This window comes from Nycticebus coucang, chromosome 3 (genome assembly GCF_027406575.1).
Source record: "Nycticebus coucang isolate mNycCou1 chromosome 3, mNycCou1.pri, whole genome shotgun sequence".
Lineage (NCBI taxonomy): Eukaryota > Metazoa > Chordata > Mammalia > Primates > Lorisidae > Nycticebus > Nycticebus coucang.
The window spans coordinates 11154149-11223000 of NC_069782.1; the positions used below are offsets into that span (position 1 = coordinate 11154149).

Consider the following 68852-nt stretch of genomic DNA (forward strand, 5'->3'; position numbering starts at 1 on the left):
GGAACAAAGAGACAGATAAATGGAGAAGCTAGGGAAACACTCACACATAGCCAGGCTCTTGGCTCATGAGATGGCTTTACCATAGCTCACTGGGCCAAAGCAGGCAGCACTATTCAACAGATGGTTCTGAAGCAATCAGTCACGGAGACAATGAAATTAAATCCATATCACACAAAAATTAAAACCAGTCCATATCTGGCCACATCCGAAAATCTGTCCCAAGTGTGTAAATACCTACATATGTAAAGCAAAACTTTAAAACCGTTAAAAGAAAATATAGGAGAATATCCCTATGAAATTGGGAAAAGGAAAGGAATTCTTATACAAGACACTCAAAAACCACAAATCATTAGGAAAGAAAATTGAAATTTGACTACATACAAATAAAAATTTCACTTATTAAATGTCACAACTTATTACAGAACCATTAAATTTACAGAACCATTATGTCACAACTTATTAAAAGACATCTCATAGACCAGCAGAAAAATTTGCAATGCCTCTAGCAATTCAGTTTTGGAAATCGGAATATACAAAGAACTTCTCCACATGAATAGGAGGCCTGATGATTGAGTTCGTGAACTTGTCACTGTGTGCTTACATTGGAAGTAGTGTACAAACAACTCGGTAAGTTTTCATAACCTTGGTAAATCAGTGTCTCACAGCTGTGTTTGGGTTGACTTGTGACAGTGTTTTGCTGAGAGGTGTTCCTTGTTGTATATTTTTGTGTGCCATTGAGAGAATGTTGGAGCTTGAATTAGAGCAACAAACAAACATTAAATTTCTTGTTAAACTTGGCACAATTGGAAATGAAATCAGGGTCATATTAGTCCAGGCTTATGGAGATGATGCTATGAAGAAAACAGCAGAGTACCAACAGATTAAATGTTTTTCTGAGGCGAGAGTAAACATCACTGATGAAAAGAAGTCAGGGTAGCTAGTAATGAGCAGAAATGAATAGAACATTGCAAATATTTGTCAAATTGTGCATCAAAATTATTGGCTGACTGCAAGAAGCATAGCAGACAAGTAAAGATCCATAGAGAAACAGGAAAATCTTAACTGAAAATCTTGGCCAACAATTCATGTCTCTTGCATCACAGCAATGCACCAGCTTACACAGCACTGCCTGTCAGGGAGTGTTTAGCCAGTAAACAAATAAATGTATTGGAATACCCTCCCTACTCACCTGATCTGGCCCCCAATAACTTTTTTATTTACCTGAACATAAAGGAAATAGCAAAAGGACATCAGTGGTAATACGAAGACAGCTCTGATGTCCAATCCAGAAAAAAAGTCCCAAAATTGCTTTGAAGAGTGGATTAGGTGCTCGTGTTGGTGCATAGCTTTGCAAGGGGAGTACTTCAAAGGTACTTTCTAATTGTTTTTTAAAAAAAGATAAATGAGTGCCTGTGGTTCATTGATATCCAGCAATGAGGTATGGATAATTTTTTTCTAGGCTGAGTTTGTGGACTTAGTTGTCAGACCTCATATGAGAGAAAGACAAATACGCCAATGGAGAAATGAACAAAAGGTAGGAAAAAGCAATTTATGGAACAGGAAACACAATATGTTTAACAAACGCAAAGATACTCAATACTACTGGACACTAGTTAATATAAATTAAAAGCACAATAAGATGCCGATTCACAGCCATAGGGTTGGCAAAAGTATAAGGTCTTACAGGCCAACTGCAGGCAAGACTGTGAACAAGGAAGGAGACTTCCTGGGCATTGATGTAGCACCGTCAAAGTGTGAGATGCACATACCCACAGCCTTGCCATCTTGCTTCTAGGGAAACCTCACACACCAACCCCAGAGCCCACTGATGTTCACAGCAGAATTGTCTGTAGTGCAAACATTATGGACCACTTACATGTCCATTAACAGGAGATTGGATAGATACACTTAGATAAATTACTATAATGGAATATTATTTACCAGGAAAAACAACTAAACTAGAACCCTAAGTTAAACATTTACCAACACACTGCTGGTGGGGGTTGTGCCCCTCAAATCCTAAATCCCGTGAGGAGACGGGAGCTGAGTGACCCTAAATGGCCCCGGAACAGGAGCTAGGACCTCTGAGGGGGTGATCCCAGGGGATGCATTTAGGCCGAGGAAGGGTTTTCTCAGGACCAGGCCAGCTAGAGATGGAAGAAGCTGCTGTCCAAGGCAATGAGCTCCCCATTCTTGCAGGTGTGTGAGCAGAGACTGAACGGCTGCTTGGTGGGCAGTGAACCAAGGATTGTGTCTCAGTGGTGCGAGGACAGGGAGCTTTGTGACTCTAGCATGCCTAGAGGCCTCGTGGTTCTGTGATTCAGTGAGTTTGCAAAGTATGCTCAAAAGAGGATGGGACCAAATGACTAATCAAATGTGACACATCCTGGCGATGGACACTGCTCACGAATAAAAGGCACAGACTGCGTACAACAGTGGGCACAAGTCTCAAAACTATGCTGTGTGAAAGAGCCTTGCATGATATGCCCCATACTGAGTGACTCCATTTATGTGAAATTCTAGAAAATGCAAGTCAGCTCTAGTAGCAGAAGGCAGATCAGAGCTTGTGTGTGAGTTGGGTGGCAGGGTGGAGGTGGGGAGAAACAGAGGGAGGGGTGGATTGCACAGGGGTGGGAGGAAATTTCCAAGGTGATGGAGATGTTCTGTGATATTCTGTGTCTTGATTGTGGAGGAGGTTTCATGGGTATACATCTCTGAGGGAATGAATGGAATTTTACTCTAAATGGATACAATTTATTGTATGCAAATTATATCTCAATATAGATACTTGGTAAAAAAAAATTATTTTTAGAAAGGAAAGGGCCGAGTGTGGGGGCTCATGGCTATAATTCCAGCACTTGGGAGACCAAGGCAGGAGGATTACTTGAGGCTAGGAGTTTGGTGCAAACCTGGGCAACATAGTGAGACCCCAGCTCTAAAAAAAGAAAAATAGCTGGGTGAGATAGCAGGCACCTGTAGTCCCAGCTCATCGGGAGGCTGAGTTGGGAGGATCACTTGAGCCCAGGAATTTGAAGTTACAGTGAGCTATGATGATGCCACTTCTCTCTAGCCTGGTGACAGAGTGAGATGTGTCTCTAAAAAAAAGAAAGAGAGAGAGAGAATAAAAAGGGAAGGAAGGAAGAAAGAAAAGAAAGAAGTGCAGCCTTAAAGAAAGATGGAGACTTTACCTCTTTCATGTTTACATGGATGGAGCTGGAACATACTCTTCTTAGCAGAGTATCTCAGCAATGGAAGAAAAAGTATCCAATGTACTCAGCCCTACTGTGAAGCTAAATTATGGCTTTCACATGAAGGCTATAACCCAGTTACAACCTAAGAATAGGGGGAAGGGGGAAAGGGAGGGGAGGGAGGGGGGAGGCGGGTAGAGGGAAGGGGATTGGTGGGATTACACCAGCGGTGCATCTTACAAGGGTATATGTGAAACTTGGTAAAAGGTCTGTGAAGCTAGTGAATGATGCCCCATGATTATATCAATGTACACAGCTATGATTTAATTAAAAAAAAATTTAAAAAAAAAAAAAAGAAAGAAAAGGAAGAAGGTGATGAGAATTCGACCAGAAGGGTCAGGGTGGCTGCATCATGGCCATGGCCTTGGTCGTGTGAACTTGGGCCTCAGTTTCCCCACCTACGCACAGAGGAATTGAACAAGGAGACCTAGATCCCCTTTCAGTGTAGTGGCACGGTGGTGTCACCTTGGGCAAGTTAGTGAGCTTCTGTGTGCCTCAGTTTCCTCTTTTGTAAAATGGGGAACAGAGGAGCATCCAGCTCTTGTGCTTAGAGCAGTATTTGTCACACTAGAGCGCTCGGGGTTGGCTACTGTCCTTCTAGACTACCTCCACCTGCTGCTGTTGTCAGAGCTGCCTCACTTCCTCATCTTGCCATTCTGCTCATCCTGGCCTGTCCACAAACCCCAGGACCATAGCAGATCGAGGACATTCCGACCGAGTGGCTCCAGGGTTCCCATGTCATTCTCAGTGCTGGTCACAAAGTTCTTCAGGGGAAGCTTTCTGTTCTGCTATGTTTTGTATCCACTGCAGTACTGAGCACAGAGATAGGTTCAGATTGTGTATAATTGATGTGTGCCGAATGAAGGAAGGAGTCAATGGCTTTAAGTCAGGGAGATTTTTTTCCTGGGCTGTCCTGGAGAAGTGGCCTTCTTGGGATGGTGCAATTTAGTACCACCATGGCCATGTACAGTTGGGCAGGTTGTGTACTGCACAAAAAGCTCCTTCCTAGGAGGGATAAAACTCAGTACTACTTTCCAAGTCATGTGACCATACCCACTGGATTCCCAGAGATGTTCATCTAATTTTTTTCTTCCTTCTTTTTTTTAAAATAAATGTTTTTTCTGGAATAATTGTATTTATTTATCTTTTAAAATTTATTTTTATTTTTTCAAGATAATATGAGGGTCAATTTTTAGGTTACCTTGTTCTCACTTCCAGGGTAAAGTTCCATTTTTAGAAGAGCCTCTCTCCCAGGGGGCGTGTTAGACAACCTCACAATGTGCACATTAGGTGAGATCCCACCTCAGGCCCTCCCTCTTCTGCCAATCGTCCTCCTCTCTCCCTCTTCCCTCTACTCCTGAACTAGACTATAATAGTTTTTTTTTTTTTTGGCAGTTTCTGGCTGGGGCTGAGTTTGAACCCGTGCACCTCTGGCATATAGGGCCGGCGCCCTACTCCTTTGAGCCACAGGTGCCGCCTGACTATAATAGTGTTTTGATGTTCTTATGAGCATGTAATTATTTACATACTGATTTCATATTAGTATGGAGTACATTGGATATTTATTTTCCCATTCTTGTGATACTTTACTAAGGAGAATGTATTTCAGCTCCATCCAGGTAAATGTTAAAGATGTAAAGTCTTCATTTTTTTTTAATGGCTGAATAGTATTCCATGGTATATATCTACCACAGTTTGTTGATCTTTATTCTGGAATAATTTTAGATTGACAGAAAAGTTGCAAAGCTAGTAAGAGAGTCCACATGCATCTTTCCCTCAGCTTTCCCTTGTTAATATCATTTACATAACCACAGTACATTTGTGAAAACTAAGAAATTAATTTGGTACAATTAATTAATGGTACAATTCAGATTTGACCTGGATCTTTCTACTTTTCCCACTAATAATCTTTTCTTTCTTTCTATTTTATTTTATTTTTTTTTACAGATGGAGTCTCACTTTATGGCCCTCAGGTAGAGTGCCATGGTGTCACAGCTCACAGCAACCTCCAGCTCTTGGGCTTAGGCAATTCTCTTGCCTCAGCCTCTTGAGTAGCTGGGACTATAGGCACATGCCACAACGCCCGGCTATTTTTTTTGTTGGTGTTGCTGCAGTTTGGCCAGGGCTGGGTTTGAACCCACCACCCTTGGTATATGAGGCCAGCACCCTACTCACTGAGCCACAGGCACCGCCCACTAATGTTCTTTTCTAAAGCTAACTTAAGAAGTTGCATATATACGTGAAACATTTGCTTTCTCCCTTCAAGGGATGAATTTTTTGTTAAAAAAATTATTTAATTTCTCTATTTGTAACTGACACCATAATTGTCCATATTCATGGAACCCAGTGCTACGTCTCAGCGCATGTGTATACGATATAATGATCAAATTGGGGTAATCACTGCATCTGTCGCTTGAAACATTTATCATTTCTTTTGTGGTGACAACTCTGAAAATCTTCTCTTCTAGCTATCTTGAGACATACACCATGTTGTCACTTGCTACAGTCTTCCTGCTGTGTGACACAACATCTTCCTGTCTGTAACTCCATGGATGCTCTTTTTCTATTCCAGGATCCAGTCCAGGACACCCGCTGCATTTTTTCTTTTTTTTAGATTAAGACAGAAGATGCCCCTGGGGCTGGTGTCAGATAGGAAAAGAATTAGCATGTAGAGGAGTATCCAGAATAAAGTCCTTAGGTGGCTTGTGAGGGTGGGATCCTCGGGGAGGTCATGGCCTCCTGGCCTTCCTGACTTGGGTAGGGGCCACGAAGGGCTTCCTGCTATCTCAGCTCAGCCTCTGCAAAGCACAGGAGAAAAACATTGTTAGTAGCTTTACTAGTTGACTTGCCCTTGTCAGAGCAGGCTCTTGATAAAGTTGCATTTTTGTGAACCCAGTAGTTCTTGTGAACTCTCTGGGAAGTTCAGCCTCCAGGTGCCTGGTGAGAACACTGAGAGCTCTGTGGCTGGCAGCCCTCAGCCTCCTGTGCCCTCCTGTGGGTTTCCTGGCTTGTTCTGAATGACAAATCTGGTGTGAGTGACCAGTGGCTCTGCCCGTCCCCTGCCCCTTCTCCCTACAGTTGGAAAGATGCTGGGGCTGAGGAGTGATAGTGATGGATGGTGACCTTGGAGCCAGCCCAGGAGATGTGAAGTTTTCCTGAGTCTACTCAGGGAGCCCTGTGGCTAAGGGGAGCATGCCACTCTCCCCAGGAACTGCAGAACTGAAGCTCTGTCCCCCAGACAGCAGCTTGGGTGCTGGAAGAGCGTGGAGTCACCTGCCCCTGGGGTTGATTTCAGGCTGGGTGGTCTCGGTGAGTCAACTGACTTCTCGGATCCTCAGTTTCTATATCGGTGAAATGGGTCACGCTCCTAGTTGCAGGGAGCCTGGTCTCCCAGCACTGCCCAGATAGGCGTGGCTCATGTGGGCACCATCCCCACTTCCCTTCAATCTGCCCTTCTCCTTCAGCTGACCCTACCTCTCCTTCCTGCCTCATCATCCCACCCCCCCACTCAGGCCTTACCTGGGGTAGCCTCCCTGTCTCCCCTCATGCAATCCCCTTACCTTGAGTGCCTTCTCTTGGACACCAAGTTTCGAGGACCAGCTTGAATGGCACCTTGCAGGCCCTAGCTCTCTCTGGGTGACTCTGAGGTTCTCTCTCTGTAGGGCCCCTGTGGCCCCATCACTTCCTGCCTCATGAGGCCACACTTTCCCCTCTCCAAAGAATATAAATTCCAGGGACAGACTGTGTCTTTTGCATCCTGAAATCACCAGCACTGGCACTGTGCCTGACACACAGTAGGTGCTCATTAAACGCTATGCTTAGAATCAAGAAGAACAGAATTCTTGAAATGCTCAAGTTCTTGGAGAACAATCTCTGGGCTTGCCCCACAGGCAGGAAGTGAGAGGGCCCAGGTGTCCTTCTGGAGGGCCCCCCACCCCTGCGGGTGCCCGAGGGGATGGTAGGGCCCAGCCCAGCACCCGAGCCCCCCACCCCCAGCTGCTCTGCAGGCCGCTTGCCCCGCCCTTTGTAAACGACCGACTGTGGGGGCAGCAGCTTGGGCAAGTTCCCCTTCCGCTTCCTCCTGCCTCCTGCCCCACTGCTGCTGCTCCTCAGCCGGGCCTCTCCCGCCTCTCCCGCCTCTCCACACCCCTGGTGCCTGCAGACACGCTCCTGGCCCTGAGCTGTCACCGCTGCCACCGTCCAGGCTCCAGACACGATGCAAGCCATCAAATGTGTGGTGGTGGGAGATGGGTAGGTACCTGGCTGGACTTCCGCACAGCCCCTACTGGATGGTCTGAGACCGTCCCACCCTGGCAGCCCTGGGAAGCTCTCTGCCCTGCAGATGGAGGAACCCCCTGCCCTGTGGATATAGGTATCCCTGAGAGGCAGCTGGGAGACCTGGCTTCCTTCTCCCAGGGCCCAGAGGGAGAGCACCCTGGGTGGAGGTGGGGGAGGGGGCTGGGGACAATTTACTCTCTTTAGCCCATCCCATCCCAGGAGCCACCTGGGTGGAGGGTTGCAGGAATGTGAGTGTGATGCCTAGGGTCCCTTGCCTATACCCCAAAAGATGGTGGCAGATCTCCCAAGGAGATGAGCCTCGGTCTTTCACACTGTGGACGCAGGTGCAGAGTGGGAAATCAAAAACTGGGCCTTTCCCCAGACTGACCTGGGTTCTAGGGACTTGGTGCTGCTGTGTGGCCTTGGGCAAGTCACAGCACCTCTCTGAGCCTTAGCTTTGCCGTCTGAGAAGAGGCCTATTCTGCTGTTGTTGCTGTGGGGTCACTTGAGATATGCTTAGTGTCTATCTTGCTTGTAGTGTGTGCTCAATGAATGTCACCTAGCCGCCCTTTCCTGCCTTTCCTGCCTTTCCTGCCTTTTCCTTCCCCTCAGTGCTGTCTTGGGGACCATATGCAGGGATGTGCAGGGAGCAGAGGGGGAGGGAGCCGCTGAGAGGCAGAACTAGGGAGGGAGGAGGGCAACCAGGTGGGAGGGTGACTGCCTGCTCCAGGCTGGGCTGAGGCCCCTCCCCAGTTGTCAGAGCTCTGGGACCTCAGGCTGTCCTGTCCCGCTTGTGCCTCCGTTTCTTCATCTGTGAAAAGGCAGGTCCAATCTGTCAATCTGGTGCCTACCAGGAAGAATGTAGGGTCCTGCCCACAGGCCCACCCTGGGGTTTTCTGAAATTCCATCCCCACATGTTCTAGCCAGATGGGCTTCTCATCCAGCTCTCCCATTCTACAGAGGGGCAGCCTGAGGCTTTGAGAGGCTCAGATCTCTCTCCTGGCCTGGGTCCCAGTGGCCCCGCCTCTGGCTCTGAATCCCTCTCGGACAGGCAGGCACTTTATCGAGCAGCCCTCAGCTGACTCTGCTGCGCGGCCGCCCACCACTTGCTCTCTTCTGCTTTGTATCTGATAGTGGAGGGAGGACGGAAGTAAGGGTAATGTTCTAGCCTTTCAAAGTTAGCTTGATGGCAGGCCCTGGGGAGGGCATGGGGGAGAGGGAGAGTGAGCCGGCCCCTCGGAGCAGGAAGTGACAAAACCAAGTAGGGGGGAGGGGGCCCAGAGCCGCCTTCTGGTCACTGGGCTTTCCGGCGAGCCACCTGTGCCCCTGCCCAGCCTGGCAGGCCGAAGACAGAACAGCACAAATAATGACGATCACCACGTACTTGTTACTTCCCATGTGTCTGGTACTGGGCTTAGCCCCACCCTTCCATTTTATCCTCCCACCAACCCTAACTGAGATTAGGTCCATTTTACAGACGGGAAAAACGAAGCTCAGAGAAATAACCTCACAGGGTTTGAACCCAGGCCTGAGCTGAGCTGCTCTGCTCTGTGATTAGGTAGGGGGAGAGCAGGGGCAGACCTTCCCTCACTGTCACTAGCAGCTGTGACACACCCATGCACTGAGCTCAGGGCTTTGACAGGCATTGTCTGATTTATTTCCCAGCCCACTCCTACAAGGAAGGATGCATCCCTATTTTCTAGATGGAGAAACTGAGGCAAGGGGAGGTGAAGTGACTGGCCCCAAGGTTGTGCTCCTGGTAGGTGGTAGAGCTGGGATTTGAAGCCAGGAATATGATGGCAGAGCCCAGCTTGGCACTAGGGGCCCCACAGCATCGTCTAAATGCAGACCCCTCTGTCCTATGTCACCTGGGCAAGCTTGTTAAAAATGCAGATTCCCAGTTCTGCCCACAGCCATGGATCAGAATCTCGGGTCAGACCCTGAAGGCTCTCAAGTTTGAGAACACAGACATGGGGAGGCCCAGTGGTCTGAGCTTGGGCAGATGCTGAGTCTTCCCACTGGGAGGTGGGCTCTCAGCAACCTCCCAGACCCCACACAGACCCATGACCTCTTGCGCGTTCTGTCTTTCAGAGCCGTGGGCAAGACCTGCCTTCTCATCAGCTACACCACCAACGCCTTCCCGGGAGAGTACATCCCCACTGTGTGAGTTCGTGGGTGAGGGCGTGTGCTTGGAGGAGGGGAGGGACTGTGCCAAGTTAAGCCCCATTCCAGGCACTTCCCACGTTCCAAGCTGGTGTGGGCACTTGGGGTCACTTGGGGTCACTTGGGGTCAGAGCCACCATCTTCAGCCTGGTGGTGCTGCCTGATGATCCAGGGGGTGGTGAGGGGGAGAAGTGCTGCGGGCTCTCAGAACATCTTGGGGGTAGGTGATGTGGAAGGGGTGGATGGTTGGCAGTGGTCCTTAAGTGGTGCCTCCAAGAAAAGGGAGGTGAAGACGAGGGCTTGGGCAGGGCAGGGGTAGGAGACACCACTGGACAAGTGGAGGGGAAGGACAGCTGGATGAGGAGGTGATCTAGAGGGCCTGACTCCAAGGAGCATAGACACCAGGGGACGGGTGTGCCGGGCTACAGAGAATCGCCATCTGCAGGCTCATCTGAGGCCCTACCCTCTGTTGTGGGGCCTGGAGGCTGGGCTGTCACCTGGCATGGTGGGAGGAATGTGTCAGCTGCAGACACAGGAGAGAAGTATGACTGGGGAGGCACCAGTCCCTCCCTAGCCAGACCTCGATGCCCCCGTCACCCCAATTCCCTAGCAGGGCCCACTAGGGCCGGCCTGCACGGTCTTTCCTCAACCTTCCCCCCGGCTCCATCATCTCACCCGCTGCTTTGGTTTTTAGGCTGTCTGCTTCCTGCCCCTGCAGTTTGCCTGCACATTACCTGGGCATGTCTTTTCTCCTTCCTTCCTCCCTCCCTCCCTTCCTCTCTCCCAAGCTTCCTTCCTTCCCTGCTCTCCCCTCCCCTCTCCTCTTCTCTCCTCTCCTCTTTCAACTCTGTCACCCAGGCTGGAGGGCAGAAGTGGTACGATCAGAGATTGCTGAAGCCTCACCCTCCTGGGCTCAAGTGATCCTCCTGCCTCAGCCTCCCGGGAAGCTGGGACTACAGGCACCTGCTACCATTCCCAGCTGATTTTTAAGTATTTTAGAGTATTTTAGGGGTCTTCTTATTGCCCAGATTGGCCTCATGTGATCCTCCTGCTTCAGCCTCCCAAAGTGCTGGGATTTCAGGTGTGAGCCACTGTGCCCAGCCTCCCTGAACATTTCTACCTCAAGGCCTTTGCTGAAGCCATTCCCTCTCCTGATAGTGCTTTTCCTTCCCTTATCCACTTGTTTAAAGCCTGCAGACTCAGCTCCAGGGCCTCCTCCTCCAGGAAGCCTTTCTGAACTAGCCCAAAGGGGTGTCTCATACTCCCTTACCATAAAACTTTCTAGTTCTTTTTGGGCTTCCCCATTGTCTTAGCACAGTTCCTTACACACGCGGTGACGTGCACTTTGTCTTACACACAGTATGTATGTTTTGAGTTGGCCTGACTTGAACGTCATGGAGAAACACTGGGAGGATTAATCCTAGCTGCCATCTCTTGAGGGCCTGCTATGTGCTGGGCCCCGGACAAGATGTCACACACAGGAGATTGCATTTGATCCTCAAGGAGATGGGTATTATGATAACAGGATACCCATGGGAAGCTGAGGCTCACAACAGCTAAGAGGCTTATTCTGCTTGGTCACTAGGGCTTGCCTGGCTGCAGAGCCTCACTGTAGCCTTCTTTTTTTATATTAATGGGGCTCCATTTCAGGAGCGAGGATCAGGCTCTCCTGCCAGACACAGGGAGAGGTGGAAGGGAGAACAGTACCCAGGACCAAGATGCCTCTGACCCACCCCATGACCTCAGCCCATTACCCTAGTCCCAGCCCCAGACTCTGCTCCCAGCGCAGCAGCCCTGTGCCTCCTGGCCCACCACGGCAGTGCTTGGTAGCACTGGGGTCCTCCTGCTCACATCTTTTCTGGGCTCAGCTGCCTCAGACATCCTGGCCCAGGTAGGAGGAAGGCAGGCAGCCAAGAGAGGGCAGAGAAACCTGGGCAGGGAGCCTGGAACCCTGAATTTGGCCTCAGCTCGGCCCTGGAGCTAGTGAGCACCCTTCTCTGCAGCTGCCCTCATGTGAAAAATGAGAATGAGGTTTCTGTCCCGTTCTCCATCAGTCATCAGATGTTCATCAGGCCCCTCCAAGTGCCAAGAGTGGGATGGCTCTAGGCTGGAGCAGGCAGGCAAGGTACAGAGCTGAGTACGATGGCTCCTGCTCAAGGCTGCTGTGGTCCAGAGTGTGTTGTCACTGCCTGTGTCTCTGAGTAGCTGGATGCAAGCTCAAGACCCCACCCCGTCCTGACTAGATTGGAGGCCCATTTGCTGAAGGACCTTATGCTGATCACTTTCCCTCTCTGAGACTCAGTTTCCTTTTTGGGTAAGAGGAGGGGGCTGGGAGATCCCATGATCCTCACCTGGGGGCCTCGCCTGTGCAGGAAAATGGACATCTCAGACTGCTGAGGCCAGGCTAGGGCCAGTTGCTCTCAGCAACTTGGAGGCCTCTAGTTCCTGGTGGCCCTGAGTGGACTTGGTTGTCCTGAATAACCTTGAAGAAGCTGGGGGAGTGGACCAGACGTGGTCTGTCTTCCTAGGACTCTCTCGAGAGTTGAATCAGAGTACCCCAGTAGGGTGGCTGTGTGGTGTGCCTGCTGTGTAGTTGCATAGGATCCGGTGCTCAGATGCCTTGCACTTTGGTTAATGCTCTGTTGTCGCCATCTTGAAATTCTTTATTTTTGAACAAGGGATCCTGTGTTTCCATTTTGCACTGGGCCCTGCATCCCACCCTCCTATGCTTCTGCCACAAAGTTACTCAGCCCTGGACAACCCCCCAGGGGATCGGGGGCTCAGTGCCTCAGGAAAGGTGAAATAACTCACATTGGGCCCTTGACATTGGAGGGGGAGGAAGGAGAGGGGATGAATTGGGAAAAACAGGCAGCCTGAGATCTCACCTGAGATAAAGCTGGGGGAACATCTGGGGCTGGGAGTGGAGTCTTGCTGGGGAGGGGGGCAAGTGCTGCAGACACCGGAACAGATGGGGCTGAGAGCTGGTCTGCTGCCAGCAGGTGGAGTGACCCTGTGGTCTCAGAGCAGACACCTTCCTGAGCAGGCTGTCCCTGATAGACTCTCGTCATCCCCTCCTTCATTCTGCATATCCTGTGGTGTATTTAGATGGGGACACTGAGGCCCAGAGCCGTGACCAGAGAGATTCACCCTACCTCGTAGCATATATAGCCTTGTGAGTTACATCCTAAGCCCAGTATTGGAGATGGGAAGGCCTGGAGGCATCCCTTTGTCTCAACTCAACCCATTGCCCAGATGAGTAGAATGAAGCTTGCTCTGTGGATGGTCCCAAGCTGGGTGTTGGGAACACAAAGGCATGGCAGGAAGACCCTGGCCTCAGGTGCCTGGGACGCAGGGAGCCTTACACCTCACCTCCTTGAAAGCATGGAGGTCCAGGTGAACTTGTAAAGTGAACATTAGAGAGAGCCACGTCCAGGTCTAAATCCCTTCCGTGGTGACTTTTGCACTTAAAACCCAGCCTGGAGTCCAGGAAGACAGCACGCTCCTCCCCAGCCTCATAAACCATGCATCCCCTTACCCACTCCAGCTACGCAGGCTGCCTCAGTGACCCCAGATGTGTCACCCTGCTCTGATACCCCCCACCCTGTTGTTCAGTTTCCTGGCCTGCAGTGGCCACCCATGACCCTCCATCTAAAGCAGCTTCTCCAGGCTTCTCCGGGCCACCACTCTGCGGACACTCACACCCCTCACTATCCAACTTCATCCTGCTGCTCCCCTGCTGGGATGGAAGCTCCCTTTGGACAGGGCTCTTGTCTGTCTTGCGCACTGCTGTGGCGCCAATTTCTAGAACACAGCTGAGCACGTGGCTGGTCTCAGTCTGACTGGACACCCTGGCAGGCAGGCAGAGCATGCTCTGGCTTCCCAGAGAGGAGCCGAGGGCTCGGCTGCGTAGGGAAGAATGCACGCTAGTTATAATTTAGGCTGACTTGGCTGGAACTTCATTTTCACCTTCTTTTGTTATTGTCTCTTAAGTACGCTGCTGAGCCAAGCCTGGGGGTTCACTAGACAGCTGGGTGTGTCAGGGTCCCGCCAAGTTTGCCTGCCTGGCCTGGCCTCTCACCTGCCTCAGGTGCCACGCACCTGCCACCAGGTGTATTAGTTCCTCCCTGTGCCCAGCTGGCTCAAGCCTCTGCCTTCCCTCAGCCACCCGCCCCCTTCCATATTCTATTCCCTTCCCCCTCCTCATTCTCCTGGGACTGTCAGGGCCTCCCCACTAGTCTCCCAGCTTCCCCAGCTGACCTCTCTAGGAGACTCCACCCAGCAGCCATGAGGGCCCTTTCTACGTGAAGACATGTCTGGTTAAGCCCCTTTGTGGCTCCCTGTTGCCCTGAGGACAGCCCCAAACCCTTACTGTGTCCACACCTGCCTGATCAGCTCCATCCTTCCTCATCCCCTAGGCCCCAGTCACTGTGCCCTGAGGTCGGCACGTTCCTTGAATGCACCATCCTTTCTCCTTGGAGTGGGTTCTGGTGGTGGTCAAGTGACATCTGGGTGGTGAACTCCTGTCCCCTGACCCATTCCCCCCCTTCACCCCATTCTAGGGGCAGGGCTGGGCCTGCAGCAAGAGGCCAGGCCTCAGACAGAGCCCTTCAGGCCATGTGTGGGAACACTCTGCTGTCTCCACCTCTGTCTCCATCTGTGACATAGCAGAGATGTTATCTCTGGGCTTTTCTGAAGTGGGTATATAAGAGATCTTGGGCAAGTCCCTTCTCGTCTGTGAGTCTCAGTTTCTTCATCTGGAAAATGGAGTGATGCCTGGCCGTGATGGTGTGTTGAGGTTCTGGTTGCCTATGGGCCTCTTAAGTAAGGGGGAACCTGGGGCTTTACCTCATTGACACATCCCTGCAGCTGTCCCTCAGGCTCTGGCAGCTGGTCCTCTGGGGAGGGGACCTCTGTGATTGCTCAGCTTCTCAGCATCTCCCAATGGGGTGGCTGAACATCCTCTGTCTCTGGAGCCTTCTTCTGACCTCTTTAGGAGCCATTTTTTTCTATGTAGTTTTTTAGTTTTTTGTTTTTGTTTTTGTTTTCCCTCACAGTGAAGAGGTTGAGGCTCAGAGAAGCTAAGTCACTCACTCAGTGTCACACAGCCAGAATGACATGGCTTCACAAGGAATTCTTCGTTCCCTTCCTACTCTGGGTAGCTGTCCCCTGGGGGGGGACCTACACTCCAGAGGTTCATTTGTTCACACTAAAGGTGTCACAGAAGGAGAAGGTCTGGAATCCCAGCTCTAGTGCTTATGAGCCTTGGAAAAGGTATTGGCCTCTCAGGGCCTCAGTTTCCTCATCTACCTAAAGGGAGCAACTTAAGGTCCTTCTGTCTTGGGTCACATGGGACTGCAGACCTAATGTATAAGCTGGGCTCAGCGGCTCACCCAGCACTCTGGGAGTCTGAGGTGGGAGGATCACTTGAGCTCAGGAGTTCAAGACCAACCTGAGCAAAGTGAAACCCCATTTCTATTATAGAAAAATTACCTGGGCATGGTTGTGGGCGCCTGTAGTCCCAGCTACTCGGGAGGCTGAGGCAGGAGGATTGCTTGAACCCAGGAGTTTGAGGTTACTATGAACTAGATCGATGTCATGGCACTCTAGCATGGGCAACAGAGTGAGACTCTGTCTCAAAAAAAAAGAACTAATGTACAAAGGCCTCTGGCCGCAGGGTAGGTGTTGGTGCTGTTCAAGGTCCCAGCTCTTTCCACATTGCCATGGTCCCTGAGGGTCCTGTGTGGGACCCAGAAAAGACAGATGCCTTTGGCTAAGGAATACTGGGAAACTTCTTGGCACTGGAATCTCATCCTTGGCTGGCTGTTAGTGGAGAGAGTGTCCCAGCATTCTGAGCTTGTCCCAGAGATGTGTTTCCTGGTCAAAGGCAAAACCAATGCAAGTTCTTCTTTTCCCTTCATGCCCACTCGTGTCTCCCTGGATAGCACCTTTTTCCTGAAATCCCACAGGGGCGTGGTGCTCCCCAGAGTAGGGACACTGCAGCACCTGACTTGTACCACCCCCTGTGCTGGCCCAGGGTGCAGGAAGGAGCAGGCAGGCCTAGTGCCTGCCACCGGAGGCTGAGTTCCCCAGAGAGGGATGGCTGGGGGTGCGGTGGTGGCTCTGACCTGCCTGGGGGGAGGACAGGCCTCCTAGAGGGGGTGGCATTGAGCTGGGGCCGGAGGGGTGAGTAAGAGTGAGTAAGAGGTGGCCTGGCAGTGAGGAGGAGGAGGAGGGAAGGAGGGAGGAAGGAGAGTGGGAGTCAGGACCCAGCTGTTGGCAGGGTCTTTCCAGACAGGAGGGAGACGGATGTTTGGGGAACTGAGAGGTGACCAAGAGCACTCCCCAGGGCTGAACAAGCACAGTGCATTAAACACATCAGGCCACGCATGTTTGGGGGGAGTGGGGGAATCCTTCTCAGAAGAGGGGTCCTCAGAGTTACTCTGAAGCCTTGGGGCTTCTGCAGCCCGCCAGTGAGTAGTGTTCTGTGAGGGCTTCATCCAAGAGGAGACCTGGAAGGGTCTCAGTTCAGTTTCATTCTGTCCCTGGTTCCTGCATTCCCTGGGTGCCAGGCCTGAGGCCGTGGGGATGAAGCAGGCATCGGCCCGGCTCTGACGGAGCCCACAGCCTCTGGAGGGGACAGAGGCATGCTGAATGCCGACTCAGCATCAAGGCAAAGCATGCCCAAGAGAGGGCACAGTGAGCTCTTTCCAGGTTGGGGACAGGGCCATCTCCCCACCAACGAGGAATTGCCTGGGCAGGGTTTGAAGCAGGATTAGAAGGCAGGAGTGACAAGGGGATGGGAGGGCACTTCAGAGTGAGGCACAGATAGGAGCAAGGGCTTGGAGGGCAGGCAGCCTGGAGGCCGTGCAGGACGGCAATGTCTGGATGGGCGAGACTATCTGGACAGCTGAGGTGGGAGGGAAGGTGTGCCAGGTAGGGGGCCCAGTCTGGACAAGCGCAGGGGGGCAGGCCATGCGAGCCTTGCTCAGGGAAATGGCCTGGCTTGGGAAAAATAGGAGGAGAAGCCAGAGGAGCCTGAGGTCTCAGAGGGCCAGGTCAGGAGATGAGGAGCAGGGCCTGCGCGGGTGACCTCAGAGAGAATTAGGCCATCAGAGCAGCCTTGGAGGCAGAGCTGTGGCACAGGGCAGTGAGCACTGGTCCCACAGAGTCAGACAGAGATGGTTTCTCTCCTGTTTGGTCACTCCCTGGCTGTGTGGCCTTGGGCAAGTCACTGTACCTCTCTGATCCCAGAATTCTCTTCCACAGCATGAGGGATGTGTGTAGTGAGAACTTGCTTGTGAAGCCTCCACTGCTCCAAGCTTGGAGCCCTGGGCTTGGGCTCTGGACTGCCCTTTCTCTGATGTTTGTCAGGCCCTCTCTGCAGTGTCTGGCCTCTAGCCTGACTGGCACGCCCAGCACTGGCCCTGTGCCTGGTGCACAATAGATGTCCAAAGAACAAATCTGGAAGCTCATTTTGTTGTCCTGCAGGCACTGGGAGGTTAACAGTTAACAGAAATTAGCAGTTGATACCAATAGCTCACCCCACCCCTCCACATGTCTTTCCAGTGGCCCTTCCCAGGCTGGTGACTGATGGCTTTTGGTGTGCACTCCAGGGTAGGCTGAAAAGCCCCAGGAGCAGCCCTCTGCCCAGGGAGGGTGGAAGACACCTTTATGCCCGCCTGGGGACACTCTGAGTGCAGTCCACCCCATCTCCCGGTCCCTTCCTGACTCCTCCCCACTCCCCTCTGCAGCTTCTTGGGGTTACCTCCCTAAACCATTTGTACCATCTCCTTGTCTTAGGGTTTGCTTTGGTTGGGGGGGCGGGCAACCTAAGGTGGGGATGAACATTCACCCAACAAATATAGGAGACAACCTAGGTATCCAGCACAGGAGGTGAGTAGTGAATTGGAGGAAAAGTTACATAGTCTCAAGGATAGTTGAAGGTAGAAAAATGACCAAGATAGTATTTTCCTCTTTTTGTTTACTTACATTAAAAAATTTAAAAATAATGAAGCAGTAATAAAAAAAAAATAAAGGAAATCCAGCCTCATAGTGCTGTGTGGCTTTGGGCCAGTCAGAGACCCTCTCTGGGTCTCAGCCTCTGAATGGAATAACATAGAGCTGGATGGGAATCTCTGGGCTCTGGGGTTTGGGACTGACCTTGCTTCTGTCTTGCGTGTTCCCCACAGGTTTGACAACTATTCGGCCAACGTGATGGTGGACAGCAAACCTGTGAACCTGGGGCTGTGGGACACTGCAGGGCAGGAGGACTATGACCGCCTCCGGCCGCTCTCCTACCCCCAGACGGTGCGCTGCCCCACCCTCTCTTTGTGGTCCTGGCCTTTAGGCTTTCTGTTCCCTCAGCTTGGGTGCCCTTCCAGCCAGCTCAGCCTGGGGGACCTTGACTCTCCCCTGAGGCTCAGGTGGTAGGGTCTGCCTAGCCCGTCTCCAGGCAGAGTAGGGCCTCCCCACCCCCCACCCCTGGCTGGGCACCATCCACACAGGGCTGGCTCTGCACGCTCATGCCGTGCTTCCCAGCCTTCTCGGAAGGTGGCTTTCTGCAGTGGGACAGGTGGACCCAGCACAGGGCCCTAATAGGCAGCCAGGCAGCCAGGGAGGATGAGCCCTGGGAGTGCTGGAAGAGGGGAGAGGAGTCAGGGTACCTGCTGGTGGCTCTGTGACTGCCAGGCCCCAGGGTCCTTCGCTCTCCTTCCAGGGTGGGCAAGGAGTTGGCTGGGGCCTGTCATAAGATGGTAGGATAGTGCTTGGTTGGAAGTATGGACTCTGGAATTCCAGATCCTCCCCTTAGCAGCATAAGCCTCACCTTCCCCGTCTGTACAATGGGGCCAGCAGCAACACTGATTGCAGAGAGAGGCGTGAGCACAGCCACTCAGAAGGGGCCCTGGCCTGGAGTGTATGTTAGGTAGCAGGCAGCAGCCTGGCATCCCTGCTCTGCTCAAATCCTAAGCCTGGATGTCCTCTGGACTGCTCCACCCCTCAGTGGCTGCCAAGGGGGACACCTCTGAACCCCACTCATGGGCAACCCTTGCCTGCTCTGTCCCCAGGATGTCTTCCTCATCTGCTTCTCCCTTGTCAGCCCAGCCTCCTATGAGAATGTCCGTGCTAAGGTGAGCTGGATCAAGTTGGCTTTGGGGGCAGAGGGGCAGGCGACCCTGAGGGAGGAAGAAGGGAAGAGCTGGCCACTTCAGGCTTGTCCCTGGGACAGCAGAAGCTCTGGGAGGGAGGGTCTCCAATACCAACCAGGGCCGGTGGGGTCCTGGGGAGAGACTTAGAGCGGTCTCAGGGAGGGCTGGGATAGTTAACTCTCAGCTTCTATAATCTTGTCCCTTTTCCTCCCTGCACAACCTCCTGTCCTAATGTCATGCTTGTCATCTCTGTCTGAATCGTGCCTCTTCTTTTCTTATAACCACGTGCCTCTTTTCTCCTTCCTGCACCACCTTGCGTCTCTTCTCATGGGCTCACACCCGCCCCTGATCTCATAACCTGGGCTCTCTTCCCCTACCTCCTCACACTCCCTCTGCTCCCTGCACAACCCCTCTGCTCCCTGTGTCCCCATCTGTCCAGTGGTTCCCTGAGGTGCGGCATCACTGCCCCAGCACACCCATCATCCTGGTGGGCACCAAGCTGGACCTGCGGGATGACAAGGACACCATCGAGAAGCTCAAGGAGAAGAAGTTGGCACCCATCACCTACCCACAGGGCCTGGCACTGGCCAAGGAGATTGGTAGGGGGCTCGGGCTCAGAGAAGGGATCTGGATGCCGAGTAGCCCTGACTCAGCCTCATGGTGGTTGTGAACATAGGCTCCAGGCCACACACTATCTGGCTCAAACTCTGTGTCATGCACTAGCTGTGTGACCTCGGGCAAATCACTTAGCCTCTCTGTGCCTGTTTCCTTATGATCACTCCTATCTCCTAGGTGGTTGGGAGAATTAAGTGAATTAACACACATGAGGCTGCTAGAGCACTCACTCCAGTCAGCTGGTGGTAGTATCTATTCCTAGATATTGAGAATAAGGGGTGTGGGCGGCGCCTGTGGCTCAGTGAGTAGGGCGCCGGCCCCATATGCCGAGGGTGGCGGGTTCAAACCCATTCCCGGCCAAACTGCAACAAAAAAAATAGCCGGGCGTTGTGGCAGGCGCCTGTAGTCCCAGCTGCTGGGGAGGCCGAGGCAAGAGAATCGCGTAAGCCCAAGAGTTAGAGGTTGCTGTGAGCCGTGTGACGCCACGGCACTCTACCCGAGGGCGGTACAGTGAGACTCTGTCTCTACAAAAAAAAGAAAAAAAAAAAAGAGAATAAGGGGTGTGTTCTGAACAGACAGAAGCAGGGATGGAGTGAGCTGTGCTGTGGTGCTCAGAGGACGAGCAGCCAAGTCAAGCTTGGGTGTTCTGGGAAGGCTTCCTGGAGGAGGCGCCTCTGCTTTAGAATTAAGGGGTGTCACTTCTTCTTTTACCTCTCCCCTCCCTTTCCTCACCCCTCTGGCTTCTCAGTGCAACTCCTCTGTGCCTTCAGAGCACTGGACCAGAGAACCGAAATGACTTCTGAAAGTCACACAGTTGGTAGGAGGCCAAATCGGGTTTGAAGGAAATTGCTGGCTCACTGCGGGGGCCTCCTTGTAGTGAGTTGAGGCTACCTGCATCAAGAGGAGATGACCATGCCTCTGGCCTCTTCTGTGGCATCTGGGCCTGCTGGCTCTGTCCCTGACCCTGGTCAGGCCCCAACGTGCCTGTAGCCCAGGAATAGGGCCACTTGCCTAGGAGCTGACTCCCTTGCTGGACTTGGTCACTGTGAACCATGCCCTTGCCCGCTGCCTCGCCACAGGCTCCTGCAGGCCCAGGTCAGGCCTCCCCACCCCCTCCCCGCTCAGCCCCACCACCCTTCCTCCTGCCGGAACTGGGAGGGCCCTGGGGACTCACATCTCTTCACAGGAAGGGAAACCGCAGACACCTCCTCCCTCCTGCCCCTGACGGCGACACAGCCATCTTCCCCAGGAGGAAGATGCTTAAACCCTGGGCCCCCGGTCCTGTGCTGGGGTCCCTGGCTCAGAGATTGCACCCCTGCCCTCTCTTCTTTCTGGGCAGCCTGTCCCTGGACTTGTTCTAAGATGTGGCTCTGCAGCCTGGTCCTTGCTGTTTCAACCTCTTCCCTTTTAAAGTGTGTGCTTTGGGCCAAGACAGAGGCCCCAGAAGCCTGGATCCTTGCCCTGGCTCCTGCACTGATGGGCTGTGTGGCCTTGAGACTGGGGCTCCCCCTGTGGGCCTCAGTCTCCCCATCTGCACAGGCTGGCCTGAGTGATCCCAACAATCCTTTCTGCTCTGCAGGGGGTAACTCAGGGTCCTGCCGTGGTCTCTAGCTGGTGTCTCCTGGATGACCCTGGGGCGGGGTAGTGACGTTGATGGTGCCCCAGCTCAGATGTAAGGGGACCTGCAGTTCTAGTGAGGAAGACAGCAGCCACTGCCGTCCACCTGGACTCCCCCCAGCTGATAATGACCGAGCACTTTCTGGGTGCCAGGCCCAAACACCCCCCATTTCATTCTCACAGCAACTGGGAAGGGACTCTCTTCACCTGCACTTGACAGAAGGGGAAACTGAGGGTCAGGGAGGAGAAGCCACTGGCTTAAGGCCACATAGCCAGGATGTGGCGGAGCCTGGATTTGAACCCATACAGTCTGGTGCCCTTAGTCTCAAGGATCAGAGCTGTCTGCCCCCTTCCTGAGACCTGTCCCCATGCTCTCCCAATGGCTCCCTGTCTCCTGCCCCACTCTTCCTTTCCCCCCAACTCCAGGCCTCAGTGGGCTTTCCCCCTGCTGGGACTGCCCCTCCTGCAGTCTGGACTCTCCTCTTCCCAGCTCTGTGCCTTTGGGCCCATGACTTCCCCTCTCTGGGCCTGTTTATTCATCTGTGAAGTGGAAGATCATGGCCTTTCTTCACAGTGTTTTGAGGAGCTCAGTGCCTGGCATGATGCAGGTGCTAGCCAGCCTCTGTCCTCTTCCTTCCATCCACAGAAGAGTGAGTGGACCTCAGCAGAGGGTGCAAAGTTCCCCTTCCCTTCCCTTCTCCTTCCTCTTGCCTCTGAAATCGGCCCCCAGGCTTGTAGGCCTCTTGGCAGAAGGGTTTTGTGGTTCCTCACTTCAGGGAAACTGTTCGAGTTGTAGTGGACATGGGAAGTCACACGGGCTCTAGCAGAAGGTCATGGAACACTGTCCCTGTGGGTTGGGGCTCTTGCTGTCTGTGCCCTGGGCTCCGGCCCTGAGTGGTCCAGGGAGAAGGCCTCTCCTCCTGTGGGAAAAGGGAGGAGCTTTCCAAGGCCCATTCCCCTCATCGAGAGCCCTCAGCAGCTGCAAGTGGGTGGGACATGTCCTGTGTGTGGCTTTGGACAAGTCACATATCCTCCAAGACCCCTCAGTCTCTTCATCTGTAAAATAGGTCTGATGTAAAGGAATGGTCAGATGATATTTGGAAGGTCCTGGAGAGGGAGCCATTAGGGCCTCAGGCCTCCTGAGTGGTTCCCCTGGCGGAAGCCTTGTAGTCAGGTCCAAGGCTACCTTTTAGAAGTGCCCAGATGTGGCGGGCGCCTGTAGTCCCAGCTACTTGGGAGGCTGAGTCAAGAGAATCGCCTAAGCCCAAGGATTTGGAGGTTGCTGTGAGCTGTGTGATGCCACGGCACTCTACCGAGGGCGATAAGGTGAGACTCTGTCTCTACAAAAAAAAAACCCAAAAAACAAAGAAGTGCCCAGAGATGGGCAGCGCCTGTGGCTCACTTACTAGGGCGCCAGCCCCATATACCGAGGGTGGCAGGTTCAAACCCAGCCCAGGCCAAACTGCAACAAAAAATAGCCGGGCGTTGTGGCGGGTGCCTGTACCCTGTTTCCCCGAAAATAAGACAGTGTCTTATTTTAAGGTGTGCTTCCAAAGATGCGCTAGGTCTTATTTTCAGGGGACGTCTTATCTTTCCTGTAAGTAGGTCTTATTTTCGGATAAAGTCTTATTTTCGAGGAAACAGTGTAGTTAAAGCTACTTGGGAGGCTAAGGCAAGAGAATCGCCTAAGCCTAAGAGCTGGAGGTTGGTGTGAGCTGTGATGCTACAGCACTCTACAGAGGGCAACAAAGTGAGACTCTGTCTCTTAAAAAAACAAACAAACAAAGAACAAGAAGTGCCCAGATATTTGGTCATTGAAGCTTGAGCTCTTTTCTTCCCTGAAAAATATCAAAATTCCTGCCTTACTTCCAGAAATTAAGGGCTTATGTGTCCAAGAAAGTCATGGATGTGCCCTGTGGGTCTTCTCCCACTGAATTCAAGCTACTTCAGACATGAGGAAACTGAGGCACAGTGAGGAAGCTCCCTGCTCAGAGCGACATGGCTCCCAGCTCCCAGCTCTGAGGTGGTCCCCTTGGTCCTCGAACGTGGACAGCAGCCCCCATGGGCCGAAGCTCAGTTGTGGGCTCAGTATGGGTCATTTGTCCAGAGCCCTCCCCTGACCCGGTCTCTCTCCTGCTGCCTGCCCTCCACCCAGACTCAGTGAAATACCTGGAGTGCTCGGCCCTCACCCAGAGGGGCCTGAAGACTGTCTTTGATGAGGCGATCCGGGCTGTCCTCTGCCCGCAGCCCACGCGGCCGCAGAAGCGCCCCTGCAGCATCCTTTAGGGTAAGAGCCCCTCCCCCATGTGCAGAAGGCTCGGGCTGGAAGGGGAGTATCCAGCTATTAAGCAGTTCACTGAGAGTGGTGTTTAGGCCAGGACAGAGAGGGGTGGGTGTTGAGATAGCTTCAGTTTTCCCAGCCTTCTTGTCATCTGCCTAAGGCGGTCCTGCTCTCTGAAGGCCCAAGGAGTCTGAAAAGGCCCAGCCCCTGAGCCAGGGGATGGGGAGTCACTGAGCCCCCATTCTGCCCACATGAGCTAGGGACACCCAACACCCATACATACAAGGTCAGACGATTAAGTTCATGTACTCATCCTAGAAAAAGTGCTACATCCCTCACTGTTGACTATCACTACAGTCACCTTTGAAGTACTCCCCTTGGGAAGCTAGGCACTGACGTCAGAGCCTGGGCCACCTTTCAAGGCAATTTTGGAACTCTTTTTCTGGAATGGCCATAGAGCTATCATCATATGAGGTTGGACAATAAAATTCAGGCATTCATCCTAGAAAAAGAGCTTTGAAGGGTAGACTAGACCTTGGGATTAGCATATAAATTCCCAAGGGACGTACTCCAAAGGTGACCAGGGTGATATTCAGCAATGAGGTATGTGAACACTTTTTCTAGGATGAGTTCCTGAACTTAATCCTCCAACCTCGTCTGGGCAGAGATGGGACAGACTGCACTATGAGACTCCTGGGGCAGAAGGGAGGGTGGGTGTGAGTTGGAGGCAGCCTGCAAGGTTTCCTGAGGGTGGGATGAGAAGGACAGAGAGGACTTGGTGTGATGAGAAGGACAGTCTGGTGGGGGGATAGAGCTGAAGCTAAGGCCCGCAGCTAAGACCATGAGCCAGGAAAGCCCGGAGCTGTGGGTTCTGCTTATCTTCAAATTCTTACCCATGACTGTCTCCCTGACAGGTTACACTCCAGCCCTCCCGCCCAGATGGTTCTGACCCTCCAGGGCCCCAAGCAAAGCCTGATGGTGCCCCAGCTGGTCACGCTGTCCCCTCCTTATGGCGTTTCTTAGCAGATGGCTACAGAGCTTGGTTGATGGTCTTCTCCGCAGGGGAGAGCCCCCGGGGCGGGAGGGTATGAATTTGTAGGCGCTGCATCCCAGTCTTCTCATGTTCCTGCCTTCCTGGCAGCCAGCTGGAACCCCAGGGCTCAGTAGGCCACCCTGTGTCACTGCGGTCAGCACAGGGGGCTCACATGGAGGCATCTACTCATTTACCCCAGTGCCACCTGATGTCTGACTCCCCTCTGGAAACTTCAGGCCACATGGCTTTCCAAGACAGGGATCTTACTCCCTCCTGAGACAGTCTCCTCCAATATCGATGGTCTTGCTTATCTGAAAGTTCTACTGAACAAAAATGCACGTCTTAGAACTTTTCTCCTCTGGCTTCAGTTCTCCTTTTTTTAGGGCAACACGAAATAAATCAAGTTCTCTAAATCTTTGAGATACCTGCCCAGCCAACTGAGAGTCTGGGTTCAGCTGACCCCTGTCATCTCTCAGGACTTTCTGTTCTGCCGGTGGGATCCTGAGCTTCATTTACCTGGGGAAATCTTAAAACTTTCATGCCCTGTCAGTCAGGACTTTTGCTATTGCAAATAGAAAACATAATTCAACCTGCTTAAACAGAAATGAAATTTATTGATTCAAGGTTGGAATAATCATGACTTCAGGTGTAGCTTGATCAAGGGGGCTCAAATGATGTCATCAGGGTTGGTTTTCCTGTACTCTTTAGCTCTGCCTTAACCTTCTGCTGGCTGGTTCATTCTCAGGCAGGTGACTATTATGACTCTCAGGGCATCAGCCTTCCAAGTTCAAGTTCAGCCAAAAAGAATAAGCATCTGTCCTAGGCGAAGTTCTAACTCAAGTTTATTCCAATAGGACTAGCTTAAACCTGGCTGTTCAACCAATCACATTAGTCAGAGGCGTGCCATGGCCTGATTGGTCAGTCCTAGACCATATGCAGAGCTTGAGCAAAGGGTAGAGACAGCCCCCATGAAACTGTGTGTGAGAGGGAGGAAGGGTTGGTTCCCAAACGGAGACTGACATCTTGGCTAGAATTTGGAAATTTGGTATCGGACACCCAGAAACCTACAACCTTCACTATTGGAGGTCACAGGAAGGTGTCAACCTAATAGTGTAAGGAAACGATGCTAGGTCTACCAGGCACTAAGTGAAGACAAGTTGCTTTAGGAGATGGAGTTGCTGTAAGGATTTAAGAAGTTCACGTATAAAGTGTAACAGTGCTCTGCACAGTCAGTCCTTCTTGGTGTTTGCTAAGGCATGGGAAGGGGCCAGATTCCCCACTCCTGAGGATGATTCCTCTTCTCCATCTAAACTTTTCATTCATTCAACACATATTTATTAGTTGCATCTGCAGTGCCAGGCACTGTTCTAGGTTTAGGGAATCCTGCAGTGTACAAGCGTTTCTGCCCCTGGGGCAGCTGGCAGTCTAGAGAGGCTAAGAGATATAAGAGCCCATCCCTGATGGTCCAGAAGTCCCCCAGTGCCCAGCCAAGGAAATGTTTTGGGTTTCCATTTTCCGCTTTCCCAGATCTCCTGACCAACCCGACTGTCCTCACTGAGTTCTGACGTGGAACCTCCAGGTCACTTGCCTCCTGGGAGTAGCCCCTCTTGAAAGGGACTGGGTGCAGTGGGGAAACCCCTTGGCTGGCTTTGCTAATTTTAGCTCAGAAAGGGTCATTATATTTTTAATGTTACTTCTCCTTTGAAACCTGAAAACCACATTATAACCCATACACACAGCACAATATAGATTTAGGTGGACAGATCCCACAATCCAGTAAGTTCAGTGTTTAAAAGCCCTGGGATGCCCCCTCCAGTTAGCCAGAGTCAGAGAAGACCTCTTTCTGTTCCTGAACTTTACAAGGCCTTGGGATAAATTCCAGACCCTTAGTCACAGCCCTGGAGGCCTGGCCATCCTTTACCTCCCTCTCCCTTCCTACACTCAGACTTGACTCTAATTTCCTCAAACCCCTGTTCTTGCTTCTTTTACCCTGAGCCCTCTGCACAGGCCTGTCCCCTTTCCTCAAGTCCTTTCCTCCCTCTTCTCCTTGAACTTCCCTGCAGGCCACAGGTGCTGGGGTCTCTTCCATGTGTGTTCTACCCCCTAAGCCTAGCCCAGTAATGACAGCCCTTGCTTTGATACCAGTAATAATGTCAGTAAATTCCTTCAGTCATTGCATTGTCTCCCGATGCACATATTATCTCATTCTATCCTTCTAATCACCTTCCAAGGTAGGTACTAGTTGCCCCATTTTGCAGAAGAGGAAACAGCGGCACAAGAGATCACAAGAGTTAGAGGAGTTAGAGCTCAGGTGGAGAAGGCAGACACTGTACTTTCCCACTCTCTGTGGCTACTAGCATCCTCCTTGCTACCAAAACCCCAGTTTTGTTCAGGGCAGCAATGTACCCAGTACCTGACAAGATTCAGTACAACCTCCATAGCTGGCCACCTCCCTACACCAACCACTTCTTTATGCTGACCTAACTTTCACAGACAGGACATGCACTACATGTGTGTATCAGTACAGTAGGCCTTGTCCCTTTCATTGACCACCTCTGTCAGTTGACTACATTGTTACAGTCCTTTGGGTGGTCAACTTACAGAGGTTGTACTGTACTTGTTTTCCCTGCCAGTGAATGAGGAGAAAGATAACAAGAGCCTGGGCCCTGACAGCATCAGTTGGCAGCTGAACTGCAACCAACAGCTGCCTGTTTGTAGCTGAGGTTCCAAAGGCACACAGTTTTGGCCAACAAGACATAAGAGAAAGTCAGCCAAAGAGGTGGCTTCTATGAAAGTATTTGTTTTCTTCTGTAAAAAATGACAGACCTAACCAATACTGCCCTTTGTCCTGTGTCCTTCCCTGGCTTCAATACTGATGGGATGTCTGGAGCCACAGCAGCCATCTTGTGAGGTTGAAGTCGCAGCATGAAGGTATAAACCAACATGCTAAGAGTGAATGAGGAGAAAGATAAAAAGAGCCTGGGCCCTGACAGCATCAGTTGGCAGCTGAATTGCAACCAACAGCTGCCTGTTATGGGAACAAAGGAAAATGAAATCACCCCTTTATGTCACCATTGGTCAGGCCTTCTACTACTGTTAGCTGACAGCATTTGTAACTGAGGCCTTAGAACTCCTAGCCCAGTGATATTCCCATTGTATCATGTACCCAGCAGTCACTGGATGTGGGTAAGTCTCTTGTTTCTGCCTCTCAGATGGGAAAGAGAAACCTTGTGGGAAGTCAGCAAGAATCTGTTTTGAAACAGGAAGAACTGCTGGTGGTGGGTAGGAACCGACAACACAGTGGTGCTCGCTCATGTGACAACAGCCACGCTCAAGTGCCCGCCTAGTGCCAGGCCTGGGCTGGGTGTCCAGGGCTGTTTGTATCAGACTCGGCCCCTTCTTGCTATGAAATCCCAGCTTGGTGGGCGAGGAGAGCACCTGTCAGACAAGACGGTGTCAACTGCAGCTTTGTCTCACAGCCTGGCTGCTCCCCATTCCTTCCTCCAAAGAAGAGGCTCTAAAGTCCTCCAGGCTCCTCTTGTTCTGTCACCCCAGCTTTCACTGGTCACCAAGGCTGGACAATTTGACTTCCCAATACCTATTAAATCCATCCTGTTGTCCCCGCTGCTGCTGCCTCCTCGCTGGCCCTCCTGCCCCCCCATCTCTGCCTGTGCCTTGTTTTCCACCAGGCAGCCCGGGGATCATCCTTGTTTACAAATGTAAACATACCACTCAGGTGCCCGGGCATCCTCCTCCCTTCAAAAATGCTCACACACCCCCTGGCTCATTCAATCATTTAATCATTCAGCAAATGGTTCCTGAGACCACATGCCAGGCTGGGCGCAGGGGCTCACGCCTGTACTCCCAACACTCTAAGAGGCTGAGGCAAGTGGATTGTCTGAGCTCAGGAGTTTGAGACCAGCCTGAGCAAGAGCGAGACCTCGTCTCTAAAATTAGCCAGGCATTGTGGCGGGTACCAGTGGTCCTCCACTACTCAGGAAGCTGAGGCAAGAAGATTGCTTGAGCCCAAGAGTTGGAGGTTGCTGTGAACTGTAATGATGCCATGGCACTCAACCCAGGGCAACAGAGTGAGACTCTGTCTCAAAATAAAGAAATAAATAAATAAAAAGACCATTCATCAAACCTAAGGTTAGACAGTGAGTCAGGTGTGTGTCCAGGTCTGTCCCATCCGCCTCTCGTCCTCCTTAGAGCAGTGTTACTCTGCGCGTGTTCTTCCCATGGCAATCACAGGAGCATAAGACATCATGCTGTATTACGCAAGCATATTTAAGACCTCTGCTCACACTCCAGATGGTGGAGTCCACCCAGTGCCATGGGGCAGGGAAGGGAGTTCCTCCCAGAGTTGGGGGAGAAGGGATATTTGGTGAGCACCAACCCGAACTCTCATACCTCCTGACTGGTCTCCTGGTTTCCACTTGCCCTGGGCTGTGGTTTTATCTCCACAGGGAAGCCAGACTGATCACAATAAAACACAAATCAGATCAGATCACTCCCTTGTTTAACAACTTCCACAGTGACTGGGTGCCTGTAGCTCAATGGTTAGGGGGTGGCAGGTTCGAACCCAGGCAGGGCCTGCTAAACAAACAAACAAAAACAACTTCCACAGCATCTTGGGACAATGAGCATGAAACCCCACCTCATTGTGCCGGGCGCCCCTCCTTGCAAAACTCCAGCCTCAGGGCTGCTGCCCAGTATTTCCAGTGAGTTCCAAGCCCCTTATTCACGTCCAAGATACTTGCTCAAGCTGTTCCTTCCCCCATAATCACCCCAAATTCAATGTCAGTCACCTCCTCTGCCTCTCTCCTTGCCTCTGTTGAAGAACAGTGTTCCTCATTGTTTATATTTAAGCATTTTTTTTTATTGTTGGGGATTCATTGTATTTAAGCATTTATTAAATAAGTCAACTTGTTTAACAAGCACTTCCCTTCTAGACTGCAAGCTCCAGGAGACAAGGACCCGTGTGTCTTGTTCACCGTGTAGCACCAAGACCCTAGTGTGTGCTGGGCCCCTCAGCCACGCTGGATGCACATTTGTTATTTATACCAGCATGTAAGGGGGTTAGAGAATAGACTTTAGTAGAGGGAAAGAGACCCAACCACACTAGCAACTGGCTGAGCCCAGCCTCCTGGCATCCCTATCAAGGTGCCAGCCACGTATGTGAGCTGTCTGGGACATGCCAGCCCACTTTAAGTCCCAGGTCACTGCAGCCCCAGTCACTGCCATGTGGAAGAGAAGAGCCACCCGACTGAGCCCATCCCACGGACAGAATCATGCGCGGTAATAACGTGGCTATTGTCATAAGCCACTACTTTCTGGGGTGGTTGGTTACACAGACGCTGAGACCAAAACAATGGCTTTGGGGGCAGGAATCCTGTGGTCTGCTTCTTTGGTCTCTGACTTCTTCTTCCTACCTTCCATGCCCAATCTAGAGAAATACCAAGCTTTGGAGACCTCTGAGTCCATCCAGGCCTCATGGCATATGGTAGGCAGGGCAGGACAGGCTCTGGGGAGGGAGGGGCAGGTCCAAATGTCTCTAGAAGACTTCTGGAGAGGCTCTCAAGGAAGGGGTAAGGAGCAGTTATCTGCATAATTCCAATTTCCACTCAATTCAGTTCCCGCGTACTAACCACATGCTCCACACCAAGCTGTGGCAGGAGGCGGAGGCAGAGATGGGTGGACACAGAGATGGGTGCTCACAGGTGCTCAGAGGCCAGTGTGAGAGACACATGTGTAAACAAACATCTTCCATGTGACTCTACCCACATATCACAGAAGTATATTCAACATGGAAAGGAAGACATTCTCGTCTCAAGATGCTAGGTGGAGATGTTTCCACTCCCTCCCCCTTGCTAAAAGCAGCCACTACAGTCACGAGAACAAGAAACAGAAACACAAACTCCCATTTTCAAAGAAACTAGGAGACACCTGTAACCTCAAACCACAAGCACCGAGAGCAGATGGAGGGGTGGTAAATGATTTAACAGAGTCCAGGAAGGCAAACCTTAGTGCTGCCTGCTGTTACATAGCGGGGGAAAAGGGGGAGTTTGGAGATGGAAAAGATCAAACCAGCTGGCCCTGGAGAATCCCAGGGAGGGTCAGAACTGGAAGACCAGACTCCAGTGAGAGTGAGGCAGGAGGCTGAAACAAGGGGATGTTTAGGAGTCTGTTTAAAGAGGAGTTAGATACTCACATTCCAGGTCCTGTCCTTTGCATACACAACCAGGAAACCACTCCTCCCTAATCAAAGCAGGGAAAATTCAGCCAGAATGCTCAGGACCCAGGGACACCAGCTATAGAGTAGCATGGGAATGAGGCAGCAAACTGATATTTGGAGATTTTGTAGATTTGATTATACTTAGCGAGTAATCACTCCTTCACCTCCATGTCCACGGGAGGAGTGTATTTCCCCATTGCCCTGCTGTGGGGCCTGGCCATGTGACTTGTGAGGCAACTGGGATGTTACCACATGCATCAGAAGGAGGCACTGGAAAGTGCTTGCACCCTGGGCACACTCTCTTGTGCTGTCAATGCCTAGCCTTCCCTGGACAAACTTCCTGGTTCCAAGAGTCTAAGAGAAGCATGGAGCAGAGCTATCCTCCCGCCTGATAGCCTTGCAACTTGATATATGTCAGCCCAGTCAAGGCCAGTCTAGATCAGCTCCTACCAACTGACCTGATGATGTGTGAGTGAACTAAGTGCCACAGAGTTTGTTAGGCCGCAATATCTGCCTGATACAGGGGGGTTATGTGAAAGCCTAAATATGGAATAAGGTGACTCAGGCCCCTTTCCCTGGCCTAGTTCAGGGGCATTAGCATCCAGACATGCATTTACCCAGACAGGAAATTTGAGGATCTGGTCATCCCAGAGGAAAGTCTTACAGATGCTGATATCTGGGTGTCCTTGACCAAAGATCCAGCTATCCCACAGAGATGCTCATCTCTGTGCAAACACTGCTCTTGAGCTCCAGTCTAATTTGTAATGCCTCATTCTCAAACAGAAATGGATAATCAAGAATGATTAGTTGAAGAAAGCTGTAACATGAAAGAGACCCAGACAAGTGGAAGGAAAGAAACTAGCAAGAAATAGAGACAGGCTGGGCGAGGTGGCTCACAGCTGTAATCCTAGCACTCTGGGAGGCCCAAGGGAGTGGATTGTCTGAGCTCAGGAGTTTGAGACAAGCCTGAGCAAGAGTGAGACCCCGTCTGTAAAAAACAGCCAAGCATTGTGGCAGGTGCCTGTAGTCTCAGCTACTCAAAGCTGACACAAGAGGATTACTTGAGTGCAAGAGTTTGAGGTTGCTATGAGCTATGATGCCAGGGCACATTACCCAGGGTGACTGAGTGAGACTCTGTCTCAAAAAAAAAAAGAAAAGAAAAGAAAATGCACCGCAGGTGTAATCACCAATCACCCTCCCTCTGCCCATCCTCCCCCCTCCCTCCCCTCCCTCTCCCCCTTCCCCATATTCTTAGGTTATAACTGGGTTATAGCTTTCATATGAAAGCCATAAATTAGTTTCATAGTAGGGCTGAGCACATTGGATACTTTTTCTTCCATTCTTGAGATACTTCACTAAGAAGAATATGTTCCAGCTCCATCCATGTAAACATGAAAGAGGCAAAGTCTCCATCTTTCTTTAAGGCTGCATAATATTCCACGGTGTACATATACCACAATTTATTAATCCATTCGTGGATCGATGGGCACTTGGGCTTTTTCCATGACTTAGCATCTTACAAGGGTACACGCGAAACTTAGTAAATGTAGAATATAATTGTCTTAATACAATAACTAAGAAAATGCCAGGAAGGCAATGTTAACCAGTGTGATGAAAATGTGTCAAACTGGGGTAGCGCCTGTGGCTCAGTGAGCAGGGCGTTGGCCCCATATGCTAAGGGTGGCGGGTTCAAACCTAGCCCCGGCCAAACTGCAACAAAAAAAAAAAAAAAAAAGAAAAGAAAATGTGTCAAACTGTTTATAAAACCAGTGTAAGGTGCCCCATGATCGCATTAATGTACACAGCTATGACTTAATATTAATAAAAAAAAGGAAAAGAAAAGAAAAAAGAAATAGAGACAATGCAGTAAGCAGAAGAAAACTTTAAAGAAATCATCATGGCCCTCTATGAAGAGATCAGGAAACACATACTCACAAATAAGCACAGAATGCCATAGCAAAAGAGCAATCAGAAAGCAGAAAAGAGCTCTTGGGAATGAAAAATATATTGATTGCAAAGGAAAAAAAAAAGCTCTGGTGATAGGAGAGCACACCAAAAGCCCTGACTTAAGCATTATTCAAGGTGTCCATGTGGCAAAAACACTTATACCCCTTAATTAATATTCTGAGTTGAAAATAGAAGGAATAAAAGATAAAAACAGATAACAAAAAGACTGCCAGGAAATAGAACAAAATGGTAAAGGGCGAACAACAGAAAATTAAAGGTTTAAACCAGGAGGCCCAATATTCAAATAACAGGAGTCCAGAAAGAAATAACAGAAAAGTCTTTCTTGGAACTGAATAACACAAATCTCCAGATTAAAACAGCCCACTTCACGACAAAAACAATGAATGAAAAAGACCAAACAAATCACAATGTTATGAAATTTTATCAATACAGGGATAAAGCAAACATCCTAGAAGCTTCTGGAATAAAGAAAAAAAGTTACCTCGACTTATACACAATAGATTTGGAATAAGAATAATGCTAGAAGCTGGAGACATGGGTACAGAGATGCCTTCTTTCAGTGAAGCAAAGAGATTCTCAACTTCAAATTCTATACCCAGCCCAGCTATCAACAAGTATGAGAAGATAATGAAGTATTTTCAAACATACACACTTAGTCAGGAAGTTACTGGAAGCGATGCTCCATCAAAATCAGAAAGTAAAACGATCCAAAAGGAAAACTTAGAATTTAAGTAAGTGGATTTAACACTGAAAAAGCTGAATGGAATCCCCAATGTAATGATGCAGAGGGAATCTCAGGAAGTCACTGCGCCCAGGCCTGAGAGGCCGCTGGCCCCAAGAAGAGGACTTTAGCAGTCTCTAAGAGAAAATGATCACTGAGGTTGGAAATGCCATTGTGAGGTTTGTATGAAGCTGTAGGAGTGTGTAGAAGTGCTTAGCCTGAGAAAATGAAGGTATTTTTTAAAACAGAAAAACTAAGCAAATGAATAAATGGGATAATTATTAACTCCTGGCTGAGCAGGAAATAATATTTACATTGCATTAATAACAGGAACACATACGCATTTAACGAAAATCACGTTGAGAGGATGGGGAGAAGGATGAGCGTGTGTAAGAAATTTAAACTTCTCATCTATAATAGCAAGTCAGTAGATCAGCATTTTTCAACCTTTTTTATCTCAAGGTGTACTTGAACCTATAGTTAAGCTTCCGTGGCGCACTTAAATTATATTGATCAAAAAAAGAGTAAAGAAATGGATGTACTTACTGGTTGAAAATCACTGCACTAGATAATGGATAACACTGAGGAATCGAGATAGAAACATAAACACGATATTTAGCAAGGAGGTAAACAAGGAGAAATAGCTAAGAGGGCGGGATTGCTCCTGGCACAAGGAGGGCAGCAGGACCGTGAGAGGACTGCTGTTTTTGCTGTTACAGACTGTAGCAGCCCGTATAGCCTATGGCTAGGAGGAGTGAGAGTTATAAGAAACACCTGTACAGCTCGATAATGGAACACCTTGGTGAAAAGGGCATGGGGAGGGATTTAGCTCTCTTAACAAGCATGAGAGCTCACCAGACAAGGGCATTAGGGAATTGGCAGTCTCTACACCTGTGGTGTTAAGAGTCACGAGATCACTTCTATATTGGGCTGGAGGAGATGGCAGGAGGGAGTGAGCTTATTCTCTCCCGGACAGCTTACTCTGACTCTGTTGCTTCTCCTGAGTCTCTCTGCTGAAGATTACTAAGCTTTGCTAAAGACTGCTAAGACTTATTCTTCTAAGACTGCTTCACCCTCAAAGACTCTCTATTCTTGCTGCAAAAGTAAATAGCCCTCAGGCACCTAAGATCAACTGTTCCTGAGCGAGATAACAGCATAGCAGTCTGCGTCCTGGCCCCAACCAGTGGCAATGAGAACAGACTTTTTTTTTTTGTGAGACAAGAGTCTTACTAGGTCGCCCTCTGTAGAGTTCTGTGGCATCGCAATTCACAGCACCCTCAAACTCTGGAGCTCAAGTGATTCTCTTGCCTCAGCCTCCCAAGTAGCTGGGACTATAGGCGCCCACCACAATGTGCGGCAATGTTTTTCTGTTATTGCAATTGTCATTGTTTAGCAGGCCTGGGCCCTGTTCCAACCCACCTGCCTTGGTATATGTGGCTGGTGCCCTACCCACTGAGCTGCGGGCGCCAACCTGTGCTACAGACATTTTTAACCACTACAGTTGTCCCCTCTTATCTGCAATTTCTCTTTCTGTGGTTTTAGTTACCTGAGGTCATAGTCCAATGATATTATGCTATTTTGGGAGGGGGCACCACATTCCCATAACTTTTATTGCAGTATATTATTATAATTGTTCTACTTTATTATTGTTGTTGTTAATCTCTTACTGTGCCTAATTTATAAATTAAATGTTATTGTAGGTGTGTTGTACCTCATAGGGGAAAATATAGTTCATATATATATATGTAGGGTTTGGCGGTATCTGTGGTTTCAGGCATCCATTGGATGAATAAGAAGGGACTATATTGGCTTTTAAAATTTATTTTCAGGCTGGGTGCAGTGGCTCATGACTGTAATCCTAGCACTCTGGGAGGTTGAAGTGGGTGGATCCCTTGAGCTCAGAAGTTCTATACCAGCCTAAGTAAGAATGAGACCCCCACTTCTCCTAAAAAACAGAAAAATTAACCAGGCATTATGGCGGGTGCCTGTAGCTGCTTGGGAGGCTGAGGCAGGAGGATGGCTTGAGCCCAGGAGTTTGAGGTTGCTGTGAGCTAGGCTGACGCCACAGCACTCTAGTCTTGGTGACAGAGCAAGACTCTGTCTCAAAAACTAAAATTCATTTGAAATCAGTAATTTGATAAAATAAAAGCAAATTAAAAACAATTGCATTACCAATAAAAAGGATGCCCAAAGCAGGGAGCATCAGAGAATGACAGTTTCTGAGAAGGCTACTCAGAGCAGGTGATGGCTTAAACCTGTTGCAGGTGAAGAGAGGGAGAGCAGCCTGTGCAAAGGCCCTGGGGCACTGGTGATGTTCAGACGCCATGATGCTTTAGACCGAGAGGAAGGGGCAAGTGGGAGGCGATGCAAACAGAGACAGACCCTACCTAGGTCCCTTAGGCCAAGGCAGGGACTGTGAATTTTACTTGATGAGAGTAAGTGGCCATAGGAAGGTCTCAAGAAGGCAACTGGTGTGGCTTCTGTTTGTAACAGAGTCATGCTCCCTGCTGAGTAGGCAGTGAGGGTAGATGCAGGAGAATGATGAGATCTATAGGGGAGGCAAAGTTTTGTCCTCTACCCTCTTAGTATTTCCAGCTGGACCTAAGAATTAAACTGACATAAGACAAACTAACAGGAGAAAAGCATACAAATTTATTTAGATGTGCACAGGACCCTCCCACCTCTCAACAAACAACAACCAAGTCCCAAAGAACCGACTAGGCTTATGAGTTTATAACACTGGGTTGAACAAAGAATGATGATTGTGTAACCAAAAAGGTAAGTTTAAAAAGTTTGTTTGTCCAGGTTTACCTCGGCCTTGAGCCCGCCTCTGGTAGTGAGCACGTCTTTCTTCCTCCATTTGGCATTCTATCTCCTGCTTTCAGGAGGAAAATGGAAGGTCGGAGAATCCTTCTTATGCCCACTGTTTTCCAACTGCCTTTAGTTTAAAAAAACTGATTTGCCAAAGTGGAATATTTTGGGGTGAACATCCTGAACTCCAGGGGGTGGAATGGACGGGTTAGAGGCCAGAACTCCAGGTAGAGGCAGTGAGGCTTTGTAGGGGGAGACGGAACCAGATAATAAGCATTCCTTCCTTTAACCTTTAGCAGAAGAACCCCTGGAGTAGTTACGTGCTTCTCAAGAAGAAAACCGCAGTTTGGAGAGGGGGATTCACAAAGTAACACTGCTTGATGGGGGTCAAGGGTGGAGCTGGGGCTGGAGCTCTGTCCTCAGAGCCCAGCTACAGCTCATGAACTCATACATAGGGGGGACAGAGGCTGGAGGAAGGCTTTGCTGGGGCATAGAGCAGGTGGAGGGACAGTGTCAAGAGATCAGGTGGGTTTGGGGTGGCAGTGAGTGTATCCCTGGTCCTACAGTGTGCTGCTGCAGCCAGAGCGACAGCCCCAGGGCAATTCAATTCCCAGTTCTCTGAGGGCCTACTATGTGACAGCCCTGAGTACCTGGTGACAAAGTAAGTCTAGTCTTAATCCCAAGGAATGGTCCACTAAGGAAAGGGGCCTAGTTGGTGTCTGGCACATAGTAGGTGCTTTTAGCAAAGACTCATTTCTTTTTCCCGCCCTTCTCTGACTGTTTTTTCCCTTGCCCTCCTGAGACAGGGGTCAGTACAGGCTGGAACATGGCATCTACAGGCAGCCAGGCCTGTGGTCAGGCCCCAGGGCAGGGTGTCTCAGATGGGGGTGGGGAGTGGGTAGGCAAATATGGCCCACTGGTTATTTTTTAACAGCCTACAAGCTGAGAACGGTTTTTACAGATGACCATTTGCAATTGATTTGATGGTAGGAAACACTAACCCTGAATTTTAATTAACCAAAATGTCATCCCCCAAGAGAATTCTATTGTTCTCAGGCGCAGATCTGTGTCACAAAACATTGTGCTCAATTATTATTATACTTTGAATTCTGTCAGTTAAAAAGCAGTGGAGATTTTTTCCCCTCACTGCATAATGTCTTGAATTTTGACTCTCAGCCCTCAAAGCCTAAAATGTTTATTCTTTGCCCTGTCCTTCCGCTCCTCACCCTCCCTGGCCCTCTCCACATTCAACAATCCTAGGACCAATGACCCCCATCTGGCCTCCCCCCAGGGCCAGAGTCACGCAGGCGAGCCTGGCTGCAGGGCAGGACCGTGGACTCCCAGCCCACTGCTCGCCTGTGCTCTCAGCTCTCCTGTCAGCACTGGCTAGCCCACACCCCACCTGGCCCAGGGACACAGCTGTCGCCTGGGGGACATATGCTGCGGTGGCCTGGGGGAGCTCCGGCTAAGGGGCTCCTGGCGGACCCTGAGCACCACATTCTTATCTCCAACTCCCTGCGGGAGCCAAGGCCAGCGTGGGTGGCTGAAATCTCCTCGGTAACAGGGTCTGCCCTCCTCCTGCTCCCTCTCCCGGCCTCCTTCCCACCCTTCATCCCCTCACCCTGCACCTGCCCTCGGCCCTTCCTCCCGCCTCTCCCATGCACCCCCTCCTTGGCTGGCTCCGTGTCACCATCTGTGCACAGTCCCTCTCTGTCACTCTCCTTGCCACCCCCTCATTCTCCTTCCTCCCTCCTGGCTCTCCATCCCTGCCTCTCTCGCATCTCTTCCTCGCTCTGCTTTTTCCTCCTCCTGGTCTTCTCCCTGTCAGCATCTCTCTCACTCCCACTCACCTCTCCTCTCTCCTCCTTTCTCTCTCCCTGCCCCCACCTCAGAACAACCCCCTCTCCCCTCTACTGCTATTGGCTTCTACGACCCCTGTTCTCCTCTTTTCTTCTTCACCTTGGCAAGCTTCTCCCCCAACCCCCTCCCGGGGACCCTGCAGAGCCCCTATCTGTGTCCCTGCCCCTCAGGATGTGTTCTGGAGATGGGGGATGATGCACCAGGCACCGCTGGGAAGTCAAGGCCAGAGACCAGATGGGAGAGGCGCTGTGGGCAGACGTGGCCGCCAAGGGCCTGGGAGGGGCCTCAGCCCACAAGCGGTCTAGAAATGGGTGCCATGTGGGTACCCTGGCTAGGGGTGCTCTGGGGGCACCTGGGTTCTGGGCAGGGAGGGGGACAACAGAAAGGTAACCACCCTGGCGGCAAGGAGGGGAACCCTCACCCTATGGGCAGGTAAGGCGGCTGGGGCCCGGGTGGGGTCCTGGAGGGTAGGGTGCCGGAGCCCCTCCTCTGCCCATGATGAGAGGCTGGGGCTGGGGGCTAGCAGCAGGTGAGAAGTCCCAGGGAGGAAGGAGGAGGCCTTCTTTTTCTTGGAGGGCTGCAGGGGCAGGGGTATTAATCAGAGAATCTTGGAATCGCAGAACAGCAGAATGTCAGTGCTGGAAGAAACCAGATGCATCGCAGCATTTGGCCTCAGCTCACGTGGCAGCTCTCCCGAGCTCCCCCTCCACGCTGGGCCGGTGCTCAGCACTCTTCCATTAATCTTTACAACGTCCCTGGAGGTGAGTACGCTGGTCATCATTTTAACAGGAAGAAACTGAGGTCCATGGGGCAAGAATTGACTTGTCCAAGGTCACATAGCAATGTGGCATCGTTGCTCTGTGGCAGATTGTAGGGTATGTTCTTGGGCTGACCCCAGGCTGAGAGCGGGAGTGCATCAGTTAGCATTGAGCAGCGTGAGCCAAGGCTCTCTGGGTGAAGGACAAACAGATGCAAAGACTGCCAGGAGCCCTCAGCCTGCATCGTCAGGGTGGTCCCAGAACCCTGGTTCCTCTCAGCCTGGGCCTGTTAAGAAGCCAGCATGGTCAGGAGAAACTAATGGTTTAGGAGTAGAAGAACAGGGTTCAAATTCTGCCTTTCCACTCCCCAGCTGGGTAACCTTATGCAAGTTACTTAACCTCTCTGAGCAGCAACTTCCTTCTCTCTAAAACCCTCCTGGGCTTTGTGGGGATTTGTGAGTTTGAAGCCTCCACCTCAGAACAATGTCCCACCTCGGAGCTCTACTCTCTGATCTGGCTGGTTGTTCACATTTATAGGTGAACATTCTGTGTGGCATGCTAGGTGCCAGGGTTAAAGAAATAGATCATTCAGAATCCCTGCTTCCAAGAGCCAGCACTCCAGGGGGTGGGAGACAGACAACTGGAGAGCTATTGGGGTGACTGGCATCCCTGAGGGCCCGTCTGTAATTGCCGTGGGGTTCAGGGAAGCCACTTACCCTCTCTGTGCTCTGTCCCTGCCAGTACAGTCCTCTGAGGAGTCCGCCCCCAGCTTTCAGGCAAGCTTGTGCCAAAGATAAACCAGACAGGGAGGAAAAGTCCCTCCTTCCTGAGGATGAACTAGATTATGCACAGGATTCCAGCTCCTTAAAGAAAAGACGGCACCTAAATTACAGGTCTGGCTTAAGCGCGTGGAAAGCTGTAATTCTCCTGTGCTGGGCACCCTGGCTTCTTAGACCCTGGCAGGGAAGACAGGCTGAGAGGAGGGTGGAGGCCGGGAGTCTTCCATGGGTGTCAGGGGTTCTGGGAGGGGCTATTTCAATTTGGTACAAAGGACGGTCTGGCCAGGCACGCTGTGTCCCTGCCAGGGCTGTGTGTGTGTCGGGACGCGTGCTTGTGTGTGTGGATGCACACACATATGCTGGGCAGGGGATGGGGGTGGGCTGGCGTCAGAGCTCTCTGCAGGGCTTCCCCAGGGATAGCTGTCCAGCTCCCTGCCCCACTCTGGAGCCTGGAGCTTCTCCCTGCCCCCTACCCTCCAGCCCCAGGATGCTGTACAGGGATCTGCACATAGCACACGGAGGGGGCAAGCTGGAGGGTGTCATGGGCCCCTGGCTAAGGAAGGAAGCAGGATTCTGAGGTCCCAGGTTCCACAATTCTGGGTCTAAGAAGAATTGCTTCCCACATTCTAGAATTCTGACCTTTAATTCAAGGACACTGAGTCTAAAAATCTGACGCTGAGATTCTATGATGGTTCTAACAACTTAAAATTCTATTTCTCTGTATCTACGAGTGTGAGGCTTTGGGTCTATGATCCTAATAGTGCAAAAGCCCGGGGAGAAGTGGGGCTGGCTCTAGCTGGGCTCCTGAGTGAATGCCTTCCTAGGTCTGGCCGTAGTTGTCACCCTTAAGGAAGGGATGGGGAGGCGGGGAATGGTCATTAAGGGTCGTCCCAGATTTGCCCCTTCCTAGATGTGTGACAAGAGCCTCCCCTTTGTTCCTCACCTATGCAGTAAGCTGAGAGTAGCACCTCCCTCCTAGGACACAAAATGAGCTAAGCATGTCACCAGTTCAGCTTAGAACCTGGCACAGTTGCCCCCTGCCCCAATCTAGGTTCATAGCCAACATTCCTGAACAGGGCCTTTGGGAGGGTGTAGTAGGATTCCTAAGGCTGAGGGGGTTCCTAAGGGCTCTCCCTCCTGGAGGAGGGGACACCCTGAGCCTGTGGTTCTTAACTCTATTTGGAATCTGAGGAATCTGACACAAGCTCCAAGCTCTGCCCAGAAATGACATAGACACATTAACCTTCACCTAGAGTTTCATGGTCCTCTGAAGTTCCTCTAGGCACCTGGGTTCCACCTTAAGGACCTGTGAGGTGAAGCAGTATTTCTCCTGTGCAAGGGCTTAGGCCTGCTGGCGGGCAGTGCAGTCCATGTAGTGGGGCTCTGTCTCCTGAGGCTGAGGCCTGCTGGCGGGCAGTGCAGTCCATGTAGTGGGGCTCTGCCTCCTGAGGCTGAGGCCTGCTGGCGGGCAGTGCAGTCCATGTAGTGTGGCTCTGCCTCCTGAGGCTGAGGCCTGCTGGCGGGCAGTGCAGTCCATGTAGTGGGGCTCTGCCTCCTGAGGCTGAGGCCTGCTGGCCGGCAGTGCAGTCCATGTAGTGGGGCTCTGCCTCTTGAGGCTGAGGCCTGCTGGCGGGCAGTGCAGTCCATGTAGTGGGGCTCTGCCTGCTGAGGCTGGGTCTGCTGGCGGGCAGTTCAGTCCATGTAGTGGGGCTCTGCCTGCTGAGGCTGGGGCCTGCTGGCGGGCAGTGCTGTCCATGTAGTGAGGCTGAGGCCTGCTGGCGGGCAGTACCATCCATGTAGTGGGGCTCTGCCTGCTGAGGCACGATACATAGAAAGGGCAGGTATTACTTTATGAACTAATGTGACTTCATGTCCCACATCACACACTTGCTGCATGACATGTGGTCATTTCACCTGAGATGCAGTTTCCTTGTCTGAGAAATGTGGACAGCATCACCTAGTCCTGCTAGGCTGTGCAGAGCAAATGAGTGGGGGTGTGCCAAGCCCCGATCTGGGGTACAGTAGGTCTCCAAGTTCAGTGAGATGGGGGAGGGGCAGCACAGAGAAAGCCATCCTATGTTGTGACTGGGCTGTGTCCTCCCTCCCCCAGGCTAGTAGCTGACTGCTGACCACCCTCGGCCATGGATACCTCTGGCTATCCTTCATCGGTGCCCACGACCTCGGAACCTGAGAATGACTCCTTGGCTTGGCCCCTGAATGCCACCCTGGGAAACGTGTCGTCAGGCCTGAGCCCAGCAGGGCTGGCTGTCAGTGGCATTTTGATCCCACTGGTCTACCTGGTGGTGTGTGTAGTGGGCCTGCTGGGCAACTCACTAGTCATCTATGTGGTCCTGCAGCACACGGCCAGCCCGTCGGTCACCAACGTCTACATCCTCAACCTGGCGCTGGCTGATGAGCTCTTCATGCTGGGACTGCCCTTCCTGGCTGCCCAGAATGCTCTGTCCTACTGGCCCTTTGGCTCCCTCATGTGCCGCCTGGTTATGGCCGTGGACGGTATCAACCAGTTCACAAGCATCTTCTGTCTCACCGTCATGAGCGTGGACCGCTACCTGGCCGTGGTGCACCCCACCCGCTCTGCCCGTTGGCGCACAGCGCCTGTGGCCCGCACAGTCAGTGCGGCCGTCTGGGTGGCCTCAGCTGTGGTGGTGCTGCCCGTGGTGGTCTTCTCGGGTGTACCCCGTGGCATGAGCACCTGTCACATGCAGTGGCCTGAGCCGGCAGCGGCCTGGCGAACTGGCTTCATCATCTACACAGCCGCACTGGGCTTCTTTGGGCCGCTGCTGGTCATCTGCCTCTGCTACCTACTCATCGTGGTGAAGGTGCGCTCTGCGGGGCGGCGGGTGTGGGCGCCCTCATGCCAGCGGCGACGGCACTCTGAGCGCAGGGTCACACGCATGGTGGTAGCCGTGGTGGCCCTCTTCGTCCTCTGCTGGATGCCCTTCTATGTGCTCAACATTGTCAACGTGGTGTGCCCGCTGCCCGAGGAACCCGCCTTCTTCGGCCTCTACTTCCTTGTGGTGGCACTGCCTTATGCCAATAGCTGTGCCAACCCCATCCTTTACGGCTTCCTCTCCTACCGCTTCAAGCAGGGCTTCCGCAGGGTCTTGCTCCGGCCTTCCCGCCGCGTGCGCAGCCAGGAGCCCACTGCGGGGCCTCCAGAGAAGACAGAGGAGGAGGAGGAGGAAGAGGATGCGGAGGAGGATGGGGAGAAGGGGGGGATGCAAGGGAAGGGGAAGGAGAGGAGTAGCCGGGTCAGCCAGATCACACAGCCTGGCACCAGCGGTCAGGAGCGGCCGCCCAGCAGAGCTGCTGGCAAGGAGCGGCAGTTCCTGCCCCAGGAGCCCTCAGCTGGGGAGAAGCCCAGCACGCTGCACATCAGCTACCTGTAGGAGCAGGGGAGGGCCAGGGTGACCCAAGGAAGAAACAGAGGCCGTGGGTGTGGCTGGGGCAGGCTGACCAAGGTGCCGGAGACCCACGATGGGATGTTCTCCCCCTGCTGTAGGACTCGCTGTGTGACCTCAGGTAGGTCACTTCTCCTCTCTGGACCTCGTTTCCTCCTCTGTGACTCAGGGATAGGTGTAATCAGCCTGGATGAACTCTTGTCAGGAAGAGGTCTGGTGGTCATTGCTACTGGGCTGATCTTGCTGAGCAGGGCCTAGATTAAAGGCTGAGCGCAGACCGGCCTCCCTTTCAGAGATGGTGCATCCTGGGAGACAAGCCTAAATCTTGGCCCTTGGGGATAAACAAAGGCCTGGATTTCCTGGGCTCAGGATCCGGGACATGGAAGATGCTGGAGGCCCAAATGGAAGAAAATCTAGCCTGGTAGAAGGAGGAGTGGAAGTATTCAGGCTGCAGGGCAGCGCAGCCCCACTAGCCATGCCACCTCAGGCCAACTGCTCTCTTCTCCAGCTGTCCTCTAGATGGTCAGAGCTGGAGCTCCTGTACTCCTGGACGTAGGAAGAGGTGAATTTTCTAGAAAGCCAATTATGTCCAGCTTCAGGGGCCCTTACTCCCTGGGCCCTTTTGAGGCCCTGCATCTAATTTTGTTCTTGTAATTTTGTATTCCTTTTCTTGAAGAGGGACCCCAAACTGAATAAGTCTTGGCCACCCAGAGCCTGGCTTGGGCTTCTGTTAAGGTCAGCCCCCTGATCCTTAAGGCAGTTTGTTTGGGTCTTGTGGCTGATGTTGGGGTGGGGGAATCCCCAGGTCTTTGAAGGCTTCCAGGAGCCTCCTCGTTGAGGGACCTGCCCTGTTTATCTCTTGGAGACCTATCTCTTACCATTTTGGAGATCCAGGCAGGGACCCAACCCATGCATAAAAAATCAGAGGGTCTGAATAGCACTGTGTAGAAGGAAGGAGAGGAGGAGGAAAGAGGAAGAAGAGGAGGAGGGAGAATGATGACAGATCTGTTTCTTGGCTCTGTCTTTGGTCCCTGTGGGCTGAGCATAGTTGCAGCATCTATGAACCAAAGTCACCAGTGCCTGGCTTGACCAACATCAAGGGCAGACTGCAATGGAATGGGTGAGAAAATGCACAGGCATCAGCTCCCTGAATGCCTTAAAATGCCAGAAAGAAGTGTTCAGGCCTTGATAGAGGCCACGTTGGGAGGAGTGGTTATCCTCCTCACAGGTGGAAGAACAGGCCCTCCATCCTCTATATTTCTGGGGGCTGCAAGTGGGGGCAGCCCCCAGAGAGACAAGAGGGGGCTGGAGTGGGACCACAGGAAGCAGCTACTGTCCAAGGCTGAGCCTGGACTTCCCAAAGACATCCCCCTTCAAGCCCTCCACCCCCAACACCCCAAAGAGGGCAGGTCCTCAGGGAAAGCAACCTGTCTCAGGGCCTGTGGCTAACCTTGGCCTCCCGTCATAAGATGAAGGTGGTTATTTTAGCTTGTCTGCCTCCTGGGACTTGAGAAAAATGAGTCATGCTAGGTAAATTGTCAGGCTCACTGCAATGGGTGCTCTCCCCACTCCAAGGCTTGGTCCACCCTCCCCATTCATCACGTGGCCTCTCTGTCTCCAGTCCTTGGGGTGTGGACACTATAGACCATGAGAAATGGGGTGTTGGTAGTCAGAGGCCAAGGGGCAGGGCAAGGATGTTCACAAAACCAGATACTCCATGGAGACAGAGGCCCATCCCAGGGATGTGGTCTGGGGTTCCCATGGGGAGGATCTAGGGAGAGGGACCCCTTGGCACTCCAGCCTTCTCTGGATGACCCTGTCTTCCTGGCTCCTGGGGCAGGTGAGCAATGTCCAGCAAGTATAGCTGGGAGGCCGTTAGGAAATCCTTTGCTGCTTCTTCCCCTAGCTCTTATTAATAAAGATAGTGAAACATGACAACATGTGTCCTGGGCCAATCCCTCCGCCAGATGCCGTGTGTACAGATGGGTGTGAATTTGCAGGTGTGTGTGGCTCTGTACACCCTGGCCTCTTCATGTGTGGCCTCCCAGAGTCTAGGTCCTTCAGGGGGCATGGAAGATACCCTTGACAGGCTTAGACCCACATCCTTATAGATCTTAATCCAAAGCAGTACGTTTCCTTCTTCCCTATAATCTAAATATCAAATCTCATGGAAGAAAGCGGATTGGCTCCAACTCCATCACATAACAGTCCCCTGGGCCAATCACTAAAGATAAGACAATCAGGTGCCATGATTGGCTAGACATAGGTCGTGTGCCTACACTTCCTGCCGGAAAGAAGGTAGGGCACTGAGATGGAGAGTCCGGCCCAGCCCGTTGGGTAGGGATGGTAGCCTACCTACAGCCAGGGGAGGTGGGCCAGACAGCAGCACAGCGGTCTGGGTGTGTGGAAGGCCCACTGAGTGTGGCTGCCTTTGCTGGGTGTGATCGTGTGTGTGAAGGTTTGTGTGAGCACAGTGCAGGGTGCATAGGAGGCGCTCGGGACATCTCAGCCATTTCCATGAATGAATGTGCACTGGGACATCACATGTGGCAGAGGGTACATGGTCCAGGAGCAGAGGAACTGCTGGTTCTGGAACTGCGAGTATGGTGGGGAGTGGCTGCCTGGGCCAGGGTCCCTCCATGGGCTCCTACAGCCCTGGCCTCCCTGCCATACTGGGTGTCACTGCCTCACCATGCTCACATGAACACACATGTGTAGATGTCCTCGTCCCCCACACACGTGTCTGACGGCCTTGTCCTTCCTTGGACAGGTCCATGCCTGATGCTTCTGATTCTAGGGCCCAGCTGTGCTGATGTGAGCCCTTCTGATGAGTATCTGGAATGAATGAACAAAGGGGGCCACTGCATTTCACAATTTCAGTGATACTTGTCACACTGTGACTCGAGCCTCGTTTGAAATTGTGCAATGAGGTGGCTCTGAACAAATGAATGTGGGAGGATGGAGGGCTGATGGAGCTTGTATTTGGGTTCAGGGATAAAATCTGTGAGTTAGGAGTCCCTCGGGGGCTGTAGGGTGAGGAAGGCTTTGTGGTTGTGAGCTTGAGCAGGGAGGGAGGGAGGGGTGATGACAACCTACCTTGTCTAACTCCTCTTCTTTAGCCATCGAAGTTGGTTGCTCAGACCCAAGTCCTTACCTTGAACTTGTCTCTCAGAGGTGGTTGCCAGGCAACAGCACATGGCCACCAGGCTCTGGACCAGGACTGTGTGTTAACATCGGCATTATCAGGAAGGAGCTGGGAGTCTGCAGGGCTTGGAGTAGGGAAAGTGAAGGCCTCCAGATCTTTGTGATCCTCTTCACCTAGAAGGGTGGGGCAGATGGAAGCCAGTGTCCATGGGAGGTGACAGCCTGGGCTCCACAGGTCTCCAGACATAGAAGAAATACAGCAAGAACCCCAGGCTATAATGCAGGGGTTGTGCAAGACCGTCATCCCTATCGATGGTAGGTCCTGGTGGGAATTGCAGTGAGTCTGCTGGAAGTCTGAAGGGGAAATGCATGCCCTAAATGTCAAGGGACCCCATGTCAGGAGGCCTGGACCCTGCCACAAACCTACTTTGTGGTCTTGGACGACTTATTTCTCCTCTCTGGGCGTGCTTCATTTCATTAACAAAGGCTTTTCTGAGCACCAGCTCTATGCAGGGCCCTGCCACTGGCTGGGGACACAGTGGAGGCAAATAACCGTTCCGTGCTCATAGTGTTTGGTGAATGTGTTACTATTTCCTGAGCTCACAGGAGAGGGAGAGGTGTAGTGTGCTCTGGGAGAACATAATGGGGGTCGGTGGGGCTGCAGTGAGAGCTGAAGTTTGAGCCTAAGTGTGCCAGGCAGAGACACCTGCAGGTGTTAAGACCCTGAGGATAGAGGGACGGGGAGTGAAGGGAGAAGGTAGCAGTGAGGTACCATTCAGGGACAGGGTGTTAATTCCTGTTATGGGCTGAATTTTGCCCCTCCCCCCATTCATAGGTTAGAGTCCTAACTCTAAGTACCTGGGAATGCGATCTTATTTAGAAATCAGGTCACTGCAGATGTAGGTAGTCAAGATGAGGTCATACCAGAGTAGAGACAGTCCCTAGTCCAACATGACCAGTGTCCTTTAAAAAGGGGAGATTTGGATATAGACAGACACAGAGGGAGATGTCATGTGAACATGAAGGTAAAGATCAGAGCGATGCTTTTGCAAGCCAAGGATGCCAGCCAGAGATGCCAAGGATTGCCAGAAAACAAGCAGAAGCCAGGAGAGAGGCCTGGAACAGGTCCTTCCATCACAGCCCTCAGGAGGAAGCAACCCTGCTGACGCCTTGATCTCAGACTTCACCCTGCTGACGCCTTGATCTCAGACTTCAGCCTCCGGAGCTGTCAGAATAAGTTTTAGCTGTTTAAGTCACTCCGTTTGTGGTACTTTGTTAAGCTGCCCTCAAAAGAAACACAATGGCCCACCTGCAAAACAGATGTAACAGCCCCTCCTGGGAAGGGGAGGAGGACCTGCTGAATTAACTCTTTCATTCCTTCATTCCACACTTGCTACATAGCTGCCAGCTGCACAGAACTGAGGGTAGAGAAGTAAAGTACAAGGCCAGTCTTCTAGAACAGTGATTCTCAACCTTCCTAATGCCACGGCCCTTTAATACAGTTCCTGTGGATCACGACTTACAGGCAGTTCTAGAAGTCAAGAAAGTGACAGCACAGGTAAGAGGTACAGATGGCAGTTCCTAGGCAGGCAGACTCTAGAACTGCCTAGGTTTGAATCCCAGCTCATTGTTCAGTAGCTGTTTGACTTTGAGCCATTTAATTAACCTCTCTGTGCCTCAGTTTCCTCCTTTACTGAGCTGAGGATGAGAGCATTTGCCCCCATTGTTAGGTTTAAATTTGTAAACTGCTTAGAACCATGCCTGCTGCACCATAGGTAGTAAGTACTGTGTGTTAAACAGACCCAAGAAGAGCTTTTATGGAAGTGAGACTCTATCTGTAGGTGAGGGGAAGCCTCCCCAGGAGGTGTTAAGGTCCAGCCAAGTGCAAAAAGGGAACCAGCGTTTGTCCACATGGGAAGTATGAGACCGTCCAGGTCCCAACAATTCCCTTTACATCTGAAGATAGCGTACCCAGAATGGTTATGTGACTGCCCAGGGTTATAGCGGCAGGTGCAGGACCCAGAATACTGTTTTCTCAGCCCCTGGGCCGGTGCCTTTGATTTTTAAAAACTACAAAAATATGAGCTGAGTGGACAGGTGTGATGCTGGGAGGGAGGAGAGCTCTGAGGTCACTGGTGTCAGAGCCAGCCATGGCAGACAAGGTCCTCAGGGAAGACTCAACAGGCAGAGGGGCAGCCCTGTCCCCAGGGGGACCTCAGTTGCTTTCCAGAGGCTCTGCTACCCCCAGCAAGTTTCATGGCCTCGGCACAGGCCTGCCTAGCAGACCAGGTCCCATGCGCACAGGTGCACAAGTGTGTGCTGAGGGTGAGGCCAGCCTTCACCTTCTCATAGGTTCAAAGAAAGTGCCCAGGGCACACTCTGTTGTCCAGGGTCCTAGATACCTTGGGTTGTGGCCTCCCTAGAGCCCATTTTCTCTAGCATCATTTTGTTAGAGGTGGAGAAACTCAGCCCTGAGACGGAGGTGGGGTGTACCAGAACCCTGCAGGAGAAGGGACAGGACATGGCCTCTCAGCCCTTTAACTTGGTGACTTTAATGGCCAACAAGTGTGTCAATATTGCTCATGGAACTTCTGGCTCTGCACACTGGGTCAGCACGCCCCAGAGCCGGGTTAGTTTCTGTGAGACCACTGGTCGTCTCTGCGCTCTGGCTGGGACCTTATGCCTGCTCATCCGAATGGCACCTGTCAGGAGGAGAATAAGACACACACAGTGCCCGCTTATGTGGGAGGCAGTGTAAGGTGAGCTTTTGGGCCACGGTCATGTTCGAACCCTAGCTCCACCATTTCTTAGTTGGGTGCCTTTGAGCTAGTCTTAGAACCTCTCTGAGCCTCAGTTTCCTCATCTGTAAAATGGGCCAACACCCATGTCACATAACTGTCTCAGGACTAGGGAGCCAGGCCAGGCGAGGTCCGGCGAGGTTAGCTCTGTGCTCTCTGTGCCCGGCAGGGGGCGACGCGGAACCTCGGGCCTGGCCCCCTTGGCGAGCGGCGCGCGCCCAGCAGTTGCTCTTGGCGGGCCGGACTCGGCTCTACGCGGCCACACTCGGATCCTCTCGGTCTAATTCGGCTCTGCTCGGCTATATTCGGCAATACTCGGCCAGACTCGGCCAAACTCGGCCTTGTTCCGATCTGCTCCGCCTCTGTATGGTGAGAAAGCAAAAGGCCCATCCTTGGCACGACTGTGGCTCCTCCCTCCTCCAGTGTAGGCCTGGGGACCTGACCGTAGTCTTCAAGCGGCTGCGGTTCCCGCGGCGTGGGTCTCGCTTGGCTGGGCCCTGGGCGGCGGCAGTCTTCCCAGTGTTTGAGGCCGCTGCGGGTGGAGATGGCTGGGGCTCCCTCTTACTTTTGCAGTGAGGAGGGTGGTGCTGGCCGCTCGCCCCATCATCCTGGCACTGACACTAGTGGACCGTGGGGAAGGAGGCAGTTGCAGGCCTTCAGTTTCCTTCTCTAACAATCAATAGGGTCCTCAACGGGGTGCAGAGCTACGCTTTTCTTCCTTGGGTCTTCTGGGATTCAGTTTAATCCTTCTGTAAAATGTGATTGCATTCACCCAACTTGGCCTAACACCAGTGGGATCAGATGGAGAAACTGAATCCAGAGAAGTTCACCCAGGGGCACACGGCTAGTCGCGGTTGGGGAGAGGGGTTAGGTAGAATCAGGTTTAGAGCTCTCCGCGCTGGAGGAAGTCGGGGGAGCTGCCCGGGAGAGGGAGGGTCTTTTTGAACCCCTTTGCCCCTTTTGCAAAGAGTGCTGGATTTGGGGGGAGAAGTGAGAGAATGTTCACTAAGGGGTTGGGACTGGGGGCGCCGGGTGGGTACGGGTGGGCTCGGGGCAGGCACAGTCTCTTCCCAGCAGGTGGCGCTCACGTTCGCCTTTGTTTAAATTGATAACTGCGCTGGAACAATTAGATTTGTGACTTGCCTTTCACAATTTACATAGCTGACTCCAGGAATCATCATGCTTAATATATATAAAATATACATATATATTTTGACAGGCACACGTTTTATTTGTTAAATGTATGAAGCACTCGATGCTTTGTAATCGCTGAAATGTGCCCATTTTTACACTTTCTCCTGGCCCTGGGCTGTAATGTGGCCAGATAGTACAGAATGGTGGCCAAGGGACCGGCTCTCAGGCAGAGTCTGCCTTGTTTTCCTCGTCTGTAAAATGTAATAATATTGTGTCTGCCTCAGAGCACTGGTGGAAGGATTAAATAAGACCTGGAAAGCCCTCAGAACAAGGCCTGGGGGGAGTCAAAGCTATCTTCTGGGAGTGGGAGAAGGATGGTGGGTGGCTGCAGAAGTGCTGCATGCATACCCCAGGTTTCTGTCCTTGGTGACAAGGCCTCAGGCCTTCTGCCTTGGGGTTATCCCTTTGCTGAGAAGAGTTATGACAGGGTGATGTGAGGCATCCCGGGTCAGCTGCTGCTCCTCCTCCTGGTCTTGCTGTTGTCCTGGGTCGCAGGCCTCCAGCCAGGTGTGCACAAGGAGAGTGGGCACACATCCTCAGCATATGCAGCGTTTAACCAGGCAGCAGCACTGAGGGGTGGCCAGTTTGGAGCACTCCCACTGGAGGTTCCCCCAGGCTGCTCTGATGGTTCTGGCTTCCTCATATCCATATGGCCCAGGGACGCCAAGGCTTAGAGACTTAAGAAAACTCATCCAAGGTCACACAGCTAGGAGAAGATAGAACTGAGTCATAACCAGGTTTTTCTGCCCTAGGGCTGGAGCTCTGCCTCCAGGGTATCTGACCAGCTGAAAAGATCCTCAAATGGCTTGGAGACAAGAGATGGCCCACAAATGGAGGGATTTTTCTGGCATGGCAAAAGAGAGCAGGAGGAAAAATACTGACGTGTACTATTCCAAAGTTCTACTTTCTTATCTACTCTGCGCCAGCCAGCTGCTCTGGACCTTGGGACCCTTCTCTGGGGCATGGAATGGCTGGGAGCCAAAGGAGCTGGCCCTAGACCTGGCCAGTCACCTGCCTTTCCAGACCTCAGCCTCCTTACCCATTTGATGAAATAAACAGGCTTCCCTTCAGAGGGGTTGCTGAGTGTGAGATGGTGCACAGTGTGGGCACAAAATTGGCTCTTGACAAAACTGTTCCTATGTCCTCAGCCTGCTTCTTCCCATTCCCATCCATCTCTCTGCATCTCCCTTTCCTCACAAGATCAGGCTTTCTAAGCCCCAGGGTCCAGGGACAGCCAGGAGCAGTCTCCCACCCAGTGCTGCTGACTCAGCCTTTTTTCCTTGTTGGCGGCAGGGAGGGTGGCTCCACTTGGCTCCCTCTCTCCACAGCCCTGGCTCTGTGCCCTGGGAATGCTGCCTGGGGCAGGGTGACATAGGAGGCAGGGCTGTGTAGGAAGCAGGGCCAGTGCACCCTGCTGGTGTTCCCAGGAGCCTCAGTCCTTCAGTCTGCCTTCCTTTGGGGGTCCCTTGGGCCCCTGAATAAACCTGGATGACCTCAAGTCAGTTTGGAAGGGAAACAGCACAAAGCTAGTAGTCAGGAGGGTTGGGCTCTGGCTATGTGACCTTGGGCCAAAGACTTGTCCTGCCTGGACCACAGTGTCTCTGCTGGTTAGATTAAGGAATAGGATTAGATCATCTCTAAGGATCTTCCAGGATATTCTGCTGTTTGATTATTCCCAAACTAATAGGGAACTGAAGCCTAGAAATGAGCCCTGGTCAAGAACACTTTGCCCACCTGTGAGTGGTGACTGGGGTTTAGTACCCAAAGCCCTGGACTTAAAAAGCTCCATCCTACCCCCTGGTCTCAGCACACCCGTGCCTCCCTCCTCCTGGAGGCAGGCCCTCAACAGAAGCCTTTGCCCTACCCCCATGCTCCAGGGTGTCCTGTGGGCACCCTAGTGGGTTAGAGAGCCTTCCCTTCTGTAGGGTGGCTCTCCTCCACTAGTTGTGTGACCTTGGACAAGTCACTTCAGCTGCATGACTGCACGTCTCTCTCTCTCCCAGCTATCCTGAGGCTGGGGTAGGACTAGTTGAAATAATGGATAGGAACACCCTAGGGGGACAGAAAGCCCTTAGAGCAGCGGTTCTCAACCTGTGGGTCGAGACCCATAGGAACCATATTAAAGGGCCGTGGCATTAGGAAGGTTGAGAACCACTGCCTTAGGGAGACAGGCCTGGCCCCAGGCATTAAGTTCTAGCAAATGTAGAGGGGAGGGTGGTGGAGGGACATGTATTTTTGCACAGGGGTCTCTGGTCCCAGGAAACCAGGGCTGCAGCCTTTCCCAGACTTCCCAGCCTAGCCAGAAGGAACTGAGGCAGGATCCTGCCTAGATCCAGGGCATACAGGTTGCCTTCCTATGTATGATTCTTGAGTTCTAGCAGACCTGGAGGATGAACTAGTAACATTGACAGAGTTCCAGGTAGAGGAAAAGGACTTGGGTGCACTTGGACATGGGTGACTGACTTGGCGCCATCCTTACACAGTACCTGAGACATCATGCCTGCTCATTCCCTCAGCAAACATGCACTGACCAGGGGGGACTGGAGTTCTGGACACCTGGGGTGTGAGAGGTGAAGTGACTGCCAAGTCACTCTCTAGTGGGTAGCGGGGCCAAGAGATGAGCCTGGGGTAGTGGTGCTCGGCACTGGCGTGCACTGCAGCCGTGACTCAGAGCAAATGGGCCACTTGGGGCTCCTGCCCCTCCCCTCCCAGTCCACACATGAGGGGGCCTCAGACCCTTTCTGCTGTGACTTTCTAGGCCTCTGAATCAAGCAAGACCCAACTGGACCACCAAAGAGTTAAGCAGAGGAAATCCCGGTTCCCTTTATCTCCGCAGAGCCCAGAGCTGGAGGGGGGAGCAGGGGGAGGGGCGCGGGAGGCCAGCTCAGCTCCCTCCGCCCTTGGCCCTGCCTTCCCGCATCCCGTTCTCCTCCTTCCTCAGCTGGGCCTGGGGGTCTGGGCCAACAATCAGTATTGCTGACATGGGCCAAGGAGCCAGAGGCTGTGCAGTGGCTCAGGGTCCGTGAGCCACCGTGGGAGGCCGCAGGACACAGGGTGAGTGACCCGAGATTCCTCAGCTTGGAGGCTGAGGTCAGAGCCTGGGACTCCTTTCCTCTCTTCTCATTTCCTGGACAAATCTCAGGCCCTGCTCTTTTCCTCTGACCTGCCAGCCTCTCTAGGCTCTCTCCTCCCCATACCCCCTGCCCAGGGCTCAGGACTGTCCTCCCTTGTTCCTAGGTCATGCCTGGACACACGCCAACTCGGTCCAGCTCTTCTGGAATCAGAAGGGTCACCCTGCCACCCCTCTCCCTCAGAGAGGTCTCAAATCCCCAGTGGAAGCAGCAGGAACCCCAAAAGTCCCCCTGCTCTTGGCATGGGCCCTGCCTGGCTCCCTCCCCTGGGGCTAGGCAGTGATCCTAGCTGTGGTTGTTATTCATTCCTCTTGTTAAAGGCTTCCTGCTTCCTGCTCCTCAGGGCACAGGTCTGTGTCTCAGAGCTTTTGACTCCCATCTGGCTGCGCCAATAGGAAACAGAAATGTCCCCAATCCTGCCAATCCTCTGGGAGAAGTTCTGTTTCTTCCCATCCCAGGCAGGCACAGGGAAGATGTCAGGGCAGACATTTTATTTTGTTTTATTTTATTTTATTTTGTAGAGACAGAGTCTCACTTTATGGCCCTCGGTAGAGTGCCATGGCATCACACAGCTCACAGCAACCTCCAACTCCTGGGCTTAGGTGATTCTCTTGCCTCAGCCTCCCGAGTAGCTGGGACTACAGGCGCCCGCCACAATGCCCAGCTATTTTTTGGTTGCAGTTCAGCCAGGGCTGGGTTTGAACCCGCTACCCCTCGGTATATGGGGCCGGCGCCTTACCAACTGAGCCACAGGCGCCGCCCAGGGCACATATTTTAAAAGTCTTTTACAAGTCAGGCATTTTTCCTGCATTGAATTACCCTCAAATAAACTGGAAAAGAGGCAAAGTTGTCCTCTCCTTGCAGTGTCAAGGAGTGGGAAACCCAGAGAGGTTAAGCCACTACCCATAGGCCACACAGCTTGTAAACTACTCTGGGACCTCCCTTCGAAGACCTCAGTTTTTCTCACGAGGTCACATATATGGCCAGGAAAAAGAATGGAACTGTGCTCTTCTCAAAACCACCGGGATCTGCAGTTTCCAAGTAAATGAATGATAATGTCAGAGAGAGAAGGTGAGGCCCCCTGAGGATGCAACCTGCCTTGTGGAGTAGAACCAGGAAAGTAGACCAGGGTGGGCAGAGAGGAGCTTGGGAAGGGGGTGGCTCTGCAGACTGCCTGCCCCCCCCCCACCTCCTGCTGTTACTACAGAGCTGGGGAGTGGAGAGAAGGGGGACAGGGCTCCTGCCCTTTCAACATCCAGCTCTTACTGCAATGCTCAGTGAGATAGGATGGCATTTTGAAAAGTAATAATTTTACCTTTTCTACACGTATTAACCACAGAAAAAATATTTTTGAATTGTACTAAATGTTAAAGGAGAACAAAAAGGAAATAAACAAAGAAACGCCAGAAGTGTAAAAACCAGTCTGGTTTCAAAAGCAGAGTTTCTGATTCTGTGATAACTCCCCGCCAGCCTCCAAAGTTTGTCACCACCGCAAAGGTTCTTTGCTTGGCTTCCTGCCTCGGGCCTGTCTCCAGCGCCTGGTGTCCAGGCTACTTCCTGCCCCTCTCTGGAACTCTAGACCCTTTCTTGGCCAGGGCCAAAAACAGATCCTCACAAACCCTTGGACTTCTGATCCTTTGAATTTTCCAGACCTGCTAGTCCTGCCCCTTAATTTCAATTTAGCACCTCTGCAGCTGATTGGCAGGTCTATGATGATTGACATAAGCACCTTCCAATGAGTTAACTCTCTCTAGAGGCTTCCTGACAGGGCTTCTGCGGGAGGTTGTGTAGTGTGTTGTCTGCACAAAGGTGCCGAGGGGTGTAGGGAGCTAGTACCAGTCCTTCCAAGCTCTACACTCTCAGCCTCGCATTCCTCCAAAGGGAAACACTTTTGTGTTTCTAATTTGTCCATCCAGAGGGGTGGCCTTCTACTTCTCAATGACACAGCCATACCCTCGCTATGAATAACCCTGCTCATTTTCTCTCATGAACGTTGCTTCCCATCTGCTAGAATAAATGAACCTTCCTATCTCCCTCGTCAGAACCAAGGTGGTCGTTTTCAGAGTGTAGGCTCAGCTGCGTGGCCTCTCCTGAGAACAAGCCTGTAGAGAATCCTTTGCATTTGTCCCTTGTATCCACTAACTCTGTCATGCTGCCCAGGTGGCATGCATATGACAATGCCAAGAACACAAGTCAGAGAGAGGCCTGAGAACGAGAAAAGCATTTGAGTGGTTGCCACTCACAGGCAGCTGGGGAGTCTTTTCCTGGGACCTGCGTCTCCTCTTGGCTATGGCTCTGCGAAGGGCTTGCTCCTTCCCAGGGACATGGATAGCAGAAGTCTTTTGGACTGGGTGCTGGAGACTTGACATCCAGGTCTACCTTGCCACAAATCTCTTAATGGGAACCTGCTTCCCTGCACAGGCCTCAGTCTTCTTGTCTGTTAACGGGGGCAATAACACTCCCTCCCGAGTTACGTCAGGAGTGTGTTTGCTGTGGGAGCTGGCAGCTACCCTGGGCATTGGCACAGTATTGAGTGAAACATAGTTTCTGTCCCTCCTTCCTTGTTCCAGGTCACCATGGGGACAGCCACCCAGGGTCCTCTCTGGGCTGCCCTCCTGCTCCCTCTCTTGGTGTTTGGGGTCCCCACAGAGGAGCTCACCTCTGGGGAGGTTGTGGCCTCCACCCCCCAGGGGGGCTGCCAACGGTGCTGTGACTCCCTGGCTCCTGCTGATGCTGCAGATGTGTCCCCAGCCTCTCCATCTGCCCTCCCGTACATCCTGCCTGAGGTCAGGCCCTACATTAACATCACTATCCTGAAAGGTGAGTACCCATCCTGTGCCTGGCGGGGAGGAGCCACAACAGAGAACTGTCCCAGACCTTTTCTGTCATGCCTGTACTGAGTCTCCACTATGTGCCAGAACTGTTCTGAACACAGAGGGTGGCATGGGAACCAACTAGACAAAAATGCCTGCTGCTGGGAGCATCCTTCCTCATGGGGGGTGTGCAGTGAGCAATAAACATATTCCCTAAGTTAATGGGATGGAATGTTTGATGGTCACAAATGCTCTGGGTGGTGACAAGGTGCTCAGGTGAGGGGCACGGAGAGTGCAGGTCTTGGCTCAGGGATGCACACTGAGTGGGGTGACCAGCCTGGGGCTCCTGCAGGGGCAGGGGGTGCCTGAAGTGTTCTTGCGAGCAGGGCGGGAGAGGTAACAGGGCTCAGACCGTGCAGGGCCCTGTCTCTACTGGCTGCAGTCAGGACTCAGGCTCCTCTGAGTGGGATGGGGAGCATGGGTGGGTTCGAGTAGGACCTAGGTTTCAAATGGATCCCTCTAATGTCTTGTGGACAACAGAGGCAGGGGACGAGGAGCAGGGAGCCCTGGGGGCTGTCCAGGAGAGGGCTGGTTTCCTGCACTCCTACACTGGGCATGAAGGAAATCTCTTCCTTTGTGGGGGCTGGGAACAACTGATGTCTGTGGCCAGACCTTTGGCCTCCTCAGCCTCTCTCTGCTCACAGCAGCCCTGTGAGCGCAACACTTGATTATGCCTCCCACTTTGCAGATGGGGAAACTGAGCGTCTAAGTGGTGAGGAACTCTCCTAGAATCACATGGCTATTAGGGACAGAGCCCAGATTTGTTCCTAAGCTCTTCACAGGGCCACACCACAGCCCCTTTTATTCCAGCTTTTGCCCCCACAGGCCTGTGACCGCCTTTCTACCCCTTCTCCATCCATGGTCCCGGGTACCCTGGGGAAACACAGGGCCTTCTAGGCCACACAAGGGCATGGCTGCAGCACCGTGACAGGCATCAGGGAGCTATGTGGGGTTAGGTCTCTCCAGACATGGGTGGTCACCTGCTTTTCTCATGTTCAAGGCCAGCCTGGTCTAGGGACCATGCAGGGCTGTGGCTTCCTGGGGACCATATGCTGCCTGGGGCAAGTTGAGATGGCTGGGGCACGCTGAGTGAACTGTCCTGTCTCATGCTTGCAGAGTTTGCAAAATCTTGTGGGAGGCTCACAAATACCCCTGTGAGGTGGGCACAGTCCTCTTCAAAATATAGACAAGAAAACGAAGGCCCCAACCATGAGATGTCCTAGATCATGGAGGGGACAGGACCACCAACCAAGGGCTGCCTGGCTCCTAACCCAGGGACCACAGTCAGACCCTGTCTGTCTGGTGAGGGGAACAAGTTTGCCCTGGGGAAAGACCAGATGCTGAGCACCACCCTGTCTGCCCCTGAGCTGGGTGTCCCTGGGCAAGTCACTTTCTGTGAAGTAGAGATGGTCACAGTGTCTTCTTAGAGGGCAACACGGGGAGGCAAGGTCTGGCATACAGCAGGTGTTCAATAAATGCTAACTTCTCTGGGCCTGGCAGTACCTCCTTAATGCAGGCCCAGGTGCCCACGCTGACTTCCACCCTACTTGTCCTCACAGGTGACAAAGGGGACCGAGGCCCACTGGGTGCACCTGGGAAGCTGGGCAAGGAGGGTCCCCCAGGGGACCGTGGCCCACAGGGCACCAAAGGCTCTAAGGGGCAGGCGGGCAGCCCGGGTGCCCCGTGCCAGACACGCTCCTCGGCCTTCTCGGTGGGCCGCAAGACGGCCCTGCACAGCAGCGAGGGCTTCCAGCCACTGCTCTTCGACACAGTCTTCGTGAACCCTGACAGGCACTTCGACATGGCCACCGGCCACTTTGTCGCCCCCCTGCACGGCCTCTACTTCTTCAGCCTCAACGTGCACAGCTGGAACTTTAAGGAGACCTACGTGCACGTCATGCACAACGAGGTGGCGGCCGTCATCCTGTACGCACAGCCCAGCGACCGCAGCATCATGCAGAGCCAGAGTGTCATGCTGGCCCTGCTGCCCGGTGACCGTGTCTGGGTGCGGCTCTTCAAGCGCGAGCGTGAGAACGCGGTCTACAGCGATGACGTCGACACCTACATCACCTTCAGCGGCCACCTCATCAAGCCCGACGATGACTGAGTGCCTCCAGGTCACCCTCCCAGCTGGGCAGGTCCTGTCCTTTGCAGGGCTCGGTTTGCATCTCTGTAAAGGGGGGAGGCCAGATAGGCCCCCCGGGCCTGGCACTCCAGGGGCGCCCTGTTCTTTCCTTACCACCTTCATCCCTCCCAGTCTGTTTCTGCTCCTCTCTGGGACATATTTTAGGAAGCTTTCTCACCTAAATATTCTAGAACGCTCCTCACCTTGTAGCACTTTGCACACCTGAATGTGCTCATGAACCACACAGGGCTCTTGCTAAAATGCAGATTCTGATCCAGCAGGTCTGAGCAGGCCCAGGAGTCTGCATTTCTAGCAAATTCCTGGGTGACACTGATGCTTTCTATGAATCACACTTAAGTAACCACGTTCTAGAACTTTCCCAACATCCTAGTACTTTCTGAACTTTCTGGAATCTTCCAAACATTCTAGAGTTCTCCCCTTACTCTAGGACTGCCCCTCCCGTTCTCGGTGCCCCACCCCTCTTTCTGTCTCCTCTGCGGCCACCGTTCATTTCCTCAGTCACCCAGCACTGAGCGAGCCCTCCGTGTCTAGCCCAGGAAGCAGGAGGTGAATCAGACTAGACCTTCCCCACCCTCAGGGAGCACCCTATCCAGCCCGGGCGGGGAGATAGATGGGTGCACAGAGAACAAATGGCTGTCCTTGTGTTCACAAGGGCAGGCCTGTGTCTGAGTGCTCATCCTCCGCAGGTCTCTCATAACCCGCTGCTCCCATCCCCACAGTAGTGGGGGTACCCTCTTCCCATTCCTCACCCTCCTGCCCAATGCCCCTCATTAAAGCAAACCCTGGAGGGTCCTCAGTCAGGTCAAGGGCCCCGTGAGAAGAGAAACAAGGTGTTTGGAGACGTTTAGGGGTGATGGGGGGGCCCTGGGGAATGCAGCCCAGACTCCCAGTTCCCCACATAGCTGCAAAGACTCCCGCCTTCTGCACCAGCTTCCCCTTCCTACCTCCTCCTAGGGCACTGCCAGGGCCTTGCTCAGTCTCTCCTACCGAAGGTATCTAAGCCTCAGTTTCCCCAGGACTTCTAGCCACTGTCAGACACAATGTCTGTCCCCAGGTGCTCTCTGACCCTCCTCGTCCCTCTCACCAGCCCACTGTCCCTAACTGTCCAGGCTTTATCAAGGTGCTGAGGCCCCAGTGGGCAGCTGCACCCACCTCTGGCCTGGTGTGGCCCTTTATCACCAAGAAGTGGTGGCCAGGACAGGAGGCACAAGGCTTTGGAGCCCTCAGCAGGCAACATTCCAGGTCATCCAGGGGTCCTCTTCTGAGCTATGATGTCATGTTAGGCACCAGGAGAGGCCAAGTCAAAGAGGGGACAGCAGCCTCTGTGTCTTCTTCCTCTCCCAGCATGGGCGACCTGGTGGCCCCCAGCCTTCCTCTCCCCTTCCCCAGGCAGCCTGACCTTCGTCGAGAGGGGTGGCTGCCATCCATTGGTGCTTCTGCAGACTCTGGGGCGCAGGGGCCCCAGAGGGTGGTCTCAGGTGCTCACAGCCAAGGGAGCCATGGCCACATGGCCAGGCGATTGGAGCAGGGCCTGACCCAGTGCCCAGAAGACTGGTGCTATAAAACCTCCCATCTGCCTGTGCCCCTGCCCTGCTTGTCCAGCGTGATTAAAGGATGCTGTGTCCTCTTGGCAATCCAGACCGGTTCTTTCTGCTTGGCTCTCTTTGCCTACTCTGGGAGGGTGGCTGGTCCTGGTCCCTCTGGGGCCAGGATCTGGTGCTCCAAAGAGACAGAGGGCAGCCCAGGACTCCACTCTGTGTGCTCCCTACTCTGAAAGAAACCGGCCCCCTCAGTCACTCATACGGTCACTCAGTCTGCTGTACCACTTCTTGGCTATGATCTTGGGCAAGTCCCCACATCTCTGAGCCTCAATTTCTTATCCGTAAAATGGGGATGATGCAGTGGCTGTAAGGACTATAGAGGTTGCCTGGTGAGTGCCACGCAGTCATCCTGAACGGCACCTGTTGAGCACCTACTGTGTGACACAGAGCCTGCAGCTCAGAGCATCCTTCATCACCTCCCCTTATAGAATATCCATGGAGGTGACATGCTAGGGAGGCACTCAGAGCTGTCAAACAAACCACAGTCCCTGCCCTGGGGACTGTATTTAACATCTATAAGAGAACTGTGGGTATTCTCTGCAAGAAATCACTGCCTTTCACAGTGGAATACCTGCCAGGTCCAGCTTTTAAATATGTTGACTCGTTCTGACTAAGTTAGCTTCACATAAATATATTTAAAGTAATGTTGATTCTTCTACCGGCTTGACAGGGCACCCTCCCTGCTCCATGTCATACCTCTGTGTCTCACGGTTTTCTGGACATGGCAGGTGGGTGGTGGGGAGAGAAGTATGCTAGAAAGGACCATCGCACCTGCCAGGGATTCAGCTCAGCCCTCAGCCAGACCAGTGGGGTTAGATACAGGTCTCCATTTCCCTGGAGCTCACCCGGCGGCTGAAAGAAGGCTTCTCTCCACACCTGAGCGCCTTCACGTGTCAGAGGCGACCCAGGGAGCCATTCTGTGCATGCTTTTGGTCCAGCCTCTGTTGATACAGAATTGGCCTAACTAGCCTCCTGCCTGGGCCCTCATAATAAAGAGTGGGAGCTTTTTGTTGTGTGCACCACAAGGAAGGTGGTTTGCCAACTGGAATTCCTTGCCAAGCACGTGCAGGAGGATTAAAGCTTGTACTTTGCAAACTGAAGCCAGAACGCTCAGATATTTCCAGGTATATAAAGTCAGGCAGCCCACGTCCTGTCTGATCGGTGGTGAACATTTCCTCCATTGAAATTCAGGTGCAGCCCCTGGGCTTTTCTGGGCCAGATTTTGCACTGGATCCTACTTCCTAACTTGGTGGCATGGCCCTGAGGGGTGGTAGATCTTTGCGATGGAACTTCTTCCAACAGACAAGCTCTTAGTGGGGTTGGGCAAGAACCCTTGGGGAACTGCTGCCAGGTCTGTGGGGCCCAGTGTCCCCAGGACATCTGTAGTGCTTAGTGCTGGCGACTCTAGCAAGCAGGCCACATGCCGTGTAGACACCTCCAGGGCATTTCTCATATTTTGAAGATGACATCTCCCCTCTGAAATGTTAGGCAACAAGGGGAAGAAGAGGAGGGCCGGAGAGGGAAGCAGCCCTGAGAAATGACAACTACTCCAGACAAGGAATCGGGCCATCTCCCTTCACTTTGCCATTGCTTTGTAGGGAAGGGGGGATCTGGGACAATTGCAGGGAATAGAGAGGGGGGAAAAGGTGATTGGATAGTGACCTGAGTTAAAAACAGGTCAGGTGGCTGAACTTGGCCATGTCCCTGGTGACCTAATGTTTGTTTGAATATGTGGGCTGGATCCATTTCATGGGCTTGAGTAGGGTGTGTCTGGAAGTCCTCAGCCTTCTTGGGAAGAGGTTCTGCACAGGAACTCTTCTGCTGCACGGTAGTGCTGGGAATGGAGTGGAAAATTCTAGTGGGGGTGATCTGGGAAGGCTTCTAATGGAGGGGATATTGAAGAAGGGCCTTGGAGGATAGACGGGAGTTTGAAAGGCATGTGATATGGGGAAAGAGGACAATGGGTGGAAAGGGTTGGATGTGTCCAATTTGGGCTGTGGGAGAGACCTGTGCATTAAATAAATGTATAGAAAGGAGGTAGAGAGAGCAGGCAGGTCACTCTGTGGCCAGGTAGGGCACAGGCTGTGGAGGGCGAGATGGAGTGGTAAGGGAGCCTGTGCTGTGGGAGGACATGGGATGTCTGGAAACTGGGTGAATCATAGTGTCATCCTGGAGGAGAAGACGTTGGTGAGAGATCAGGTAGGGTAGGGAGGAGGGCAGCCAGGTTGAGGCAGGAGGGACATCCAGTTTGAATAGAGCATCCACTAAGCTCTGGAGGTCACTTGCTCAGCTAGAGGACTGGAAGATGCTGGGTAACTCGTTCAGCCTCTTTAGGCCCCCACGTTGTCCATTTGTAGCATCAGATTCAAAATCCCTTTTGTCTTAGCCCATCAAGGCTGTCGGGGGAGGTGACTATATTTTTCACAACCCCAAACCAGATTCCATGGGGGAGTGGTAATGGGCAGAAAATGTGAAATTTGTGCCAGTTGTCCCATCCCAGAAAATACAAGGTAGATGCTAGAGAATTTGGGGGGAAGGGATGAGAGCTCAGACTTGAGAATGCTGAGGCCTAGAGACAGGCAGTGGTTTCTAATTCTGGCTCCTTAAACAACTCCCAGCTCAGAGCACACAGCTTCACTCTTCCTGTAGTGTGACCTGGGCTTGCCCCTTCCTCTCTGTGAGTCTTGATTTTGTTTCCACTGGGGATTGGCTGTCATAATGCTTCTGGGCATCAGTGGTGTCTGGCACACAGCGGTGCTCAGAAAGCATTTGCCCCATGTGTGAGCATCGTGGGAGGGGAGCCAGGGGAAGCAAAGAGCAGAGCCCTGGCCAGGGAGGAGGCCCTGCAGCTCCCTCTCCTCTCCCCTTCTGCTCCGCCACTTGGCCCATCACAGTAGCCACAAACTGCCACGTGTGTGTGTCTGGAGGGAAGGGAGAAACAGGCAGAAATTTACATGACCAGAAACAGATGGCAAGAATGTTCTGGGTGAGTCCAGGGGGTGGCCGCTGGGGCCAGAGAGGAAAGAGGGATTTCCAGGACACTAGTCAGTAGTTCTCAAGACTAAGCTGGTGTGGCTTCGGAGCAGCTGGCCTTCAAACCCAGGATGCCAGGAGGGTGGGGGGTTCAGGACCTGGCCAGGGATGTAGCACAGGGTCAAGATGGGACAAGGCAGTCATGTGAGAAGGGTCCAGGCACTTGGAGGTGACAGGTGATCCCCTGCAGGTCAGCAGGGGGTGGACCTGACTGAAGTTCACCCCGGGTTTGGGGGCAATGAGGTAATGCTCCAAATGCAGATGCACGCGAAACAGACCGTGCTTTATTTCTCTGAGCAAACTCCATTTCCATCAGGCATTTCCATCAGCTGAAGTGGAAGAAATGCGATTCTGGCCAGCGGGAATTCCTCCTGCCACAGCCACGTTTCCCTGCAGCTGTGTCTACATGCCCCTCCCTGGCAGGGGGGAGGAGCCAGCGGGCACTCCATGTCCACGTGTCGTCTGCAGTCTGGCAATGGCCCTTCTGGTCCAGGCTCCGGCTCTGCTCATGTACCTGCTGAATCATCATCCTTTCCCGCAGAGCCTCCAGGGTCCTCATGCCTCTTGGGACATCCAGGCCCTTTCTGCACACAGCTTACCTTACAAATTCCTTGTCTCTCTGAGGGCTGAGCTGGTCCCCACCTGCCCGCATGGGGGCCATTTCTTCCCTGCAGTCTCAGCCACCTTTCTGGGAATGGCCCCTCTGAAACTCAGATGCCCCAAAGCTCCTGGGGCCTGCTGGGGGGTTCAGCCTGGAGAGGAGGGGACAGGATCACTGTGGCCAGGAACCTTAACACTGACCCATTCCTGATCCCCTCTGTGGCCCTCCGGGGGACATCTTGAGGGGCTCTGAGTGCTGGGGCACGGGGTGGGATGGGGGAACACTACGCATGCCTACTCAGCCCTCCTCTCCCAAAGGTTTTGAAATGTAAGAACCTGCAAGGCTCTCTCCTGTCTTCTGCTTTTGGCAACATATTCCTCTGTATTTGTTAGGATGCTTGTGGGTGCAAAGTACACATACGCTGTACAAAGCAGCAGTGCAATCCCGGGAAGGGCAGCTCAGCTGCCCACTGAGGACCCGGGTTTGTCCCATAACATTTTTACTCTGCCCGCTTAGTGCAATAGCTTGGTCGGAAAGGCCGGCTTCCTTTACGGCTGCAACATGGCAGCCACAAGAAGGTGGCCACAGCTGGCAGAGAAGTCAGCACAGGTCCAGGCCGGGAGGTGGGAAGCGGCTCAGCACTTCTCAGGAACTGAAGGCAGGACCTGGAGGCAGAAGGGAGCCAGGCTTTGCAGGACCTGGGACAGTGGATCTATCTCATGGACAGCGCCTAAGAAGTTACAGGCCACTGGGAAACTGGTGAATCCAGGCCTCTCCGACCCTTGTACAGGACCTGAGTTATTATTTCTCAGAAAGTGTCTGGAGGAAGTGACACCTCCTTCAGTGCTTTGGGTGGGTCCATGGCAGAGCAGGATTCCTTTCAGGAGTCTTTGGGGAGCCTGGTACCTTTGACCCCACAGCCAGTGGTATGCTGGGACCAGCTTGCAGCAGCTCTTGAGAACCAATCACATCTCTCTTCCCAGCCTCGGGTTTGGAGGTAGCACCATGTTATCTTAAAATGGGGCATGATGGCAGTATTTACATCATGGAAACAGGCAGATGTTACAATGTGCCAATTTCTAGTTATGGTATTTTAATATTTTTACAAAACAAGGCCTTCCTTACAAATGCAGCTCCAGTGGTAAAAAGCTGCCCTCCAGTGTGGTTACTTCCCTTGAGCTAACCATTCACAGCAGGCCAAAGTGTCCACCACTTGCACCTTGCAGGGGGTGGTAGGGAGTGGGCAGGCTTGGGTGGAAGCACTTTGGGTGTGGCTCCCAGGCTCCCAGTGATTCCTCTTTCCCAGGGACCCCTCACCACTACCCAGCCCCCAAATTCAACCCTTTACCCCACTCTTGGGCCCATCTTTCTACAGCACCCTTCCCTCTATTGAGTGGTGGTTCCAAAGGAGGCTCCAGCCTCAGCCAGCAGGGCCAGCCTGAATCCTGCTCCTGGGATCTGGGAGCAGAGCCACAGCTGGAGTGGATGGAGCTGAGCACACTATGGCATGCAGACGGGGAGGTACCAAGGCCCTGGGGCTGCTCTGGTTTTCCCACCCTGAGGTCTCTTTGGCTCTCTAGCCCCTTTCCCCCATCCCCAACATCACTTTTTAAAAACTTTACCTACTAGGAGTTGAGTTTTCTTACTCACAACCTAAAGAAGCTCAATTAATGTGTACACAGGTCCCTGGAAATGTAGACAACTTACCTGAGAAGGAGCATTAAAGGGGAACAGGTCATCTCAGTTCTGACACCATTAACTAAGCATACCCCACAAGAAGTGCTAGAGACCCAAAAATATCTGGGGCAGGTCAGATCCCCTGGAAGGCCCTGATCTGAAGAAAAACAAGAGAAATACGGTGCATTGAGGTCATAAAAGAAGTTCATAGAGGGTACTAGGGTGGGTAACTCAAAGCAGGGAGCAACTGACTTTGCCCATTTGTGCTTGGGTTTTGAAGGCTGAATAGGAGTTTTCTAGGAGTAAGGGTAAGGAAGAGCGTTGCAGATAGCATTCCATTTTGTACATTTGAATCTACAAATCACATAAATATTTTTTGAGAGCAAGTCAGATACTCTTTTCTCATGTGGAGATTACAGTCATGCACTGGGAATCTTGTGGCCCATTTCAGGGAGTTACAAATTATCTTATGAATCCAGGAAGCATCTCACAGTTTTCAACCTTCCTCCAGTTCTGCCTGGCTCCCTCCTTCCTTCAGAATTTCCTATCACTTTTTCACAAGGTCTACTCTGACTGCCTTGTTTAAAATTGTGCTCCTGGCCCATAGCGTTTGTCATCTTTTAACATCTTATGACATTTACTTAGTTCTTGTGTTTATTGTCTGTTCCCCCTACTCCAACACCAGACTATAAGCTTTGCAAGGGCAGTATCTCTGTTGTTCACTGTTATATCCCAAGCACTTAGAGAAAGAACCAGGTGCATACTACCTATTCAGTTAATGTTCTTTGAAAGAAAGAACATGAGTCCTACATTTGGGGAGGTCAGGGTGTATGTGTGGAGGAGGGGAACTGTAATAAAATCCACCCTAATCCACAATGTTGGAAGTCTCAAGGCCTGGCAGCACCATCCTTCCACGTGCTCATCTTCCAACCAGAGAAAGGAGCTCCCAGGATTTTGCTGGATTTCTTCGGATTTGCTGTGTGTTTGTCTTTGTGATTGCTTCATCTCTTTGGAGATCAGCAGCAAAGTCCTAAAAGCAGCAGGAATCTGTGTGTTTGTCTGTGGAACCAACAAAGTTGGGAACCTTGGAGGGCGGGTATGTGGCCCAGTCCAGAGTCAGGCAGTCACTCAGTGGACAGAACCCCAGACCCAGCCCTCTCAGGACTGAGAGGTAGCTGGAGGGACAGACACGCCCCAAAGTGCCATCAGAGGGATGGAGGCTTGGGCTCTATCCATCTCAAAGAGGCCAAGCTTGTCTTTTCCCAAGCCCTAGGCCACACCGGCTTCACCAGTGGCACAGGCACATCCCTCTAGCGTGGGTGCAGCGGGGCAGTGCGGTCTGCCTCTGCTCATGGTCCTGGGCCCCTTTCCTGCCTCTGTAGCTGCTCTTGGCCACACTCTAGCTAGATATGGGGACTGATGGCTTCAATGATGTGGCCACCACAGGGTGCATGGTCTAGGGCTCACACCATTGGTAAGCGCATTCTTCTTCAAAACAGCATAGCTCTTCTCCGCCCCAGTGTTGGCAAACACTGAACTTCCTGCAGCTGCTTTAGCTGGGCCTCCCTGCTGTGTTCTGGTCTTCCTGAAAGAGTCATGTCATTCTTTCTATCCAAATCCACCTGTCCCTCCATCTGTCCCTCCATTTCTCTATCCCTCTATCCATACATCCACCTCCCCCATCATTCCTTCCCTGCCTCCCTCCATGAGCCTCCCACACACTTATCCATCCTTTTTCCATCCATCCATTTCCCACTCAACCCTTATCCTCCCTTCCATCCACATCACACTGAGCACCTACTATGCTCCAGGCACACGCTGGGCAGCATAAAGAAATACGAAAATGAATGAGACACAATTCCTGCCTTTGGGGAGCAACTACCGTAGTTGGGGAGGGAAATGAGTCCTCCTCCAGGCACTCAACCCTGTCAAAAAAGTCCAGGAAGGCTTCACAGAGGATGTGTCACCAGGGGTCTGAAAAATAAGGAGTCTGCAGAATAAGAAGGCCAAAGGATGGCCATGTATAAGGCAGGGAGGTGTGAGACCCTGTGGAGAGGTGGTGAATTGCAAGTGATTCTGGAGTTCCATACGGCTTGAGGAATAGTTGCAAAGGGGGGGCCTACAAGAAGGGGTACAGGCCTCCAGTTAGGGAGGTTTGGACAGTGTCCTGGGGCAGTGGGAGCCCCTGGGGAGTCGCATGCAGGGATTGCTGGGCTGGGGCCAACCATCGCGCCAGGAGAAGGCAATGACCCCATTTTTGATCTGTGACCAACTAAGGGGAAAGTGAGGAACTCCCTGGGTTAAGTTACCATCTCTGAATCTGAGGGTTAAGTGGCATCAGGGGGTTTGGGGGGCTGAAGTCCAGAGTTCATGCTCCCACCCTGCTGTGTGACCTAAGGCTGATAGCTGTCCCTTTCTGGGCCCAGCTGTCCCTCTCCTGGGCTTATCATCTTTACAGAGAGGACTGAGAGCAGCCAAGATCCCTTGCAGCTCTGCTGGTCTTGGCTTTCTTCTTTCTTCCCTGATGCTGCCTTCCTGGTGTCCAGGGATCCAGCTTGCTGCACCTTCTTGTCCTGCAGACGCTGGGAACCTGCAGAGAGGTGGCAGATCCGGTCAGTGTGAGCCATTCTCCTTGGCTGCCCTTGCTCTGTATCCTGCAGAAGGAGCCTGTGAGAGGCCAGGGAGGAGCAGGCACTGCCCTCTGGTGGCCACTTCTGGGCCTACCTGTCCTTGTTCCTGCTGCATTTTAACCCTATTCTTTTTTTTTTTTTAATTGAGATACAATCTCACTTTGTTGTCTTTGGTAGAGTGCTGTAGTGTCACAGCTCACAGCAACCTCCAACTCCTGGGCTTAAGTGATTCTCTTGCCTCAGCCTCCTGAGTAGCTGGGACTACAGGCACGCGCCACAAAGCCTGGCTATTTTTTTGTTTTTTTAGCAGGCCGGCGCTGGGTTCGAACCCACCAGCCCAGGTGAATGTGGCCGGCGCCCTACCCACTGAGCTATGGGTGACACCCTTAACTCTATTATTCTTAAAACAAATACCGAGCCCTTTTGCATGCAAAGTCCTGAGGCAGGCATGAAGTCAGTGAAAATGGGGCAAGGAGGGAGGACTTCTGTCTATGGCACTCAGAGCTCAGCTGTGTGTGCTCCAGACCCTTCCAGAGTCCTGGGTGCCTCCCCTCCACGGTGGCAGCAACAGTCGAACCAAGCCCCTCTGCAGCGATGAGGGTTAACTGGCAGAACATGTGCATCCCAGCCTCACTCCTGGCTCAGGAAGCGCAGGCTCTGTGGCTAACACACGCAGTGTGCTCACGGACTTCAGGGACACTGCTACATGTGGGGATGTGCCAAGTTTGGGCCTTGTCCTGGCAGGGGGTCACTCGGGTGCTGAGGAGACCCTTTACATTGCCATCCCCTTAGTGCAGTGGAGGGTCCCCAGCAGTGGTGGCATTCCCAGGGAGCCAGGACGTCAAGGCCCTGGGAGTATGGGGCCCTGTCTAGTGTAGCAGAGACCTTGGGTATAGGGGTCACCTCTCACTCCCCAGCCATCAGCTGGGCTGGGCTGGATCTACACAGCTCAGGTCTGCATGAAGGAGCCGGCCTTACACAGGTGCACTAGAAGAACACACCTGTGTGCACAGACGCATGCGCACACCAGAGGTGGACTGGGCTCGCTCCTCGGGGGTGGTGGTGATTTCCTCATCATGGGGGAAGGGG

General features: G+C 52.4%; 3 protein-coding genes across 6 annotated transcripts; all 3 read left to right on the forward strand.

Annotated features, from left to right (window-relative positions):
• Window positions 1–7302: 7302 nt before the first annotated feature.
• On the forward strand, window positions 7303–28982 carry RAC2 (Rac family small GTPase 2). Of its 2 annotated transcripts, XM_053585116.1 has the most exons (7): window positions 7308–7499; window positions 9618–9689; window positions 17879–17996; window positions 18755–18817; window positions 19275–19434; window positions 23223–23354; window positions 24263–28982. In XM_053585116.1, exons 1-6 carry the CDS (start codon window positions 7465–7467, stop codon window positions 23351–23353), a joined length of 579 nt encoding a protein of 192 aa, XP_053441091.1. In that variant the 5' UTR covers window positions 7308–7464; the 3' UTR covers window position 23354; window positions 24263–28982. The 2 variants fall into 2 exon arrangements, with proteins under 2 accessions (XP_053441092.1, XP_053441091.1); XM_053585117.1 differs by lacking the exon at window positions 24263–28982 and having other exon boundaries at window positions 7303–7499; window positions 19275–19441; window positions 23223–23283.
• An 8302-nt stretch (window positions 28983–37284) lies between these two features.
• On the forward strand, window positions 37285–42923 carry SSTR3 (somatostatin receptor 3). Of its 3 annotated transcripts, XM_053582608.1 has the most exons (3): window positions 37285–38408; window positions 38597–38737; window positions 41624–42923. In XM_053582608.1, the coding sequence occupies exon 3, from the start codon at window positions 41655–41657 to the stop codon at window positions 42921–42923; it is 1269 nt and encodes a 422-aa protein (XP_053438583.1). In that variant the 5' UTR covers window positions 37285–38408; window positions 38597–38737; window positions 41624–41654. The 3 variants fall into 3 exon arrangements, with proteins under 3 accessions (XP_053438583.1, XP_053438586.1, XP_053438585.1); XM_053582611.1 differs by lacking the exon at window positions 38597–38737; XM_053582610.1 differs by lacking the exon at window positions 37285–38408 and having other exon boundaries at window positions 38537–38737.
• A 56-nt stretch (window positions 42924–42979) lies between these two features.
• C1QTNF6 (C1q and TNF related 6) lies at window positions 42980–60003 on the forward strand. Its single transcript, XM_053582618.1, has 4 exons — window positions 42980–43056; window positions 53013–53125; window positions 55773–56022; window positions 57635–60003. Exons 1-4 carry the CDS (start codon window positions 43017–43019, stop codon window positions 58180–58182), a joined length of 951 nt encoding a protein of 316 aa, XP_053438593.1. The 5' UTR covers window positions 42980–43016; the 3' UTR covers window positions 58183–60003.
• The last annotated feature ends 8849 nt before the right edge of the window (window positions 60004–68852 follow it).

Excerpts from the sequence above, each read along its gene's own strand:
- SSTR3 (XM_053582608.1), top strand. The coding sequence starts at position 41,655 with ATGGATACCTCTGGCTATCCTTCATCGGTGCCCACGACCTCGGAACCT.
- C1QTNF6 (XM_053582618.1), top strand. The coding sequence starts at position 43,017 with ATGTTCTCCCCCTGCTGTAGGACTCGCTGTGTGACCTCAG. Across the intron at positions 53,126-55,772 it reads GGGAGGCCGCAGGACACAGG|GTCACCATGGGGACAGCCAC; the intron begins GTGAGTGACCCG and ends TCCTTGTTCCAG. Across the intron at positions 56,023-57,634 it reads TAACATCACTATCCTGAAAG|GTGACAAAGGGGACCGAGGC; the intron begins GTGAGTACCCAT and ends TTGTCCTCACAG.
- RAC2 (XM_053585116.1), top strand. The coding sequence starts at position 7,465 with ATGCAAGCCATCAAATGTGTGGTGGTGGGAGATGG. Across the intron at positions 7,500-9,617 it reads TGTGTGGTGGTGGGAGATGG|AGCCGTGGGCAAGACCTGCC; the intron begins GTAGGTACCTGG and ends TCTGTCTTTCAG. Across the intron at positions 17,997-18,754 it reads CGCTCTCCTACCCCCAGACG|GATGTCTTCCTCATCTGCTT; the intron begins GTGCGCTGCCCC and ends CTCTGTCCCCAG.